The sequence below is a fragment of the Helianthus annuus genome, chromosome 3 (assembly GCF_002127325.2).
Source record: "Helianthus annuus cultivar XRQ/B chromosome 3, HanXRQr2.0-SUNRISE, whole genome shotgun sequence".
Classification (NCBI taxonomy): domain Eukaryota; kingdom Viridiplantae; phylum Streptophyta; class Magnoliopsida; order Asterales; family Asteraceae; genus Helianthus; species Helianthus annuus.
Genome location: NC_035435.2, coordinates 777533 through 849621, shown reverse-complemented (window position 1 = coordinate 849621; position 72089 = coordinate 777533). Strand labels below are relative to the sequence as shown.

General features: G+C 39.7%; 3 protein-coding genes and 1 long non-coding RNA gene across 4 annotated transcripts; 2 read left to right on the top strand and 2 right to left on the bottom strand.

Annotated features, from left to right (window-relative positions):
- Nucleotides 1-40955: 40955 nt before the first annotated feature.
- Nucleotides 40956-44649, bottom strand: LOC110928435 (DEAD-box ATP-dependent RNA helicase 17). Its single transcript, XM_022171454.2, has 11 exons — nt 44409-44649; nt 44273-44345; nt 44088-44197; nt 43856-43999; nt 43685-43793; nt 43257-43588; nt 43092-43165; nt 42267-42571; nt 41938-42178; nt 41585-41839; nt 40956-41500 (listed from the first exon to the last, which is right to left on the bottom strand). The coding sequence occupies exons 1-11, from the start codon at nt 44518-44520 to the stop codon at nt 41492-41494; spliced, it is 1764 nt and encodes a 587-aa protein (XP_022027146.1). The 5' UTR covers nt 44521-44649; the 3' UTR covers nt 40956-41491.
- Nucleotides 44650-44724: 75 nt separating this feature from the next.
- LOC110928436 lies at nt 44725-46057 on the top strand. Its single transcript, XM_022171455.2, has 4 exons — nt 44725-45342; nt 45419-45514; nt 45581-45643; nt 45723-46057. Exons 1-4 carry the CDS (start codon nt 44863-44865, stop codon nt 45768-45770), a joined length of 687 nt encoding a protein of 228 aa, XP_022027147.1. The 5' UTR covers nt 44725-44862; the 3' UTR covers nt 45771-46057.
- Nucleotides 46058-56893: 10836 nt separating this feature from the next.
- Nucleotides 56894-59267, top strand: LOC110928434 (probable flavin-containing monooxygenase 1). Its single transcript, XM_022171453.2, has 5 exons — nt 56894-57361; nt 57455-57695; nt 58018-58196; nt 58276-58625; nt 58698-59267. Exons 1-5 carry the CDS (start codon nt 56948-56950, stop codon nt 59059-59061), a joined length of 1548 nt encoding a protein of 515 aa, XP_022027145.1. The 5' UTR covers nt 56894-56947; the 3' UTR covers nt 59062-59267.
- A 3310-nt stretch (nt 59268-62577) lies between these two features.
- On the bottom strand, nt 62578-64474 carry LOC110927462. The gene is made up of 3 exons (XR_002585641.1): nt 64333-64474; nt 63760-63826; nt 62578-62801 (listed from the first exon to the last, which is right to left on the bottom strand). It is a non-coding gene; the product is annotated as an uncharacterized LOC110927462 (long non-coding RNA).
- Nucleotides 64475-72089: the final 7615 nt, after the last annotated feature.

Genomic DNA, 72089 nt, shown 5'->3' with positions numbered 1-72089 from the left:
GAGGACTTTCGAACTACTTGCGCCACCGGAGTATTCCAATCACGAGCACTCGATTGGTGGACCGCCGAACGCAACAAACGTGGGATCTCCGCAGCTTACGCCCTCTCATGGGGTGAGCTGAAGGAACTCATGAAGGAAGAATATTGTCCCCCTCACGAAGTCCAGAAGCTAGAGAACGAATTTTGGGAAATCAAGCAAACCGAAGGTGACAATGCGAGCTATACAGCAGGGTTCAAACAGCTCAGCATAATCTGCCCAAGTCAAGTCGACACTCCGAAGAAAGCTATCGCGAAGTATATTCGTGGCTTACCAGAGTGTGTGGGTGATTTTGTCGAAGTTGCAAAACCTACTACCATCGAAGAAGCCTACCGACTAGCCGCAGAGATCAACAGCAAACGAGTCGTGGACGGATTCTCCTTCAAGAAGCCTGTCACACGAGCTCATCAAGCAATCTTCATCAACTCATCCGACGATTCCCTTGGAGAATCGGTCAATGGTTCATCTGACAGCTCCTCGGAGGATTCTTCCAAGGATTGCTCCGACAATGTTTCCGTTAAATCGTCAGGCGAATCCGAAGACGACACTGCATCAACTCAAGAAGCCCAACCGAGCCGCAAACGAAGGACCGTGAGCCCAGACTCTTCAACAACTGGACTGCCGCAACCCGAACCTCTCCGATCAGTCCCAGTTCAGTCACAACGCGCTTACAATGGATCTCATCCCCTGTGTTTCACATGCACGTATCATCACCCGCTAGAAGCAAAATGTCGCTATTGCGCAAATTGCAACTGGTATGGGCATTATACGTCGCAGTGCCGTACAGGACCGTGACCTGGAAGGAAGTCATCAGCAACCGCCGTCTCCACAAGTATCCACAACAACGTTATTTTGATCCTAATGTTGTTGTAATAATCCGACTTATCGCTATCATTTCTGGAACTTATTTCATATATCATCGTGTGTGGATTCTATTTCTCGAGCACTATCTAGACGCTAGCACTATGTACTATATTATGTATTTTATCCCTATAACACTCTTAGAACGAGGTACGGTATACGTGCAAGGGACAACTAATCACGGGTGCACACGGGATTATCTTGGTCAGTGCACGGAGATCGTAGTGAAGTTCTAATGGTGCCATAACGTTTAAAAGCACGGTCAAGGCCGTGTCAACAAAGTGTGACACCAAAGCACGGGGCATAAGTAGTAGGGGTGACGCGGGGGTACGCTTTACCATACTACCGAAACTTCGTGAAGAAAGTGCCATGTGGAGTTGGACGTTATTAGACCTATTATACTATTATGGTTAATTTGACACTCTACCATCAATCACAAGGCGTAACAAAACTAAACCGCATCACTGCGAGGCTTCTCGTAAGTCCGCGTACACAAATTGCCACATCGATGAACTTAGGTAAGTTCACCCCGAAGAGCAATTGGAGCAACGCGAGACTGGTCGTAAAGTCTAGAACGCAACTTAATCGCAGCTTTGCCGGATCAATCTCGCAATCAAATCATTCGATAAGTGGCTCAAAATCGCAATCGCATCATGTGTTTGTCTAGAAATCTCTAACGCTAGTTGTTGTCAATTGTGTGAACTTCTATCAGCTGGTGTGGATCGTCTATTGTGGATTCGCTAGACGAGTATCGAGAATCACTCGCCGCCTTCCACTCTTAACGCGCCTCGCACCTAATCCACCAACTCGATACTCTTATCATGGTTCGCTATTACTTATCAATGCACGCATTCTACGTGTCATGTTAGCGCACAAGACCTCGCTTCACGAGACGAAACTAACAAGGTTGAAACATGGTGATGTTTTGACCATATTAGTTGACCTTGTGGAAAAAGGCCGTGTGGGCTAGCCTTAGTACTATTCGTGGTGTAATCAGTTCAATCAATCGTCTATCACTCGCAACGCAACTGTAACACCCCGTGTTTTCCAAAGTCAAAGTCAAAGTCAAGAGTTGACTGTTATTGGAATTAAAGATTAATAAAGATTAATTTCATTTTAGTTTCATTTTGATTTTCGTATTATTCGGAGTAAGTGTTGTATAATCAAACTAATCGACCAATAATCGAACTGTGAATCAACGACCGACTGTGAATGATAAGAAGTAACAACGCAATAAAGCTAGTCAATCAATAATCAAGCTAATCAAATCAATCATCGAACTCAAGTGTGGGGATTTTAGTACTTTTTATACGTGTGCGTGTGCCTTATGTGTTACTTGTGCATGTTTACTTTATGTTAAAGTGTGTGGTGAATCAATCAAATCAATCAAGACTCAAAGGTGAATCAAACTCAATCGAAATCGAATCCAGATCGTGGTGTAAGGATGCTTGTATGTTAGATATAGTAGTTGGAACTAAAAGTAATTTGATTAGGAACTCTATCATTCTCAAATCATCGTTCATCGAAGTCGAAATATCAAAAATCGTCGCGAAACACTCAAAACTAGGCAAGCCGTTCGAACAGGGCAACCTGATCGAACAGGCTAGCCGATCGAACAGGGCAACCTGATCGAACAGGCTAGCCGATCGAACAGGCTGTTCGATCGGACAGCTGCTCGAACAGGGATGCTGTTCGATCAGCTGACCCTTTCCTCTTTTGGAAGCCTATAAATAGGGCTGTCTTTGTCAAACTTTCCACTTTTGGAAAAGCTCTGACCGACCAGCCTCTTCTTCTCACTAAATCTCAGATTTCTCTCAAACCGGTAAGTATTTCACTCTAATCCTTGTACGTTTTTGTTCATTAATCGATTCTCCATCTTTCTATCTTTCAAAATCTGAATTTCAACCATGAAATCACCAAGATCTAGGTGTTCTTGAGTGATGTCATCATGGTGTTCTTGGTGTTCATCAAGAACTTCATGTTCTTGACTTCATTCAACCATGAATAAGCTAGATCTAACCGATTTCCACATCAATAACCTAAAATCTTCCAAAGATCTTAACATTTCACGGTGAAAAAGGATTGGAAGATTGGTTTTCATCTATCTTTCAACTCTTTTACACTCAAAAAGGTGAAAACGAGACTTGAACCGACTTACAAATCAATCTAAACAAACACATGGTTCAAGATTCGGGTTCTACCGAGAGATACACCGATTCCGGGTTAAACGTTAAACTTAGATTCCAAACCATCTCTGACCGAGTTTGGGTGATTCCTGCTCGAGTCGGTAGACTAAGTAAGGACTCCAGTTTTGTGGTTCAACTCGTAGTCAAAATATCTCTAAAACATCACCAAGTAACGGGAAATAACCAAGTGTTAGGTGAACGGCTAACCATGTCAGAAGCTGGCCGAACGGCTAGGCTGTTCGATCGAACAGCCCAACCGAACGACTATGCCAGCCGATCGGCTAGGCTAACCGATCGACTAGCACTTAGACCCACCAACTCACAAAGGTGTAGTATTGACGAGGTACTATTCGATCGACTACGCCACTCGATTGTAATCATTACTGCTCGAATCATGAGATACTATACTTCAAAACACTTAGACTTTTCGAAACATTGGAATGTCACCCGATCGAGCATGCCAGCCGATCGAGTGACATATTTGAAAACAATGAAGTGCTAACCGATCGGTTGGGCTAACCGATCGAACAGCTGTTCGATCGGCCAACTTGAAAGGTAGTACAAGCCATCATACACAAACACATCCTTCACATCAAAGGAAGAAACAATCCACTTGAAGGAACCAGCCGATCGAGCCAGCCAGCCGATCGAATGGATGTTCGAACGGACTTTCAAACCAATCGAACAGCCCACTCGATCGAACTGCTGTCCGATCGAATGGCCTACTCGATCCAAGTACATTGTTTACTTTTTCCGCGTTACTCATCGTTATGTTATCAAACTATTCAGGCTAACCTATTCTCAGTGCTCCCTTCAATCCACGACCAACCACTGTGAGTATACTCGATCCCTTTTTGCTTTCAGCACTTTTGGGTGTTACATACGTAATCTATCAAATTCACAAACAACACAAACTATTTGAACGCTAACCTACTTGCATGTATTACTTGTCTAAATGATTGCTGTTTATTATGTTTACACGTGGAGTGCTATCTACCTGCTTTAGCAACGTAGTACTATAGTTTGGACTCAGCACCCGTTCACACGGGGGTTGCTAAGGACAATTTACTTGCATGGATTACGGTGGTAATCATGTATTGCGAACTGTCTCGGACAGTCAACTTGAAGTCATTGGTATCGATGGTCCCATGTCGATAATTTACATGCATCGTTTGCCCTTGTGTACGTGCTTGGTTATGCGTAAACTATTCAAACTCTATATGCTATATCAAACTTGTGTACTCACCTTTACATTATATGTATTGACTTTTATTTTAACGTATGTGACAGGTGTTTAAGCTACTAGCGTGCTAGGGAAGCGAGGCAATAATAAGCTTCTAGGAGCCTGTGACCTTAGGACAGTGTCCACGTACCTGTTCCAGGGCCATAATTATCTGTAGATCTTGTACTGGCACCTGTAGTCAGTAAGATTTACAGTTAGTCGTCTAGAAGTCTTAAAACAATATTTACTTTCGGTCTGTAATAATTAAGGATTTGAGTTGTCGGAACAGTTCCCATATTGTTTAGTTGATTTCTATGATAACTTGTTATTATTTGGGACACGGTATGGGACGTGTTATATAACTGAATTGTATGATAGTTGTTGTGGAAACTTCTGAACAATCTGTTTCGCTCAGTGCCGCGCCCCGATGATTCCGCCATCGGTTGGGGTGTGACAGATTGGTATCAGAGCCATAACTATAGGGAATTAGGTTAGACACGATCTAGTCCGGATCGCTGTCTTAGAGACCTAGACTATAGTTAGGAACCAAGAGACCAAGTTTATGTGCTTATTTTATGTTGTTTCCTTCTATTCTATCATTACATCCGAACTCCGAGCCAAATTTTGTAATTTGGACGGGATTAGGAGTGAAACCCGCAAATTCCTGCCTAAATTACAAATTTTTGCCAATTATTTTGTGCAATTTTCTATCAACGAACGGGGGAGAATTATACCAAATCAGGGCTGAAACCCGTAATTTGATGAAAACTTTCCTCTAAATTTTCTTAAAACAAGGAAGAAATTGCTGAGCTAGGGGTGAAACCCTAACCTTGGCAGTTACTCCGATTTTATTTCATCTCGCCAAGGCAATTGACGGACTTCAACGACCTGAACTCACGAGTATGGCCTGGAATGCGCATGCATAATGCCCAAGAATCGAGGCAGAAACATGTCCCCTAGAGTCGAAAGTGACGACAAGTCAACTGTGAATAGTTAAATTGCCATGGTTAGTCAAAGTCTAGTAGCCGCAGACAATCCATTTTCCGATTTTGAGTGTTGCTTTGTCGATTTTATATGATTTACCTGTTTACGTGTTTTAAGATTTGTTGGTTACTCCATTTGTTATCAATCTGCGTGACCTTTGTTGCTATTCTATCTTGATTCAAATCCCTGTTGATGTGATCTAAACGAAACCAGTGTGCTATGCTACGCTATACGACTAAGTTAGACGATACAGTGTGATGTTACTCGATGTGTTGTATGTGACCGCTATATTCAAAACTTAGAGGCGGTTAGGAAACTAAGTGTGCTACTACGTACTGTGGGAGGAAGTACGTGACATTAATTGCCTCTGTGATAGAAATTGCGTACGTGTTTAGGAAATTAAGTGCTCTATTTGCTTAATTGCTTATGTGCTCTAATTGTTTCTGTGCTTATGTGCCTCTATGATTATGTGCTTATGTGTTTATACGTGTTACGTGACGTGAGATGCGACGTGATTCTAAGCTTTAGTAAACTAAGACGTGCGAGATTCGAATTCGTGTGTTGAGCCCTATGGCGATGTCTATTGCAGACCATGTCGTCATCATCAAGGCCTCGCCAACCTCTTACCCGTCAGGAAAAGAGAGATCGACGTCTCGCCGCGATCATCTCAAGGTCTGTGGCAAAAGCCGTCAGTGATGTGTTCGAGAACGCAAGCAAGTCATCTGAGGAATCCCGAACCCTCACGCCCAAAGACTCCAACAAAGCTACTTTTAGCTTCAAACAATTCAAGGCATGTGGGCCAAAAGAGTTTACCGGTGAAGATGGCCCTACGGCTCTGTTTCATTGGTTTGACTCGGTAGAAGTCACCCTTCGTCAAAGCGGATGCCCAGATCATCTCCGTACTCTCAATGCTACCGGTGTCTTCCAGTCGCGAGCTTTGGACTGGTGGACCGCAGAAAGGAACAAGCGCGGGAACGACGCTGCATACGAGCTGACGTGGAAAGAATTGAAAGCGATCATGATGGACGAGTTCTGTCCTCCCCACGAACGCCAAAAGTTGGAGGATGAGTTCTGGAGTATCAAGCAAAAGGAGGGAGACAATGCTGGTCTCACCGCCCGTTTCAAGCAACTGAGCATTATCTGTCCAGACCAGGTCAAGACTCCCGAGATGACCATCAAGAAATACATCCGTGCTCTTCCGGATTGTGTTGCAGATTATGTGTTCGCCGCCAAACCCGCATCAATCGAGGAAACCTACCTACTCGCTGCTGAGATTAATGATAAGCGAGTTAAGTCTGGTGTCTGGGATAAGCCATCCAAGTCGTTGCATCAAGTTACTGCCGCATCAACCGACAACCCTACTACTCAAGCCTCCAAGTCTTCGAGAAGAAGAAAGAAGAACAAAAGTTGCGCTGCCGCAACCACTGCTGCTCCACTACAGTCTGTACCAGCCCAGCAGCAACAACCACAGCGCACTGCGCCAGTGATCAATGCGCCGCCAGCGAAGCGTGCGTACACCGGCCCCCACCCACTCTGTGCTACATGTTCCTATCATCACCCGGTGGGTGTGGCCTGCCGATTCTGTGCCCACTGCAACGTTTACGGGCATTTCACTGCGAGTTGTCGCTATGGTCCTCGTCAAACGCAAGCTCAGGCTGCTGTTAACCAAGCCCTGCTACCTGCTCCTCAAGCTCCTCAAGCTGCACAGGCCCCAGCAACCAATGTTCGGACCTGCTTTGCATGTGGTGACCCTAACCACTTTGCAAACCGGTGCCCGAACAGGGTAGTCAAGCAAGAAGCTCAACAACCCCAGCAACAACAACAACAGCCTCAACAACAAGCCGCTCACGCCAGAACCTTCAACATCAACGCACGCCAGGCTCAAGCTGATAACAACGTGGTCAATGGTACGTTCCTTGTGAATGGTATATATGCATCATGTTTGTTTGATACTGGAGCCGATAACTGCTTTGTGTCATTTGAATTTGAGAAACTTCTTAGACGTAAGCGCTCTTATCTTTCGACATCCTTCGAAGTAGAAGTCGCTACCGGAAGAACCATTGCTGTCAATTCTGTGCTCCGTGATTGTACTCTCGAGCTCAACAATCATATATTCCCGATTAATCTCATTCCAATGCAACTCGGAAGTTTCGATGTCATAGTAGGCATGGACTTTCTTCGTGAAAACCATGCTGAAGTTGTGTGTGCCGATAAGATGATTCGTTTTGTGCTAGCTAGTGGTGATATTCTATGTGTTTATGGTGAAACTACTGCGAAAGATCTCAAGCTCATGTCCTGTCTTCAAGCTCGCAAATATCTCCGCAAGGAATATCGAGCCTTCTTGGCCAACATTGTTGTAGCAGAGACGGACAAGAAAAAGAAAGTTGAAGTCAAGGATGTTCCTGTTGTCCGAGAATTTCCTCAGGTGTTCCCTGATGATCTTCCTGGACTACCTCCAAGCCGTGATATCGACTTTCGAATCGACCTTATTCCAGGAGCCAACCCAGTGGCCAAAGCTCCGTATCGACTCGCTCCATCTGAGATGCGAGAACTCTCAAACCAACTCCAAGAGTTACTTGAAAAAGGCTTCATTCGCCCGAGCACTTCTCCATGGGGCGCGCCAGTCCTTTTCGTCAAAAAGAAGGACGGGTCGTTCCGAATGTGCATCGATTACCGGGAATTGAACAAGCTGACCATCAAGAACCGATACCCCTTACCAAGAATCGATGATCTGTTTGACCAATTACAAGGTGCTCAGTGTTTCTCCAAGATTGATCTACGTTCAGGCTACCATCAGTTGCGGATTCAAGAGGAAGACATACCCAAAACCGCTTTTCGAACCCGATACGGCCACTACGAATTTGTTGTCATGCCTTTTGGTTTGACCAACGCACCCGCGGTCTTTATGGATCTGATAAATCGCGTGTGTAAACCGTTCTTAGATCGTTTCGTCATTGTATTTATCGACGATGTCCTGATCTATTCCAGATCGAGGACCGAACATGCGCAGCATTTGCGGTTGGTTCTCGAGTTGCTTCAGGGAAACCAACTCTACGCCAAGTTCTCCAAGTGTGAGTTCTGGTTGGAGGAGGTTCAATTTCTGGGTCACATTGTGAATAGTCGGGGTATACACGTTGATCCTGCAAAGATTGAGGCAGTCAGGGGATGGGTTACGCCAAAGAATCCGTCAGAAGTTCGCTCTTTTCTCGGATTAGCTGGTTACTACCGGCGATTCATCGAAGGATTCTCAAAGATTGCTGTACCGCTTACCTCCCTTACTCTTAAAGACAAGCCTTTTGTGTGGGGAACCGCGCAAGAGACTGCTTTCCAAACCCTCAAACACATGCTGTGCCATGCACCAGTTCTTACACTGCCGGACGGAAGCGATGACTTCGTTGTCTATTGTGATGCTTCAAACCTTGGACTTGGCTGTGTTCTCATGCAACGAGACAAGGTTATAGCTTATGCATCTCGACAGCTCAAAATCCACGAGAAGAACTATACAACCCATGACCTCGAGCTAGGCGCAGTTGTCTTTGCCTTAAAGATTTGGCGACACTACCTGTATGGTACAAAGTGTACGATCTTCACCGATCACAAGAGCCTACAACATATCTTTAACCAGAGAGAACTCAATATGCGTCAACGCCGATGGGTAGAACTTCTCAACGATTACGACTGTGAGATCCGTTATCACCCAGGCAAGGCGAATGTAGTTGCAGACGCCCTCAGCAGAAAGAATTACGTGATAGGTGTTCGCAACATCCAGGCTCAGTATAACCTCGAAGCTCTCATCCGCGAAGCACAACACGCTTGCTTTAACGAGCGTACGTTGAAGAAAGAACGAATCTATCACGATGGAACTCAGCTCGTGAGCAAAGCCAACGGGATATTCTATTATCTGGACCGAATCTGGGTTCCGAGGAGGACAGATTTGCGAAAGATCATCATGAACGAAGCCCACAAATCCCGATATTCCATTCATCCCGGTGCGGACAAAATGTACCAGGACCTTCGCTACAAGTACTGGTGGCCTGGGATGAAAAGGGATATCGCTCTCTATGTTGGTAGCTGTTTAACTTGTGCAAGAGTCAAGGCTGAACACCAAAGACCGTCAGGCTTACTCGAACAACCGCCGATACCCGTATGGAAGTGGGAAAGCATAGCTATGGATTTCATAACTAAGCTTCCGACCACGCCATCAGGTCACGACAGTATTTGGGTTATAGTCGACCGTCTAACCAAATCAGCCCACTTTTTGCCAATACGAGAAGACTATAAGGTGGCCAAGCTAGCCCAAATCTACACCGACGAGATCATTAAGAATCATGGTACGCCTCGAGACATCATTTCGGATCGCGACGCTCGGTTTACATCGAGATTGTGGGAAACTTTTCAAGCAGCTCTGGGTACGACGCTGAATTTGAGTACCGCATTCCACCCGCAAACCGACGGGCAGACTGAAAGAACGATTCGTACTATTGAAGACATGCTCCGTGCGTGTGTTATCGATTTTGGTGGTAGTTGGAGCAAACACCTACCGTTGGTCGAATTTTCGTACAATAATAGCTATCACTCCAGCATCGAAATGGCACCTTTCGAAGCCTTGTATGGTAGGAGATGTCGCTCGCCTATTGTATGGCACGAGGTCGGTCATTCACAATTGACTGGGCCCGAGATTCTGCAAGAAACGACTGACAAGATCCACCAGATAAGGGAAAACTTGGTAAAGGCCCGGGACAGACAAAAGATGTACGCCGATAAACGACGCAGGCCCCGCGAATTTGCAGTTGGCGACTACGTGCTCCTAAAGGTATCACCTTGGAAGGGAGTAGTCCGATTCGGCAAAAGAGGGAAACTTGCGCCTCGATTTGTTGGACCTTTTAAGATTCTGGAAAGGATCGGTAAAGTTGCCTACAAACTCGAATTACCGGAGGAACTCAGCAATGTCCACCCGACTTTCCATATTTCAAACCTTCGAAAATGCGTAGCCGACCACGACGCAATAATACCACTCGACGATCTTCAGGTCAATGAGACGCTACACTTCGTGGAAAAGCCTGTCGAAATCATGGACCGACAGACCAAGCAACTCAGACGCTCTCGCATTCCTATTGTAAAAGTACGATGGGAAGGCAAACGAGGCGCGGAGTTCACTTGGGAACTCGAAAGTGACATGAAGGCCAAGTACCCGCAGTTGTTCAGATAGATCTGAAGCGTCAAATTGGTAAAATCACACGGCGATGTACGGTTCTCGGCCTAATTTCGGGACGAAATTCCCTAAAGGAGGGGAGACTGTAACACCCCGTGTTTTCCAAAGTCAAAGTCAAAGTCAAGAGTTGACTGTTATTGGAATTAAAGATTAATAAAGATTAATTTCATTTTAGTTTCATTTTGATTTTCGTATTATTCGGAGTAAGTGTTGTATAATCAAACTAATCGACCAATAATCGAACTGTGAATCAACGACCGACTGTGAATGATAAGAAGTAACAACGCAATAAAGCTAGTCAATCAATAATCAAGCTAATCAAATCAATCATCGAACTCAAGTGTGGGGATTTTAGTACTTTTTATACGTGTGCGTGTGCCTTATGTGTTACTTGTGCATGTTTACTTTATGTTAAAGTGTGTGGTGAATCAATCAAATCAATCAAGACTCAAAGGTGAATCAAACTCAATCGAAATCGAATCCAGATCGTGGTGTAAGGATGCTTGTATGTTAGATATAGTAGTTGGAACTAAAAGTAATTTGATTAGGAACTCTATCATTCTCAAATCATCGTTCATCGAAGTCGAAATATCAAAAATCGTCGCGAAACACTCAAAACTAGGCAAGCCGTTCGAACAGGGCAACCTGATCGAACAGGCTAGCCGATCGAACAGGGCAACCTGATCGAACAGGCTAGCCGATCGAACAGGCTGTTCGATCGGACAGCTGCTCGAACAGGGATGCTGTTCGATCAGCTGACCCTTTCCTCTTTTGGAAGCCTATAAATAGGGCTGTCTTTGTCAAACTTTCCACTTTTGGAAAAGCTCTGACCGACCAGCCTCTTCTTCTCACTAAATCTCAGATTTCTCTCAAACCGGTAAGTATTTCACTCTAATCCTTGTACGTTTTTGTTCATTAATCGATTCTCCATCTTTCTATCTTTCAAAATCTGAATTTCAACCATGAAATCACCAAGATCTAGGTGTTCTTGAGTGATGTCATCATGGTGTTCTTGGTGTTCATCAAGAACTTCATGTTCTTGACTTCATTCAACCATGAATAAGCTAGATCTAACCGATTTCCACATCAATAACCTAAAATCTTCCAAAGATCTTAACATTTCACGGTGAAAAAGGATTGGAAGATTGGTTTTCATCTATCTTTCAACTCTTTTACACTCAAAAAGGTGAAAACGAGACTTGAACCGACTTACAAATCAATCTAAACAAACACATGGTTCAAGATTCGGGTTCTACCGAGAGATACACCGATTCCGGGTTAAACGTTAAACTTAGATTCCAAACCATCTCTGACCGAGTTTGGGTGATTCCTGCTCGAGTCGGTAGACTAAGTAAGGACTCCAGTTTTGTGGTTCAACTCGTAGTCAAAATATCTCTAAAACATCACCAAGTAACGGGAAATAACCAAGTGTTAGGTGAACGGCTAACCATGTCAGAAGCTGGCCGAACGGCTAGGCTGTTCGATCGAACAGCCCAACCGAACGACTATGCCAGCCGATCGGCTAGGCTAACCGATCGACTAGCACTTAGACCCACCAACTCACAAAGGTGTAGTATTGACGAGGTACTGTTCGATCGACTACGCCACTCGATTGTAATCATTACTGCTCGAATCATGAGATACTATACTTCAAAACACTTAGACTTTTCGAAACATTGGAATGTCACCCGATCGAGCATGCCAGCCGATCGAGTGACATATTTGAAAACAATGAAGTGCTAACCGATCGGTTGGGCTAACCGATCGAACAGCTGTTCGATCGGCCAACTTGAAAGGTAGTACAAGCCATCATACACAAACACATCCTTCACATCAAAGGAAGAAACAATCCACTTGAAGGAACCAGCCGATCGAGCCAGCCAGCCGATCGAATGGATGTTCGAACGGACTTTCAAACCAATCGAACAGCCCACTCGATCGAACTGCTGTCCGATCGAATGGCCTACTCGATCCAAGTACATTGTTTACTTTTTCCGCGTTACTCATCGTTATGTTATCAAACTATTCAGGCTAACCTATTCTCAGTGCTCCCTTCAATCCACGACCAACCACTGTGAGTATACTCGATCCCTTTTTGCTTTCAGCACTTTTGGGTGTTACATACGTAATCTATCAAATTCACAAACAACACAAACTATTTGAACGCTAACCTACTTGCATGTATTACTTGTCTAAATGATTGCTGTTTATTATGTTTACACGTGGAGTGCTATCTACCTGCTTTAGCAACGTAGTACTATAGTTTGGACTCAGCACCCGTTCACACGGGGGTTGCTAAGGACAATTTACTTGCATGGATTACGGTGGTAATCATGTATTGCGAACTGTCTCGGACAGTCAACTTGAAGTCATTGGTATCGATGGTCCCATGTCGATAATTTACATGCATCGTTTGCCCTTGTGTACGTGCTTGGTTATGCGTAAACTATTCAAACTCTATATGCTATATCAAACTTGTGTACTCACCTTTACATTATATGTATTGACTTTTATTTTAACGTATGTGACAGGTGTTTAAGCTACTAGCGTGCTAGGGAAGCGAGGCAATAATAAGCTTCTAGGAGCCTGTGACCTTAGGACAGTGTCCACGTACCTGTTCCAGGGCCATAATTATCTGTAGATCTTGTACTGGCACCTGTAGTCAGTAAGATTTACAGTTAGTCGTCTAGAAGTCTTAAAACAATATTTACTTTCGGTCTGTAATAATTAAGGATTTGAGTTGTCGGAACAGTTCCCATATTGTTTAGTTGATTTCTATGATAACTTGTTATTATTTGGGACACGGTATGGGACGTGTTATATAACTGAATTGTATGATAGTTGTTGTGGAAACTTCTGAACAATCTGTTTCGCTCAGTGCCGCGCCCCGATGATTCCGCCATCGGTTGGGGTGTGACAGCAACAATCGTCTCTATTCAATCTGTTGGAATCTATTGTCTATCGATGTTCGAATGTTACTTGGAAGTCATCGCAGGTGGTGTAATGTTAGGGTGCATCACATCGAAGAACGCACTCGAAGGCACGCGTTACTCGATCAACGCACTGAATATTGGATACATAAATACGTATATACGGCCCTTTTGTGATTAATAATAATAAATAATTTAATAATTATATAAATATATGAAAATATGGCTTAAACCGTCGAAATCGCACCAAAAACGGGATCAAAAGGCTTCCGAACGGATCAATTCGATCAGACTAGTCCAATTGGTCAGACCGGCCCAATCAGATAGGCCAGTCCGATCGGATGGACCAGCCGATCGGATGGACCAGCCGATCGGATGGGCCAGCCGATCGACTGGGCCAACCGATCGACTGGGCCAGCCGATCGACTGGGCCAACCGATCGACTGGGCCAACCGATCGACTGGGCCAGCCGATCGACTGGGCCAACCGATCGACTGGGCCAGCCGATCGACTGGGCCAGCCGATCCAACTGCTGTTTTGCCTTCCTTTCCCCTTCCTTGCCTATAAATACCCCTCCATTCCCTCCCAAACACTTGTGTTGCTGCTCCTAACCGACCAAGACGCTCCAGCCCTCAAATCTCTCGATTTCTTCCGATTCTTGTAAGTTTTCAACCCGAATCTTGTACTTTCTTGATCCAAATGCAATCCTTCATCTTTCTACCTTTCAAATCTCAATTTTTAACCGTGAAATCAACGGATTTGGGGTGTTCTAAGGTGATGTCACCATAAAGTTCTTCAAAGGTGATGTCATCCCATGAAGAACAACTCAGATTCGGATGATTTACATACGATTCTTCATGAATCTCAACCAAATCAATGTTTTTCTAATCAAAGGGCCACGGATTTGGGGTGTTCGGATAGATTTCATCACAAAGTTCTTATGAACTTCAAGTGTTGACCTCATATCATCAAGAACAACTCAGATCCAGGGCATTTCCTAAGTAAAATCAAGGTTTTTACATCAGATCTAGTGATAAAATGATCGATTTCGAGTTAAACACGGAAAAACCGACAAAAACGACCAGTTCCGACGAACGGGGTGATTCCCGGCCGATGAAACAGGTTGGAATTGACGGGATTTCAGTTGCTTAACACCTCGTCGTAACGACTCGACCCAAAACGCCGAAAAACGCTCGAAAAATCATCGAAAACAGCCGAACAGGATGGCCAATCGAGTGGCCCAATCGATCGAACAGACCAGTCGATCGAGTGGCCCAATCGATCGAACAGACCAGTCGATCGAGTGGCCCAATCGATCGAACAGACCAGTCGATCGAGTGGCCCATTCGATCGAACAGGCCAATCGATCGAGTGGCCCATTCGATCGAACGGCCCATTCGATCGATCAAGCCGTCCGATCGATCAGGCCCATCCGTCCGATCGATCAGGCCCATCCGTCCGACCGACCAGGCCCACTCGATCGAGTGGCCTGTTCGACTGGGCCAGCCCAATTTCACCATTTTGTCCGATTTTAACCCAATTTCGCCCGATTTCACGCAAATCGATACCGTTAACGCATAGTAACCTATCACTCATGTAAATTATCTGAAACCAGGATATTCTCCGGCACCGGTTCCGCTAACCTAACCGAATACGCACTGTGAGTATACTTGACCCCTTTTATCGAATTTTGGGTGTAACATACGTTCCATAAAAACCAAACTTATCAAACGAACGATTTAATTGGACTATTTATCACTTGCGAATAACTGTTTGCATAGATATACGTGATGCTAGTTGCATGTATGCTAGGACTTATACTCGTGACGTCCCACCAAGACTAGTATAGTACTATTTCGCCCGACGGGGTCTAGTTATGCCAGAGTCGAGCATCGAGGACTTAGCTGGTAGTATCAGTTTTGTGAGTATATATGTCGTGTATTACGTTTATGCATGTGGAAATTCGCAGCACTTTTATTCTATCACACTATCACATATCAAACCTGTATACTCGCCAATACTTTTGTATTGACAAAGTTTTAACGTATGTTGCAGGTTTAGCCGAAGTTTACATCAAATCAAGCTAGGAAGTCTAGATACTCATCTAAATTATAGGTTGTCGGATTTGAATTGTTCGAGAGGACAAGAAATCTGTGATAACTTATGTGATTGTATTGTTTGTTAGTATGGGATGACAAATGTAATAAATATTATCGCAATATAGTTGTTATGGATTCTCTTGAGCAATCTGATTCGCCTAGTGCCGCGCCCCGATGATTCCGCCATCGGTTGGGGTGTGACAGTAACGATGTTGTTGAATCGGTCCAGCTGGTTCACCATGGTTAACAGGTCCGTGCATGCTCGCCTAGGGTACTCCTCGGGTCTTGGTTGAAGTATTTCGTATCTTGCCCTAGCATCGAGCTCGCTTGCATTGAACCTTGTGAACTTAGCCATCTGAAAGAATACACCAAAAATTAGCACGAAACAATGAGATTTTTAAAGAAACTGCAAACAATAGGCTGGACACGGCCCCGTGTTCAGCGGACACGGCCCCGTGTCCAGGCGTCTGTAACCTAAAAACTTCATTTTTCGTCCCGGTCCCGAAAATCTGAAAATTTTTAGCCAAGTAGTTGCGGTTTCCCCCGAAAATGAAACCCAAAGTGTCGTTTTTCCCAAAACAACCCGTTTACCCTTCCAATTTCATCTTTTTCGGTTCAAAAACAAGGGTTTGAGGTTTTAGTGAGAAATCGAACAAATCTATCGACAATACAAGTGTATTTACTTCCTATTATATTAATCTAAACTAATACTAACAGACTGCATCAAAAATTTGAAGTTCGATCCGGATGAACTTGAAGAACCCTAGATTTTTCCCCAAATTTTTGATGTTTAACTACATGCAAGTAACTAATCTAACTACTAATGATGATAGAATCATACCTTGATGTTGTTAAACGTGGAGGTGACGTCGAAAATCTGCGGAAAATCGCCTTGAACCAGAGCGTTTTCGGTGAAACGGGGCGTGTGGAATGAGGTAACTGTTATGAAAAGAGGGTTTTATCCCGACAGTTGCCTCGACACGGCCCCGTGTCCAGTGGGCACGGCCTCGTGCCGAGCAAAATTTTTTTTTTTAACGTGCTCGTGTGCATGCCCCTTTTTCCGAAAAATGGTTAGAAGACTTACCGGTTTTTGATGTACACTCGCTTGTTCGTAACATGTTGGGTATGATGTGGATGCTTTTCGTTCGTTAACCGTTTGAAGTGAGATCTCCTCTTCTTCATCCTCAATGGATCCCTGGTAGAGTTTTAGCCGTTGGCCATTGACTTTAAATGGTATCCCATTTCGAGCTTTAATTTCTACTGCACCGTGAGGAAAAACATGGGTGACGGAAAAAGGTCCTGACCACCTAGATTTTAGTTTACCAGGAAATAATCGAAGTCGTGAATTAAACAATAGAACTTGATCTCCCACCCGAAATTCATTAGACTTAATATATTTATCATGTAAATTTTTCATTCTTTCCTTATAAATTTCGGAGTTAGAGTATGCATAGTTCCTTAATTCGTCTAATTCATTTATTTGACAAAATCGGTTTTTACCGGCAGTTTCTAAGTCTAAGTTTACATTTTTTATTGCCCAGTAGGCTCTGTGAGCTATTTCTACCGGCAAGTGACAGCTTTTTCCATAGACGAGCTTATACGGGGTTGTGCATATAGTGGTTTTATAAGCAGTTCGAAATGCCCATAAAGCATCGTCCAATTTGTCAGCCCATTCCTTTTTATTTAAACCTACGATTTTTTCAAGTATTCGTTTTAAACCTCGGTTAGTCACTTCGGCTTGCCCATTTGTTTGAGGGTGATACGCTGTGGAGACCCGGTGATAGACCCCATACCTTGTTAATATTTTTCCGAGTTGATGATTGCAAAAATGGGTACCTCTATCACTTATCAAAGCTTTTGGTGTTCCAAAACGAGAAAATAATTTTTTCAGAAATTTTACCACTACTCTTCCATCATTTGTTGGAAGAGCTTCGGCCTCCGCCCATTTAGAAAAGTAATCGACTGCCACAAGTATATATTTGTTTCCTTTTGACGGTGGGAAAGGTCCCATAAAATCGAGTCCCCACACATCAAAAATTTCACAAACGAGAATGCCGTTTTGAGGCATTTCGTTTTTGGAAGAAATATTACCTGATCTTTGGCAAGCATCACATGCCTTTACAAGGTTTTGTGCATCCTTGTAAATGGTTGGCCAATAAAATCCTGAATCAAATACCTTTCGTGCGGTACTAGCGGCACCATGATGTCTGTCACACCCCCAAAATCCACGCGCGGAGTACCACCGCTAGGAGGCGTGACATGACCAGGATCAAGCCATCAATCATATTGAACAATATAAATAATTAAAGAAATTCATAAACCCAATTCAATACAATTGATGTTCCAACAAAACATAGTTTAAGTAGCGGAAACATGTAAGTAACCCAACATAGTTAATAGTTTTAAATGTCATAACAGTTCAACATAGTAATCACGATCCTTGTCCACAACGACCGCGCCTCCAGTGCAAGCTCCATAAGTACCTAAGGTCCTGCAAGGCATGCAGCAACGAGTCAACAACTAGTTGAGCGAGTTCACAGTTAACAGTTCAGTAATAGTATAGTGTGAGTAGTAGTATGTTCGTTCGTTATGTCATGTATCGTATTAGTTTCCATCGCGGCCTCCCAGGCAGGTATGCGAAGATATTAGGGGACGTTCATCCCGAGTATTCTAGACTAGGTTTATCTGTATCGCGGCCTACCAGGCAGGTGTGCGAAGACTAGTAAATTTCAGTTCGCGGCCTTCCAAAGGCAGGTGTGCGAAGTCAGTCATAATATCGCGGCCAACCCTTGTCAGGTGTGCGAAGATCAGTTCAATAAATGTTACTAGTCTAGTCGTAGTTCTATCAGCGGAGTATGTACAATAGTTCATCAAATCCCATTCCCACCCGGGAACCCCATGCCTTGGCTGTGTGAACTCACCTTGGTTTGCTCGGTATGTTATTCTACGTGCTTGTAAACAATCAATCGATCAGTCAAGGCCTATGGTATGCATTTACACATAGTCAGTCCATGTCGGTCAAGTTTCACATACAATCCAGGTCATAAAGTGCTTGATAGTTAATATCATGTATTGTAATAGCAGTTGATTGGATTCACGTCATTCATACTTCACGTCATAGTCTTTCATAGATTATCTCATGTATTCATCATTCACATAAAACACCTTGTCGTACATGTAATGCGCGCATGCAATCTCATTCATGATAGCTCATCCCTACAACTAGTGTCATCTAATAATCGTTTAACATATATTTAGCTCACATGTACAGCATATAGACACACATAACATACTCGCATACACTTCATGTTTAGTTACTAAACATATGCAGCCCATGATCTAAGCAAGGCCCAAACAGGTAAAGCTTAACCCAACCGGCCCAACTAACTCGGACCCTAAGCTTGCCATTCCTCAAAATTCGGACAAGAAGTTAAGGGGGGGGGGGGTTCCCTGTTCAAAAAGTCGGATATGGGGTAACCCTTTTAAAAATTCGGACCAAAGGGAAAGGCTCACAAAAAAACTCGGACCCTTTCAAATGTTTTAAAGATCGGACATGAGGCTCACAAAACTCGGACCATAAGTCCATTGCCAAACTCGGACCACACATGATCAAGAAACTCGGACCATTACAAATTACAAAGGTCGGACCATGTATTTAAAGCATGAAACTCGGATATATGAACCTCCATAAACTCGGACCTCTCTAAGATAATAAAAGTCGGACCTTGGTTATTTGATTATAAAACTCGGACTACTGTGATGTATGTTTACATAAACATCGGACAACATTGCATACAAAAGTCGGACTAAGTTGCTTGTTATAAAGATCGGACAAGTTACTTGAATAAAATTCGGACAATCAATGTTTACATAAACATCATAACATTCTCGGACTTCATGCTATACACAAAACTCAGACAACGAGCACATTTTAAAAGTCGGACTATTATCAATAACAAAACTCTGACTAACATTAATACGTGAATTCCAAATCTTTGCACAGAGTCGAGAGATCATAACAGTTACGTTTCTACAACATTCATGCGATCAAAAACCCTAATCAATCTTACATATTGCAAAAATCATAAGCAGGCAATCGATGATTACAACAATCATTATGTGAACAATCTTATCGGCTTAGAACTAATCATTCATCATAACACAATAGTCAGGAATCAATTCAGTAAATTCAGATTCATCATATGAAGAACTAGGGTTTACAAGCATCAATCAATCAACAATTAATCACAAACAATGATTAAATAATTACCTTGATTCGATTCTAGATGGATTGGTAATCAAACTTGATGCAAAAGAACTTGTGAATCTAAGAATGATGAGAAGATGGTTGTAGAGAGGATTAGAGAGTACAGTGTTTTGGTTTTTGTGAAAGTGATTAGTGAAAAAGGGATTAGGGTTAACAATGATTAGAGTTTCACTAATTATTCTATGCATCCCTAAGTATCATAATTTACAATAGCACACCATCTCAAAATAGTTCACAGTTTCACCACCACATTCATACATTTGACAAAACTTTCATAATTTACACATATACTTAACTGAATCAGAAACGTTACAGTTTCACAACAACTAATTGTGCAAGCAAACAAATAAACAATCAATAAACGTGCAATAAATGCGTAATAGAAATCTTGGAAATTCGAGTTGTCACATTATCCCCAACTTGAAAGAAATTTCGTCCCGAAATTTAGCATGCGGTTACTGAGGAAGCTAGGTAAGTTGTATCGTTTACTGGTTTTCCTGGGGTGTCATATCATCCCCCCGTTGATTTGGAATTTCGTCCCGAAATTCCGCAGTAGTAGCTTCAGTCTCAGTAGTGGTTGCATTGGTTCCGAATAACTGGGGGTACTTTTCTTTCATTTGGTCTTCGCGTTCCCAGGTGTACTCTGGGCCACGACGGGAGTTCCAACGAACTCGAACAAGAGAGATTCTCTTGCTTTTGAGGACCTTAACATCCCGGTCCGTGATTTCTACTGGCTCCTCGACGAACTGCAACCGCTCGTCGATAGTGAGTTCCTTAAAAGGAACTATGAGGGTCTCATCTGACAGGCACTTCTTCAGATTCGACACGTGGAATACGTTGTGAACTGCACCGAGTTCAGCTGGTAGGTTTAGTCTGTAGGCTACTTTGCCTATTTTCTCAATGATCTCGAACGGTCCGACATACCGCGGATTTAGTTTGCCCCGTTTGCCAAAACGAACCACACCCTTCCAGGGTGAGACTTTCAGTAAAACCCGTTCCCCGACCTGAAACTCCAACGGTTTCCTACGCTTATCTGCGTAGGCTTTCTGACGGTCGCGTGCTGCCGCCATGCGTTGTCGTATCTGTGCAATCTTTTCCGTGGCGTCCACTACAATCTCTGGACCCGTGATCTGACTATCCCCCACCTCTGCCCAACAGAGAGGTGACCGGCATTTACGTCCGTACAATGCCTCGAATGGAGCGGCTTGTATGCTGGTGTGATAACTGTTATTATACGAAAACTCCACTAACGGGAGATGCTTTTCCCAGCCGTTACCGAAATCGATAACACATGCCCGAAGCATGTCTTCAAGAGTCTGGATCGTTCGCTCCGACTGCCCATCCGTCGGATGATATGCTGTGCTCATGTCTAATCGTGAGCCAAAAGATTTGTGCATCGCTTGCCATAGCTCTGACGTGAATCGTGCATCCTGATCCGAAATGATAGAGGTGGGCACCCCGTGCCTCGAAACGACCTCTTTAAGATAAACGTCTGCGAGGGTGGAGAACTTATCCGTTTCCTTTATAGCCAGGAAGTGTGCAGACTTGGTGAGTCGATCCACGATCACCCATATAGTATCATTCCCACGCTAGGATCTGGGTAGGCCTGTAACAAAATCCATGGAAATTTCTTCCCATTTCCATTGTGGTATCTTGGGTTGCTGAAGTAGGCCCGCTGGTTTCTGATACTCCACTTTGACCTTTGCACATGTCAAACACTTGCCGACGTAAGTAGCGATGTGGGCCTTCATGCTAGGCCACCAGTATGTAGTTCTGATGTCGTGGTACATTTTATCCGACCCTGGATGTACTGAGTAGCGAGACTTGTGAGCTTCGTCCATTACAAGCTCTCGTAAACCGCCATAAAGTGGGACCCAAATACGCCCTGTTACATAGTAGGCGCCGTCTTCCTTTTGTTCCATGCGTTGCCTTGAGCCGCGTAAGGCTTCAGCCTTGACGTTTTCGTGTTTTAATGCTTCTATCTGAGCAGTTCGTATATGTGCAGGAAGACTGGACTAAATAGTGAGCTGCAAAGCTCGTACGCGTCTAGGTAGAGTGTCTTTTCGACTGAGAGCGTCAGCCACAACATTGGCCTTGCCTGGATGGTACTTGATGGCGCATTCGTAATCGTTCAGAAGTTCGACCCATCTTCGTTGACACATGTTCAAATCCTTTTGCTTAAGGATATGCTCGAGACTCCTGTGATCGGTGTAAATTGTGCACCTGGTACCGTACAGGTAGTGTCGCCATATCTTAAGTGCAAAAACAACAGCCCCCAGCTCTAGATCGTGCGTCGTGTAGTTCCGTTCATGAACTTTGAGTTGACGAGAAGCATAGGCAATAACTTTATCCCGCTGCATCAATACACAACCAATCCCTGTATCGATGCGTCGCAATAGACCACAAAATCATCCGTGCCCTCTGGCAATGAGAGAATAGGTGCGCTGCAAAGCCTATCCTTTAAGTACTGGAAAGCCGTTTCTTGTGTATTACCCCAACGATAGGTAACACCTTTCTGTGTCAACATAGTAAGCGGCTGTGCGATATTGGAGAAGTCTTTAATAAATCGTCTGTAGTACCCTGCCAAACCCAAGAATTGGCGTATTTCCGTCGGTGTACGCGGCGCAGGCCAGTTCCTGATCGAATCTACTTTGGATGGATCGACATGAATCCCATCCCTGTTCACCACATGGCCTAGAAAGTGGACTTCATGAAGCCAGAAGTCGCATTTAGAAAACTTGGCGTACAGTTGCTCCTTTCGAAGAAGTTCCAAGATAAGACGTAAGTGCTGCTCGTGTTCCTCCTGACTCTTGGAGTAGATCAGAATGTCGTCGATGAAGACAATGACGAACTTGTCAAGATAGGGTTTGCACACCCTGTTCATAAGATCCATAAAAACGGCGGGCGCGTTCGTAAGCCCAAATGGCATGACAAGGAACTCGTAATGACCGTAGCGAGTTCTGAATGCTGTCTTGGAGACGTCCTCATCCCGGACTCTCAGCTGATGATAACCTGACCTCAAGTCTATCTTGGAGTAATAACACGACCCTTGTAACTGGTCGAATAGGTCGTCTATACGTGGAAGAGGATAACGGTTCTTCACCGTCACTTTGTTGAGTTCACGGTAGTCGATGCACATTCTGAACGTACCGTCTTTCTTCTTCACAAATAACACTGGAGCTCCCCAAGGCGAAGAGCTTGGACGAATAAAGCCCTTTTCCAAGAGCTCTTGTAGTTGTTTAGACAGTTCTTCCAGTTCAGTTGGAGCTAATCGATAAGGTGCTCGAGCTATAGGTGCTGCCCCCGGAGCGAGCTCGATTTGAAATTCGACTTGGCGGTGAGGCGGTAAACCGGGTAAATCTTCAGGAAACACCTGAGGAAAGTCACGTACAACTGGAATATCCTCCAGCTTCTTTTCCTTTGCTGATGCGTCAGTGACAAGTGCCAGAATGGCCGTGTGACCCTTTCGTAAACATTTCTGCGCCTTCAAGAAAGAAATGATGCCAACCACGGCACCACTCTTGTCGCCTTGAACTTCGAGAGGTTCTTGACTAGAACGAGGAATGCGAATGACCTTTTCCTTGCATAAAATCTCTGCGTGATGCTGGGATAACCAATCCATGCCGATGACGATGTCGAAACTACCCAGAACTATTGGAATAAGATCAATCGAGAAGGCCTGACCCGCTAGAACGATGTTACAACCCTTGACTACATGCGTGGCTTCTACACTCTTACCATTTGCTAACTCTACGACATGTTTGGTGTTTAGGGGTGTTGGTGTACGTTTTAACAATTTACTCATTTTCAAGGACATATAACTTGTGTCAGCACCCGAATCAAATAAGACAGTAACATAAATATCGTCGAGAAGAAACTTACCCATAACCACATTGGGATCATTCATTTCGTTGCCTCGACCCAGCACAAAAGCACGACCCCGAGCCTCGTTGCCATTGTTGTTGTTGTTTCCCCCGTTGCCCTGGTTATTGTTGTTGTTACGATTCTGGTTCTGGTTCAATTGAGGGCAATCACGTTTGTAGTGGCCTTCAGCCCCACACTGGAAACATCCCCGGTTTCCACGCTGTGGCTGCTGGTACTGGTTCTGTGGAGCTAGCGGTGGGAGTTGCTGGTTCTGATTTGCTGGCCGTGAGCTTCTACAATCCTTAGCCTCATGAACCATCTTGAGGCATCTTTGACAACGTTCCCTGCGACATCTTCCGCTGTGGTGTCTATTGCACTTATTACACAGTGGGTGAATTCCCCGATATCCACCCTGCCCCTGACTGCCAGATGATTGCTGACTCGGATTCTGGTAGTCATTTGTCTTGCGCTGCTGAGACTGAACAGAAACTGATCCCTTGCTGGAATCCCCCTCCCATTTTCTCTTGTTATCACTGGGAGTAGCAGAAGTAGTGACAGCAGTAGTGGTAGCATTGATACGTTTTGACAGCCTGTTCTGATCCACTGCCTGATCTGTGATACGGTGAGCAAGGCGCTGAATAGCCTGGATATTATCAAGATTAGCCGATGTCACATGGCTCTGGATCTCTGGCGCTAACCCCTTGAGATACAACTCAATGCGCTTGACTGGAGGGTCCACCATAGTTGGACATAGCACTGCCAGTTCGTTCGATCTCTTAGTATAAGCTTCAATCTCTGACCCCACCATTTTCAAATGATAAAGTTCATCTTCCAGCTTGTGGATGTCTTCTCGGGTGCAGTATTCCCTCTTTATCAGCTCCTTGAAATCATTCCAAGGGGTGGCATTAGCAGCTGCCAACCCTAGGATCTGTACTTGCGCGTTCCACCATGTTAACGCGATTCCTTCCAAAGTACCAGTGGCGTACTTGACCCTGCGTGCCTCAGGGCATTCACACATCTCGAACACAGATTCTAGCTTCTCAAACCAATGGAGGAGTCCCACCGCCCCCTCGGTGCCACTGAATGAGCTTGGACGACAGTCCATGAAGTTCTTGAAAGTGCAGACGGGCTGCTGAGCGTGTTGACCTATTGTGTACGAATAGGACAAGTTAAATACAAGAGTTAATGTAGGATCTAAAGATCCTAGTGTGAGTCTATACTGCAGGGTATACTACCTGCTTGAGCAGCTGCAAGTGCCGCAGCAACTTGTTCATTAACGAAAGCCGTCAACTGGGCTTGTGTCATGTTAATTCGTCCGGCCATTGATCTTCACATCAAAGGCAACATAAGTGAGAAAGGTTCGCGAATAGTGCGATGACAGAAGAATGTAAGCACGTAGGTGTTCTCAAGCAATAACAAGTAGTGAGCAAAGTAATGTAAGCATACTACGAGCAAAGTTCTATGCAATTCTAGCATGTAGGCAATAAACATAAACCTTATTACCTAGGATGTTGAGTCTTGCACGTGGAGCGAAGCGTCGTTGTGGATCGTTGAGAGCACTATTCTGGTTATAGTCTGGTTTTAATAAAAACGTTTTCCCATATTAAAACCAAGTTCTCTATAACCAATGGCTCTGATACCAATCTGTCACACCCCCAAAATCCACGCGCGGAGTACCACCGCTAGGAGGCGTGACATGACCAGGATCAAGCCACCAATCATATTGAACAATATAAATAATTAAAGAAATTCATAAACCCAATTCAATACAATTGATGTTCCAACAAAACATAGTTTAAGTAGCGGAAACATGTAAGTAACCCAACATAGTTAATAGTTTTAAATGTCATAACAGTTCAACATAGTAATCACGATCCTTGTCCACAACGACCGCGCCTCCAGTGCAAGCTCCATAAGTACCTAAGGTTCTGCAAGGCATGCAGCAACGAGTCAACAACTAGTTGAGCGAGTTCACAGTTAACAGTTCAGTAATAGTATAGTGTGAGTAGTAGTATGTTCGTTCGTTATGTCATGTATCGTATTAGTTTCCATCGCGGCCTCCCAGGCAGGTATGCGAAGATATTAGGGGATGTTCATCCCGAGTATTCTAGACTAGGTTTATCTGTATCGCGGCCTACCAGGCAGGTGTGCGAAGACTAGTAAATTTCAGTTCGCGGACTTCCAAAGGCAGGTGTGCAAAGTCAGTCATAATATCGCGGCCAACCCTTGGCAGGTGTGTGAAGATCAGTTCAATAAATGTTACTAGTCTAGTCGTAGTTCTATCAGCGGAGTATGTACAATAGTTCATCAAATCCCATTCCCACCCGGGAACCCCATGCCTTGGCTGTGTGAACTCACCTTGGTTTGCTCGGTATGTTATTCTACGTGCTTGTAAACAATCAATCGATCAGTCAAGGCCTATGGTATGCATTTACACATAGTCAGTCCATGTCGGTCAAGTTTCACATACAATCCAGGTCATAAAGTGCTTGATAGTTAATATCATGTATTGTAATAGCAGTTGATTGGATTCACGTCATTCATACTTCACGTCGGACCAAAGGTAAAGGCTCACAAAAAAACTCGGACCCTTTCAAATGTTTTAAAGATTGGACATGAGGCTCACAAAACTCGGACCATAAGTCCATTGCCAAACTCGGACCACACATGATCAAGAAACTCGGACCATTACAAATTACAAAGGTCGGACCATGTATTTAAAGCATGAAACTCGGATATATGAACCTCCATAAACTCGGACCTCTCTAAGATAATAAAAGTCGGACCTTGGTTATTTGATTATAAAACTCGGACTACTGTGATGTATGTTTACATAAACATCGGACAACATTGCATACAAAAGTCGGACTAAGTTGCTTGTTATAAAGATCGGACAAGTTACTTGAATAAAATTCGGACAATCAATGTTTACATAAACATCATAACATTCTCGGACTTCATGCTATACACAAAACTCAGACAACGAGCACATTTTAAAAGTCGGACTATTATCAATAACAAAACTCTGACTAACATTAATACGTGAATTCCAAATCTTTGCACAGAGTCGAGAGATCATAACAGTTACGTTTCTACAACATTCATGCGATCAAAAACCCTAATCAATCTTACATATTGCAAAAATCATAAGCAGGCAATCGATGATTACAACAATCATTATGTGAACAATCTTATCGGCTTAGAACTAATCATTCATCATAACACAATAGTCAGGAATCAATTCAGTAAATTCAGATTCATCATATGAAGAACTAGGGTTTACAAGCATCAATCAATCAACAATTAATCACAAACAATGATTAAATAATTACCTTGATTCGATTCTAGATGGATTGGTAATCAAACTTGATGCAAAAGAACTTGTGAATCTAAGAATGATGAGAAGATGGTTGTAGAGAGGATTAGAGAGTACAGTGTTTTGGTTTTTGTGAAAGTGATTAGTGAAAAAGGGATTAGGGTTAACAATGATTAGAGTTTCACTAATTATTCTATGCATCCCTAAGTATCATAATTTACAATAGCACACCATCTCAAAATAGTTCACAGTTTCACCACCACATTCATACATTTGACAAAACTTTCATAATTTACACATATACTTAACTGAATCAGAAACGTTACAGTTTCACAGCAACTAATTGTGCAAGCAAACAAATAAACAATCAATAAACGTGCAATAAATGCGTAATAGAAATCTTGGAAATTCGAGTTGTCACAATGTCCTCCGTATGGACCTTCATGACAATGACGGAGAATTCTTCGTGCTTCATTACCATGGACGCACCTTCGGATGAGCTGGTCGGCACACATTTTGAAAAGATAAGGATCTTCCCAAAAGTAATGCCTTACATCAGCAAAGAATTTCTTTCTTTGGTGATGCGGCCATCCTTTGGTGACTATACCGCTGGCTAGATAATTAGCATAGTCGGCATACTATGGTTCTTGTCTACTCTCCATCATCTCCAAGGACTCTGTGGGAAATTTTTCGTTGATTTGTTCGTCCCTGGTTGCCTCCAAAGCTGGGTCTTCTAGGCGTGAAAGATGATCTGCAGTAGAGTTCTCTGCTCCTCTTTTGTCCTTGATTTCGATGTCGAACTCTTGGAGGAGTAGAATCCATCTGATCAAACGGGGTTTTGCGTCTTGTTTCTTGAAGAGGTATCTGATAGCTGCATGGTCTGTATAGACTACAGTTTTAGAAAGAACAAGGTAAGAACGGAATTTATCAAAAGCAAATACCACAGCTAGTAATTCTTTTTCTGTAGTTGTGTAATTTTCTTGTGCATCGTTAAGCGTTTTACTAGCGTAATAAATTGGGTGGAAATGCTTTTCTTTTCTTTGCCCCAAGACTGCTCCAACGGCAAAGTCACTTGCATCACACATGATTTCAAAAGGGAATTTCCAATCGGGTGCTATCATGATAGGTGCATTGACTAGCATTTCCTTAAGGGTTAGAAATGCTTGATTGCATTCCTTGTCAAAGATGAAAGGTGCATCTTTTTCAAGTAATTTTGTTAGAGGTCTTGAAATTTTTGAAAAGTCTTTGATAAACCTTCTATAAAATCCGGCATGCCCTAAGAAACTTCTGATTGCTCTAACGGAGGATGGTGGAGGTAATCGAGAAATAGTTTCTATTTTTGCTCGATCAACTTCCATACCTTCGCTTGAGATTTTGTGACCGAGTACTATTCCCTCCGTTACCATGAAATGGCATTTTTCCCAGTTAAGGGCGAGATTAGTCTCCTCACATCGGGATAGCATTCGTTCGAGGTTATCGAGGCATTGGTCATATGAGTCTCCAAAGATAGAAAAGTCGTCCATGAAGACTTCCATTGTCTTTTCTATCATATCATGGAAAATGGCTACCATACAACGTTGGAATGTTGCAGGTGCATTACATAGACCGAATGGCATGCGTCGATAGGCGAAGGTTCCGTAGGGGCATGTGAAAGTTGTTTTCTCTTGGTCTTCTGGTGCTATTGGTATTTGAAAATAACCTGAAAAACCATCCAAGAAACAATAGAATTTATGACCGGATAGTCGTTCTAACATTTGATCAATGAAGGGCAAAGGAAAGTGGTCTTTCCTTGTTGCTTCATTTAATCGCCTATAGTCTATACAAACTCTCCATCCTGTGACGGTTCTTGTCGGTATTAATTCATTTTTCTCGTTAGTTATTACCGTCATACCTCCTTTCTTTGGGACTACTTGGACGGGACTTACCCATGGACTATCGGAGATAGGATAGATTAGTCCGGCGTCAAGTAGCTTGATGACTTCATTTTTAACCACTTCTTGTACATTGGGATTTACTCTTCGTTGTGGTTGAATTACTGTTTTGTAATCATCATTCATTAAAATTTTGTGCGTGCACATAGAAGGACTTATTCCCTTAATATCTACAAGCTTCCAAGCGATCGCGTTTTTGTGTTTTTTAAGAAGACTGACTAATTTCTCTTTTTCTATGCTACTTAATTTAGAAGAAATAATTACAGGTAAACTACCATCTTTGTCTAGAAAAGCATATTCTAAACCTTTAGGAAGTTCTTTGAGCTCAATGGGTGGGTCTTTAGAAGACACCTTATTTTGTGGCTCATTTAGATCAAGAACCTCAAAGGTTTGTTCTATGGCGATCTCTTCTTCAACAAAGTGGTCATCCTCTTCAATCGTATCGGGTGGTTCATCTTCATCTTCAATTAGGGGGTCATTATTGCCAAAAGGATATTTCATTGAACGCTCAAGATCTATGTTCCTTTTGAATGCCCCTAACTGAAGTGGTAGATTGTTGAATTTCCGGTTTTTCAAAGCTTTATGAGTTTGTACAAAAGGTTTTCCCAAGACTAGAGGAGCGTCATCAAGGATGACAAAGTCGGTTGGGATTACCATTTGATTTGTTTGAACCAAAACATCCTCAACTACACCGATTGATTTTATTACTTTCCGATCGGATAGAAAAATGGGTATTTGAAGTGGAGAAAAATCACTAATACTTAATTTTTCAAAAATGTAGTTAGGCATTATGTTAACACAAAGATCTTTATCAATGGTGATATTACTAATAAATGAATTTTGAAAGAAACACGGAACCGATGTAATGTTAATTTCAAAAGGATCTTCTTTTATTAGCGAGGTTTGATCATTAGTTAACTTAACACTTACCATTTCTTTGATTTTAGCACTAGTGTTTAACTCTTTTAAAAACTTTGCATGAGGGGTTACTAAACAATGATTTTCGAAAGTAGGTGACAAGAGATCAATTTCTTCAAAATTAGACTCTTCTTGTAATTTAACATTACCGCCCTCACCTTTTTCGTTGTTTAACTCATGTGTCGGTTTTTCACTTTCTTGTTCTTCCATTTTTACATTTTCAACTATCTCTACGTTATTTTTACAATTTAATTCTTCTCTTGCGCGGGATTCCTCTTCCCTTGCGCGAGATTCTTTTGTGCAACGTTCGATAGTTTTAATGTGTTCTAATATCCTATTGGTTACTTCGGTGAGAGAAAAAGAATTGGGATCCTCAAAGCTTGAATCCGGTTGTTCGATCCTTGGCTCCTCATAATACTCATATGAAGTAGATGGTTCACACCATTGTTCTTCATTGTAAGTATATGACGGATAAGGATTGAAACTTTGTTCTTCATAGTACCCATATGAGGTGGGTTGTTCACGCCATGGTTCCTCATAATAAGTGTATGAAGGTGGTGGCTCATATCTTGAATCTTCAAAGTATGAGTATGAAGGTTCATACCTTGGTTCATCAAAATATGAGTATGAAGGAGGAGGTTCATACCTTTGGTCTTCATAGGATGTGTATGAAGTTGATGGTTCGTACCTGGGCTCCTCATAATGGTCGTATGAATTGGATGGTTGATATGAGTTACTATATTGAACCGAGTGTGTGTTACGACAATTAGTGCAATAATTACCCCTATAATCATCCTCATCATAGGTGTAGTTGTAACCTCCTGAATATTGATCCATAAGAATCACTCAACAGACCACAACTGAGTCTCGGGACCAGAAAACAAAACAAAGATGGAAACAGAAGCTGGACACGGCCCCGTGTTGGGTGAACACGGCCCCATGGTCAGGGTCTGTATCTAGGCGTTTTAATTAAAGTTACTGGTCACGTTGAGCACGGGGGGGTGTTCAGTGAGCACGACCCCGTGTTCAGACTCTGTATCTGGGTATCTAACTAAAAATATGCAGCACAGGGGCGTGTTCAGTGAGCACGGCCCCGTGTTCAGGCTACTGTAAATGCAAACTAAACTAAACTGCAGAAAAAATGTGTGCGCGTTTTAAAAAAGGGTTTTTGAAAAACTGATTAGGCCGTCGATTTTAAGCTTTCTTAAAATCCTTGTGTCCCCGGCAGCGGCGCCAAAAACTTGATGTGCGTGAAGTGTGTTATATTTTAGATGTATATTTAAGCCCTTTTTACACTTTTAGCCAAGTTTTAAATTTATAAAACACGATATTTACTAACACTAAACACACATATGGGCAAGTGCACCCATCATGGACGTAGTATAGTGTTGGTAAGATACCGAGGTCGTCCAAGGACACAAGAGCTTTTAGTACCGGTTTATCCTCAACGTCTAATCAAATAAAAAAGAAGTTATAAAAGATTTTTAAACTAAGAAAATAAAAACTAACTAAATGCTGAAAACTAAAATAAAATAAAAACAGATAGACAAGATGAATCACTTGGATCCGACTCGTGTATTAGTATAACCTTTGATTATTTTCGCACTTTTGCACTTGTTTAAGAGATTATCTTAGTTATTGTAGTAGGCCCCTCTTTTGAAGGCGACGTTACCCTCAACCCAGTAGTTTGAGTCAGCAAGGATACAATCCTAAAGGGTTGGATTATTGGAAGATAATGAATTAAGTTATTAATGCAAATTATGGTAGGCCCCGCTTTTGGCGGTGACGTTACCCTCGGCTAAGTAGTCTGAGTCAGCAGGGATACAGTCCTAAATAGCCGGGTTATAGTATTAATAGTAGTTAACTTATGAGGGGGTCAAAGAGTTTTGATCCCCGCCATCCAATACCTATGGGCATTGAAGGAGATCCTACTAAATTTGACTCAGGTCCCTTGCAGGACCTCTAAACGCTGAACAAGGGCAAGACCCTTACCAAACCGTTCCCTTAACCCCCGACCAGGTAGCCAACATACCTCCATATAGACCGTGGAGATATGAATGGTGAAAATCTTTTATTTTATATAGACAGTAAAATAATGCCAAGACACCACGGACAAACGATAAGGAAAGATCACCTTCAACATAAGCAACTAGTTATTAAAGTCATTAATACAAAACCAAATAAAAGTGCAAAAGATTAAAAATAAAAAGTATTATACTAAACACTTGACTTCACCAAGTGATGTAAGAGACTTAGGCAAACATGGCCTTGATTGTCAAGAACTCTTACGATCAATCTTGGATCCCGAGACGACTCACACACTCTATGATGGACAATGGATGATGGTGGTGGATGATGGTGGTGGATGATGGTGGGTGGTGGATGAAGTGTGAGAGAGGTGGTGTGCCAAGGGATGAGTTGAAACGAAACCAAGCACTCCTATTTATAGGCTGAACAGAAGGCTGGGCACGACCCCGTGTCCGCTGGACACGCCCCCTGCCTGTCTGACACTATCTCTCTTCATTAATTGTAATTCGCAATTACAATTAATGCGCCTGCTGTACTTTCGCCACGCCCCCGTGCTCACTGGACACGGCCCCGTGGTGGGCAATCGAGGAGGGTAGATTGAGCCCTCACTCAACATCATCGTGAGTGTTATGATTTATGAAAATAGATTTGTAATAGCGATAGGATATGCGTAACTATTCGATTATGCTTCGATTTAGCGATATATCTGATATAGTTACATTATGATCCGAATCTCTAGTGCTAGGCATAACGAGTGTATCGAGTAGTAACAACGCACGAAGGTGCGGGTTGTTACACAACCTCCTCTCAGTCAGCCGTTTGAGTAAAGAATTGCAATGTGCTGTAACATTTTTTCCTGATTTCTTTGTCATACAGGGATTACATACGAGGAACTTGATTGGAGCGGGTGAATGCCGAGGGGGATTGTATTACATGAAGATGACCGAGGGAAACATAAGAGCTATGATGACAACAGTGGATACGTGGCACAAGAGGTTGGGTCATGCTTCAAAAGGAAAACTGTCGAATATAGATTTTCTAAAAGGCAATTCTACTAAACTTAATAAGGTTTTTTGTGATTCTTGTACCAAGGCGAAACATGCTCGAACACCATTTCCTTCCAGTTTATTAAAACCGGTGATTGTTTTGAACTTATCCATTGTGATATTTGGGTGGTTATAGGACACCATCGTACACACGGGCAAAATTTTTTCTCACCATAGTCGATGACTTTAGTAGATCGGTATGGGTTTTTCTATTAAAGCATAAAAGTGATGCTAGTGAATGTTTGATAAATTTTCGAAAAATGATTGAAGTCCAGTTTGGAAAACCCATAAAAAGAGTTAGATGTGATAATGGTGGAGAATTCACCTCCAACCACATGATTGATTTTGATAACAAAAATGGGATTCTGTTGGAAACCACTTGCCCACATACCCCCAACACAATGGGGTTGTCGAACGAAAACATAGACACCTCCTTGAAATGGCGCGGGCTCTAAGGTTTGAGGCAAACGTTCCAAAGAGGTTTTGGGGAGAATGTATTTTAACCGCTGCGTACTTGATAAATCGTCTTCCCTCTAAGGTTATTAATAACAAGACACCTTATGAATTGATTTGGAACCAAAAGCTCAAATACGATCACCTACGGTTTTTGGTTGTCTAGCGTACCATATAAATCATAACACAAAGGGGGATAAGTTTGAAGCAAGGGGGAGACCTGGGGTATTTCTGGGTTATCCATTTGGAACCAAAGGGTACAAGATCTATGACATTGAAGGCAAGAAAATTATCATCAGCAGAGATGTTCTATTTTGTGAAAAATATTTTCCATTTAAGACAATGGAGGTGGGCAATGATGGCGATGAGCCCATCAAGATCTTAAATGGGCCGAAATATGAGACTCACACTCAAGCCCATGTGGTTGAAGATGAACAAGAAAATTCTTTTGATGAAAGTCAACAACAGGAACAAGAACCTGTTGTTACTTTGGGTTCGGACCAACAGGGCACTGATGCTAGCGAGCCCAACATTATCAATGCTCCAATACCGCCTCCTGTCACTGAACCTCGGGTCAAAAGAAGCCGAAACCCACCAGCTCATTTTAATGACTACATTGTAAAGCTTCCCCCCCTCGGTTGACCATTCACAATCCGCCTCCGAACAAGCTGCCTCTACGGTACATCCACTCTCTTTTTTTGTTTCGTATGACAAATTTTCAAATTCTCATAAAGCCTTTTTAACCGCTATTGATTCTAATGATGAACCGAGATGTTTTGAGCAAGCTGCCCTGGATAAGCGATGGAGGGAAGCTATGCAATAAGAAATCAAAGCCCTTGAGAAAAATGGAACATGGACTTTGGAAGTATTACCCGAAGGAAAGCGAGCCATTGACTCAAAATGGGTTTACAAGACGAAATACAAATCCAACGGGGAGATTGAAAGATTCAAGGCAAGGCTCGTGGCAAAAGGTTTCACTCAAATGGAAGGGGTGGATTACCATGAAAATTTTGCTCCAGTGGCCAAACTTGTCACTGTCCGAACCTTATTAGCCATAGCTGTCAAAAAGAATTGGCGTATTCATCAATTGGATGTGAATAACGCCTTTCTCCATGGAGACTTGGAGGAGGAAGTTTACATGAAAATTCCGAAGGGTTTCTAAAGAAAATGAGACGAGAGTATGTCGTCTTCGAAAGTCGCTTTATGGCTTGAAACAGGCTTCCAGGAATTGATATCACAAGTTTACAAAGTTTCTCCTCAACCTACATTTCTGCCAATCCAAGGCAGATCATTCTTTGTTTACTTTCCAGCATAAAGAAGTTTACACTACAATTCTCATTTATGTGGATGATGTCATCATCGTAGGTAACAACCTTGAGCACATTCAACAAACAAAGAAGAAACTTGATGAGGAATTTAGTATCAAGGATCTTGGTTCCTTGAAGTACTTTCTTGGCATTGAAGTGGCAAAAACCTTGGATGGTTTGGTTCTCAGTCAAAGGAAATATACTTTGGACATCCTGAAGGATTGTGGTATGTTGGGTTGTCGTCCTAGTACTTTTCCATTTGATCAAGGAACCAAACTTGACAAAGGAGAAAATGAAGCACAGGTAGATGCCACACAATATCGGCGATTAGTAGGTCGGTTACTCTACTTGCAAGCAACCAGACCCGACATTACCTACTCGGTTAATGTCTTGAGCCAATTTGTTGCAGACCCACGCCGTAACCACTTAGAAGCTGCAAATAGGGTTTTAAGATATCTAAAAGGAACGCCAGGCCAGGGCATTCTACTCCTGAGAGAAGGACCGTTGAATTTGACTGCTTATTGTGACTCCGACTGGCTTGGGTGTCCATACACGAGGCGATCTAGAACTGGCTATTTACTACTCTTAGGCGGGGTCCCTATTTATTGGAAGACAAAGAAACAATCCGTTATGTCTCGTTCTTCAGCGAAAGCGGAGTACAGGGCTATGGCTTCTACGGTTAGTGAGATTCTTTGGGTTAGATGGTTACTCAAGGATCTCCAAGTCCATATTACTGGTCCGACATCTTTATTTTGTGACAATCAGGCAGCTCGACACATTGCAAACAACCCGGTCTTTCACGAACGTACCAAGCATGTTGAAATGGATTGTTTTTTTGTTCGGGAACGTGTCGACTCAAAGGAAATCATCCCTATGCCAATTGATAGCAAACTTCAAATTGCAGACTTACTTACAAAGGGTCTTGGAACTCAACAACTTCACTCGTTACTTAGCAAGATGGGCATTAAAGATCTACATACTCCATCTTGAGGGGGAGTATTAGATATTGCATTCAAACTAATCTCCTATTTATTTGTCTATCATTGATCCGGTTTCCGTATTACTGTGATCCGGTTTCCTTATTTTAGTTTTGATAGTCTCTATTTATTCTTGGCTTTGCTTGTAATCGTTCATAAAAAAAATGTTTGTTAATCTTTACAAAGATTAAATCTCCTTACCTTTTTTATATATTAATGTTGCAACTTTGAGGTTCTTCTTTTAACACTACATTGATAATAGAGAATCAATAGAATTGTGATTAAACCTTGTCTAACAACTTATTGTCAATTATGTTGTATATGATTACATAACATGCCTTATTTTCAACAACAATTTATGTTGTAGGTACATTCTCTCTGTTTTCTAGGTTAACAACGTTCAAATATGTAACACCCCAAATTTTGTACTAATAAAAGAGTTTATTAAGGAAATGAAGTTATCTAATGAAATGGGTCCTTAATGTTAATGGACCTAAGGCCAAGGGTGATTAAGTTTTGAAAAGTCCACAATTAGTGGGGTATATAAGGGTTTAAAATACCCTAATAACCCATTTCCCATCTCCTCGTTCTTCATTAGAAAAAGAAAGTGGGGTTGAGAAAATTGAAAAGGGGAGATTCAAGCCAAGAAATCAAGGATTTGAAGATTGGATCTAGATAGCAATTGATTAGAGATCATCACAACAATGTTTTAGTTAAAATCCAGATAAAAATCGACCTTGAAATCTCTATTTGTTTATAATGGGGTTTTTGGTAAAATTAAGGTACCAAACTTCATATTTTACATGTTTATGAGGGTAAAACCCATGGATCATTCTTCATGAAACATAAACAAACGTTTAGGGCGTAAAAAGTTATGATTTTGGGTAAAAAAGAATTGAACATGATGAATCATCAAGTAGTGACAATGTAACTTTCATTCGATGATACTCCAGCGACAATCTGGGTATGATGGGGAAAACGAAACTAATCCCGAGGTTTGCCAGTGATTGGTGACTCATGGCACCAACGACACTTAGGAATGTCGCCATGAGTGGCAATGACAGTCATCGCGACACTCCCATTGACAGTTATGACAAGCCCTAACGCAAGTTTGGCAACAGTGCTAGTGACAATGTGCTAGAGGAAGTGACGGGTATTCGTGTGTTAACCCTGATGCAGATTGTATGACAATTGTTCTAGCCTCGACCTCTTAGCTAGAAGTATTTAACAACAAACATGTGAATTTCTAGACCCCTTGTACTTTACCATTTTAGGGCGATGTGCATACTCACGGTGTTTTCAAAATAAAGTTGTGAAGCTTTCTTCAAAACATGATAAGCTATGAAATGGTTTTCCTAATAGAAAAGTGTACATTTTTAAAGTGACATACTGTTAAAGTAATGAAAATGCAAAGTGTTATAGTATGCATGTTGTATGGTATAGGTAGTTACCTATGGGGTCGGTATGATAGGCGGGTTACATATGGGGTCGTGTGACAGTCGCAGTGGATTTTTTCCTTGTCGGTGGTAATACAACTAAACATAGTTTAAAATGCATGTGTTATCCCTAGCAATGTGCTAAGGTTGTTATATAGTGTTATGTTTGATACATAAAAGTAAAGTTATGTGAGATGCTTAAACTGTTTAATGTTTTCATTGTCTGTCAAAGTTTATAGATACTTGATTTAAACTAGAACTCATTTAGCGTAACTGACTTTTAGTATGCACATCAGGTAAATCGGCAGGGGGAGTTTGCCTCCCATTTTAGTGTTTAATGTATTAAGACAACGTTTCAATGTTTTGACTGATTTGGATTGTAAAGACTTAAATTTTTCATTACGTTTTGAACGGGATCTTTATATTTGAACTATATGCCAAAGAGTAAATCCAATAGACAAAACCTCGGGGTCTGGGGCGTTTCAAAATAATGTTTTAATCATGTTAGTTTATCGATCGATTTTAGTAAAAATAATGCAATGTTGGTAGCCTATGTAGTTGTTTGTAATGCATATATATATATATATATATATATATATAGAGAGAGAGAGAGAGAGCGGTTAACATACATTAGGCGTAATCATACTTAACGTACGGGACAATCCTAACCGTCAGATCAGGGGTTAAAAGCGTGATTATTTGCTCCATGCGTGATTATTTGCTCCATTATACACATGCGTAATTATTTTCTCCATGCGTGATAATCACAAAACAATGATCCAAAAAAACCAAACATGCGTGATTTTCCCTTATAACATGCGTGATTACCATCAACATTATCACCTTCAACCTCCAACCTCCAACCTGGTTTCAGCAATGGACTGAACGACGAACTATCCGCATTCGATTTCATCAGGCAACACCTATTCGATGAAATCGAAACCACGTCTCCTCCACCTCTATTTCCAGATTCGACTTTCGAACAGAGTATGCAGAAACATCGTTATATTTTGATCATCGTTCCGTAGAACAGAGTACGGTTATATATAACAGAGTAAAATTTCAAAATTCATCGTTGATTTTGATCATAGTTGAGTTTATAAACGTGCGTAATTTTCAAATGAACGTGCGTAATTTGGTCGCGTACGTGATGTACGTTAAGCCGTAATGTACATTACACTTTCTCTCTCTCTCTCTCTCTATATATATATATATATATATATATTCTCTCTCTATATATATATATATAGAGAGAGAGAGAGGAGGGGGAGGAGAAGGGAGGAGGAGGTAAAAAGTAGTTACTCTGGGGTTTTATACGTTGTGAAAATAAGTTGGTAGACACACTAGTAAGCTTACTTCTTACTTTAGACCGTGGGGTATGGTGGGGCGTGGGTTGGGAGCATGGTGCGACACGTGGACTATGGGGCACCCAAGACCAAAAGCCAATTTCAAAGGGGTATGGCAGGGCGTGGCTTGGCCAGGTGTATTAAAATAAAAAAAAATAAAAATCTAAAATTTAAACATGGCCCGCTATGTCCTAGCCAACAAGCCAATAAGAGCTAGCCACATAGGATCGCTAGCATGCCCCACGCCCAGCCTTAAACTCCCGCCCAAGTGGCCACGCCCAAACCCAAGCCCACCCGGGGTGGTGACTTGGGCATTTCTCTCCGACCCACGCCCCAACCCTCGCCCCATACCCCATAGTCTTATTCATCTAATGCCTCTTTCTTTTAGAAAAACTTGCAGGACATCCTATCCATTTGTGCTAGCAAGGTTGCATTGTATTGTTAAAACGGTTGCTAAAATAATAAGATGAAAACAATTTCTAGACAGTATTGTCCTAACACTAGCCGAGGATGTTTGACCTACCAACGTAAAATGGTATTACTACCTACTTAGAAAGTCATTTATAGTTATGGGTGTAATTGCAACAAACTTAACTGATGATGTTCGTAGGAACAAAGAGAAGCAGATTTATTCTATACTCGATAAGTACCAATACGCAATGGGGAAGTTAATGCGATTTTCTATGAGCGAATAAAAAATATGTTATGTAATGATTTATAGTTATATATGAACAAAACCCGCAGTGATAAAGCCTCGAGACGTCGGTAAGCGAGACTCATTGTTCTTTCCTTTAATCGTGATATTATGGAGGAGGTGGACCAAGAGAACTACAAATATTAATCATCGTTGCTTTCTTTATTGATTGATAAACGAACCTTTAATCGATTTCTTATTCAGTCGATTTTTTTGATAAACAAACTCTTAGAATCAAAGGGGAAAAATCGTGCGAAGTATGTGAGGGAATATGGAGCGTTGATCTAGCAATCTAATGGTTGAAATTAAGTGGTCACAAAAACTTAGAATCACGTAATAAAAACAAGTGCAAAAAGGGAATAACCACAATTGTTGACTTTTGAATCAACTTCTCCACTTTCTTTAAACGCTTATAACTTTTTAATATGTTAATATTAAAAAAATACACAATAAAAACTAGCATTTATTATTTTTAATTTGAGTATATGATATTGTTATAGTTTTGTTTTAATTAATTTTTTTAACATGTTACATGATTACATACCATTATGTAATTACATATAATTGTGTGATCCTAGCTTCGCATGCTTTTTTTTTCCTTTGTACAGGATCTGCCGCTATAAATATAAATAGTTTAATATTTGCTGTTTAGAGAGAGAGGAATATGGATGCATGTTACTTGACAACATTAATTAATGAATGAAGTATAAGTAAGAATGCGTGTTTTGCTCCCACCCCGCAAACAAATTGTTTAAATTGTAACTTGTCTACTATTAACCCAAAACAATACATCATACATACATGCACTTGTCATAAATATTAATTGCTTCAACATTAATATTTTGCTAATCATGTTTTTAATCCAATCCGATCCGATCTTGGAACTTCTTAATTTTTTTCTCAAATCATCAATATCTTAACTAGTTTAATTCTACATATATAAACCAAACATCACTATCTAACTAGTTTTATTCAAATCTTCAGTGTAGGACCCGTGGAGCAAGTGCAATCTTTATCATCATTATTACCATAATTTTAATTATTATTATTATTCCCCTCTTCATATATACTACTACATTTAAGATGAACCGAATAATTTTAGTTTTATTCTTTTAATATTATTATATCTCTATCTCTTTCAATCAATCGCAATTAACTTGATCACTGACCGTATTGCAATGACAATAATCATACATCTTCCTCTGTAAAGCACAAAAGAAAGATCGTATCTCAAAAATATATTTTGTGATGGTACATAGACACATGTATATGTAGTAAAAAGGTTGTATTTTAAATGTAGTCTTTTCCTTTAAAAAGATGATATTAAATTAATGTCCACACTCAATAGAAAGTTGTATCTCTTGAATTAAAGGGTTGGTTTGGCCTCTTCCATAATCCTTGCCGCTGATGGTTATGGGTAAATCACAGTAAAGCAGAAAGGAAAGCCTCTAGTAATATATGATTTAGAATGGGAATGAATCATTACACAATGTTGAAAACGAACGTTAATGAACTTATGTTACTTCTCATAACCTAAGTCATATCAACCCATAGACTTTTTTTTGATAAAGTAGAGATGGGGTGGCATGTTAATGCACAAAGCAAATCTGTTTAGATTTGATGACACTTAAATACAATATACATGAATATTATTTGCTTACTGATCAGCACAAAGCAAATGTAATTAATTAAATAAGCAACAAGATTAAAGGAATCATGATAAAAAGCCCTCTTCCACATGTTGGAATCATTCCTTTTATCATAAACCAACTTCCCACTTTTACCCATCAAACCAATATAAGCAAGCAAATGGCACTAGTAAATAACACCCATAAAAAGATAGGAACGAACAAGGGATGTGATAAAAAAAAATATCTTTGGTCCACCACACGTCTTCTCCTTCCTTTCCACAAACTATGCATACAATTATGAAGCAAATAAATAGAAAAGGACTTCCATCCCCACCTCCGTCAGTACGGAAACCGACCGACACACTTAAACTTATTCATGTACCACATAAATTTAAAAAAAAAAAAAAATTGTAGTGAAACTCAAATAACATGTAATGTGGTAATAACCAACCAAACAGCAAGGCAGAAGGGGGCCAGGGGATGATCATCAAATCATTTCAAGCACTGCAGCCAGCCAAGAAAGGACCGTGACATAAAGTAGCTTACAATTATTATTATTATTATATATTAATAATATCCATCACATTAACATAACATCCATCATCTCACTCTCAGTAATGTAATGTAATTACTTGTTTTGGTGGTTGTCAAACCATTCATTCATTCTATTCTCCTTCCAGCCAGCCAGCTGCTTGCTTGCAATTTGCACCTTCACCATCAATCATCTTTCACCATTCATTCGCCAACTCAATCTCCCTGTCACAACCCAACCATTTTTACATATCTTCTTTCTTTTCCTTTTTAATAATAATAAAAAAACAAATGAATAATTGAATATACCTCCTCCAGGTTTGCCATCTTTCTCTTCTTTTTCAAACCTTCTTTTACTTTGTGTGTTCTTTTCCTCTTTTCTGTGTGCTTCTTCTGAACCGATCTCCCCACCAGTGACGGCTGCTCCTTCAGTGCAAAACTTTTCGCCACGTGTCCCAAATGAAGCTTTTTCACCATGAATATACTCTTCAACTCCCCGCGATGCGCGCTGTACGCCCTCACCCATGAGCAGAATGCATTCTGCGCTAACTTCTTTATCTTCACCTATTTAAATAAATACTCTCCTTGCTTATTTAACTCGCACCACATCATAATTCAAATATAAAATAATTATTATGATATACAGTAAACACTAAACATACCTCCCTGAAAACAAAAGATTCAAGGGACTTCTGGAGATCAAGCACCCATGGATGCATTTCTATTGAAACAAACTTTTTCAAACGATGATGTTTCAATGGGAAACTGTCTAAAAGTTTCATCAGTGGGTATTCTGTTAACATTACACCATGTTTCTTCAGTTCTTCCAGGTAATCAACTTCAATGGGTTGCAGAAATAACAAAGAATCCCCCTTTTCACCCAATCGAGCAGTTCTTCCGACCCTGCAAATTCCCGTAGCCAGTTTTAACAGAATATAAATGACATAAATAATATATTACTAATGTATGTAACTGAATACGCGTAGTATACCTGTGAACATATTCGGTTGCTTCCCCAGGGGAATCATACTGTATAATGCATCTAACTTTTGGAAAATCTAAGCCTCTGGCAGAAACATCAGTGGACAATAAAAGAGCTGATTTTTCAGTTTTAAAAGCATTGAAAGTTTTTACACGATCCTCGTGCTTCATGTTTCCATGTAACCTCAAGATGTTGCATTTCACAAAGAGTTCCCTCGTCTCCGTATCTGATTGCAACTTTGATAATCCATGGAATTGACTTATGAGTGCATGATGAAAATCTACAGCATCACATGTCGAGAAAAACACCACAATCTGAAACCAAAACAAACGGCTTATTCCTTTAAACCAACTTGTCACTTAGCCTCAAAGCCCAATCATCATAGTCATTTGGACCAAAAAAAAGGTTTACTTTGAATGTCATATTTGCATTTACCATAACTATAATCATTGTTTATTTGTCTAGAATTTTAACTACTTGTTGTATCGAGCAATTAATGTACTCATGCCAATTGTAACTTTTAATTGTTTGTCAAAGTTGTCAAAAAGAATAGAAAGAGCAGTTCACAACCTTAGAAGGTCCACCCCTGTTACTGGAATAATGTGAACAAAAGAATTTCTTTTACAGCAATAGCAAAAGAATAGTAGATGAAAAAGACATTAGCCTTTTCTGGAACCATTACAGAAAAGGGGGATAATAAAAAGGTGTAAATTGGATAACCAAACAAATGTATCCCACATGCATAACCATGACCTTACTAAGTCTTGCTAAAGAAAGGGTTTGATATTCTAAAATTTAAAAAGGCAATAAAACAAAAATAACGGATGAATTTACCTTTTGGGACGCTTCTTTAGCGAACAGATCCTTTAGAACGGAAAGAAGCACCACAAGACGAGAACCACAAGGCACTGTAGTATAGTATGAGTCATAAGATAACTATATAAACAATATCACTAAGGACAATGAAGCTATTTCTCCTCTATTTTTTAATCTAATTACCTTTAACATATCTCTGGTTTAGTTGAGCTGGAAGCTTATATTCCGCATCTGGCGTAATCGAGGCCTTGCCAGAATTTTCTAACATTTCAATTGCATCATCTAATAATTTGACTTGCTTATTGGAAGGTTGTGTCTTTGTATCATCAAGACCAATCATAACTGGATTGTCCAAACTCATATTTGCAAGACGATTAACTTTCTCATTTAAGGTGGCTGACAAGAGCAAATTTTGTCTCACAAATGCAGCATCTTTGCTTTCAGACACGTGTGGCCTTGAACCCAAAATATCAAGTATCTCTTCTATCTCTTTACCGAATCCTAGTTCCAGAATTCTGTGAAGAAATTTTATGAAAATGAATGATCAAACATGTAAAACTAAAAGAAGGCAAATTCTGTGTTTGGAATGGATTGCAAACAAACAAACCAACCTGTCTGCCTCATCAAATATTATCCAGCGCAGATTCTTATATACAAATGACGACGTGTGCTTTAAATGGTCCAATAGACGTCCCGGAGTGGCAATAAGAATAGATATTCCTAAACATAAAAGGCCATGAGTTGGGAACAAAAAGGAGGTTAGTGAAAGGAAAGTTGTGTACCTTTACGCAACCTGGCCTTCTCTTTTGCCCTATTTTCCCCACCCATAATATAACCGGGAACAATCCAATGAAAACGGTGCAGTAACTTTTGCAAATTTTCATATACCTGCATGCATAGCTCATGCGTTGGTACAATAACCAGAGCTATTATCAAGTTGAATGTTAGTTAGTTAGTTAACACATAAATTTGTAGGTTTCAATTTGGAAACATAATGCAGACAGACAGACATACCAAAAGTACCATCAGACCGCTGAATTTTAGGATGGTAGTTTTGCAACTGATGAATAACTGGAGCCAGGTAAGTTATGGTTTTACCAGTGCCAGTAGCCGCATTAACAAGCCTACACCAAACATTGAATAAGCAAACGGCAAAGCATATAATAAATGACAAGAAGAGACTGGGAACTAAAAATTACACGTGTCGCCCGGAGAGGATAACCGGAATAGCTTGAGCTTGAACTAAGGTTGGAGCTTCAAATCCCATTCTGTCTGCCAGCCAACTCAGTATCAGATACATACAGAACAGAAGACGAATTGGGAGTGCATTCATACCTTTAAGTTGGTCGCATAAGGCAGGGTGAAGGCCAAGACTAGCGAAATCACAAGCAGCAAATATTTCTTCTTTTGCAACCCCATTAGTCTTCGTCTTCTTCCCTTCGGCCATTGCTGCTGCTGCTTTCTTTTCTTTTCTTCTCCTAGGGTTTATTATGCCATACCATTAAATTTTCTTTTTTATTTCAAGTTGTACCAATAACCCCTTCATCTTTATCAATTACACACTTCACGAACCAAAACTTTTAAATATTATATTACTGCCCCCAAAAGTTTGAAACTTTTCAATATGATGATAATCTCATAACTCATCCTAGCCAGCCAGCCAAACAGGGCCTGTTGTAATCATCATCATCATCTCTATTGGTGAGGTTTTTGTTTTGTATTCCATCTATCGACTATCAGAGTGTGTTAGTTTATTGATGATTGCAGAGTGAGTTAGGTTAGGGTTGAGATGGGATCAAGAGACGGTGAGATGGAGAAAGGGTTGCTGTGTGAAGGTGAAGATGAGGAGGTATTGTATTCCGCCAGCTTCTTGGAAGCAGAGGATGGTTTCATAAAGCTAAAGACGACACAGTGGATTCTCTATTCCTTGTTACTGATGTTGGCTTGGGGATTGGGACTGGCGATGCTTCTCTATTTACCCCTGCGTCGATACATACTTCGTACCATGATTCGTTCAAGAAACCTCTATATCACCCCCGATGCCATTGTCTACAAAGTCACCAAGCCCCTTCCCTTCCCATGTTTTGGGGTGTTGAAGAAAGAGAAACATGTGTTGCTGGCTTCTGTTGCTGATGTCGTCATTGAACAAGGGTATCTGCAGTCTCAGTATGGCGTCTACTCCATTAGAATTGAGAATGTTGACGTAAGAAGGCCACCGAGCGATGATGTTCAAATCGAAGGCGTTACCAATCCTCAGGCATTCAGAAAGGTTAAGTGTTTGTTATTCATTAATGGTGATTGTTATGTGTTGTTGTTGTTGATGTTCATTGTCTGTCTATTCACAGGCTGTTTTGACGCGCCTTTCGGATATGAGAACTCAGGCCTTGTCATGTATCCTGGAAGATGCTGCTACTGCTTCTTCTGAAAATTTCCAGTCACCGGTCAGTCTAAGACACTAGTTCTAAACCTTTTAGTTTGGCGTTTTTGAATACGTTTGTAATTGGCAGATGGCTAATGCTGGTGAGTTTGCAATACTACAAAAGCTAGACGAAGTTGGGAATTCTCTCAAGGTAACCCAACCCAACCCAACCCAACCTAGTGTGTTTTATTTGATTGTAGGAATGTGCTGAATGTGTTGTACCGGTACAGAGAGTCCAATCCTTGATTGAGGAGCGACAACCAAAGACATCTGACTGACGAAGTAAGGTGTGTGCTTTGTTTCCTGCTAAACCACCAAATCACTGAATAAAATGGTTAGCAGCAGGTCGAGTGTTGTAGTATAAAGCAGGAAGAATCAAGACTTGAGGTTTAAGGGTGAGATAGATCTGAACTGAAGGTGATGGATTGAAATGATGTAATTGTAATCATTTGTTTTCTATATACACATAGGTTCATGAAACCACATATTCACGCATTCACTATTTTGCTCCATTCTTGGACATAAATCATCGATTATCATTTGGAATGAATGATACCTTAAATCATGTCAATCGCCTTCGCCTTGGTTGTTGGTGGTTGGGTTTTATACGTTGTATTCTTTCCTGACTGACCCCTTAGAGGGGAGGTCCACTTTACGCCCGGCGGACATCCTTGTGTTTGGATGGGAAGGGGGGAAACACGCTTGTGTAGATCTAACTGGAGTCTCCCCCCCTTGTCGGGCTCAAGGACAAGGGCTTTGTTGTAGGGCAAGCGGTGCTCAAGGCAGAGGCGAGCAAAGTGGCAAAACATGAGAAAGCCTGCCTGGAGAATCAACATGTGTTTGTCCCGTTTGCGTTTGATACCTTTGGTGGTCTCGCTCCTGACGCTGTGCGACTTTTGAATCGGGTTCAAAAAGTCGTTAATAGTAATTCTTCATCGCTAAAGGTTTCAAACTTTGTATTTAGTAGAATTGGTTTTTCTATTCAAAAGGGGGTGGCGGCGCAACTTGTTGCCCGACTACCTGCCATTGCTTTGTAATTGCCCTTTTTCATGTGGAATGATATTGTAGTGTTCTATCAAAAAAAAAAAAAAAAAAATTCTATCCAATCAATACTGAACTAAATCAGCAGCCATCAGTTGGTATTAACCAATTTGAAGATTCGATATTTAGAATGGTTCGCTGAAATTGGTTAGCAATTTAGAGAAATATGCCCTAGTTCAGGTTGGGCCAGTCTAATCTTGGTCCTTATACGCCCCTAAAAATATTTTAGAACCATTTCCTACCCGTACAAAAGTGGTAGTGTGCAGCAATGTAACTTTGTAATTCGCAACTTTATGTTTGTAACTTTTACTTTATTAGGTCGATAAACAAGTATTTTATGTTTTGTACATATTGCTGTTGCATCATGCGCGGAATTTCACTAGTTAACTTTATAACTGTAATGTACAATATAAAAGATCAAAGGTCAAGTATTCCTATTTTGATGTAATGAAGCTTGTTCATTACAATGGAGACAAATTTTCTGATTCATCGTGCTAGTTTGATATGCACATTTTCGTATGTGCTTAATCGTGCAAATATATATATTCAAGTTTGCTGAATGACTTAATAAGATGGATATGTGGGATAATGGATGAGATTGATAAATCCAGATGTGGCTCTGTCTGCAATGAAGGTAATGTCACTTTGTGCATCATAACTGAACATCTTCTTTCACTTAGAAGTTTGTGATTATTTTAGGTTTTCAATGATGCCATAGAAGCTTTGAGGGTACCCTTTGCAACTGCTAGTATGCTGGTGATGGATCTGGTAAGCTAATTTGAAAACAAAAGCATTTGATGTCTTTGTAACTGCATATTGGCCTCAGGGATGGATGGGTCCAAACTAGTCTATCTCCACAAACAAGCAACTTTTGTATATCATCAGAGGTGAAGCTGTAAGTGCTTTTTGTTTTTATGTGTATTGCCCCAGGAAATGCGGCTATAACAACAACCTTACCCAGTTATTCCCACCTATAGCTATAAAGCTATTAGTAGGGTCTGGGGAGGGTGAGATGCAGGCACACCTTACCTCTATCCTAGGGGAAAGAGAGGCTGCTTCCTGCGAGACCCCCGGCTGGAAATGCATCATGCTATAACCGGGTTCAAATTAACAACTGGAAATAGGTATCTTTAGCATTACATGGTTATGTATAAAAAGATACTGGAATCAAACTTTTCTTCATCTTTACATAAATAATATATTATATATGGTCTAACAATATATTTTATATATTGCACAACGCAATCTTTATGTATGATAAGTGCATATGTATTGTATGTTAAGTAATTGATGATAATGTTATAAGGTAGTGGTGTGATTTTATGCATAGATTAGAGAAGGCATTGTTTGAGGCTGGGGGGATGTGAAGTACATAAATGCACATGCTACATCAACACCAGCTGCCGCTGGAATTGTTTTGTTGGTCAGAACCAAGATTCACATAATCATATTTTGCTAAAGGAGATGTTTTGTCTTTCATTGACTTTGACAATATATTATAAAATACAAATAATTGCAGTTGCCAGTCAACTCTACCATGACAATAGTATGATTGGTGTCTGACTTTTCTCTCTTTATAATATGTCCACAAAGTATCAGCTTCTATTGTTGTAATCTGTTATAAAAGTATTAAGATGTGAACAGGTCAACTTGTCTTTGTTTGGTTTTTGAGCTTTAGCAAGTGAGGTGTTTATGACAGTGCAGTAAATGTAATGGTTTGAATTTACTGCACTGTCATAACTGTCTTTCCAGTGGTAAGCTCTGGAGGTGATGAGTGGAAGTGATAACTGTCTGTCACTTCTCTTGTATTGTTTGGTGGCTTGTTCCAGGTAGAAGAATGTGTTATTGCATTTTTTATGCTAACCTTACATGATATTATCATTATATGGTTTTGATATGATATGATAATAGTAGTCTAAAATGCAAGAGGTCTTTTCCTTGAAGAAGAAGAAGAAGAAGAATGTTCAGTTGTAACAGAAGGATACAATAGTAGAGGTCAATCCATCCATGAACTGTGTAACAAACACTAGAATTTTGGACAAATATTTTTGAAGTCCTTGTGGTGGTACTGGGAACTCGGACCAATTTCACGCTTAGTTACATCCCAAGCGTTGGGGGTGTATAAACTAATAACATAACATGGCTTGTCAATTGCATTCACCAGTTTTCACCAATATCTTCGGTACCAACTGATACTGACTGGTATCGAAAATGCTAAATGTCGGTTCGGTACTGGTACCCGGTACCATTTGCTCATCCTTAATCTGATCCCTTAACTTGGGATGATGCTTCATTTAAAATCACACACCATGCACGCTTAGTGTTAAGTAAATACAAAGAGGTTAGCTAGTCCCAATCCCAAAACAATAATATAATAGCTTACTAAAATATATGTAAGCTTTTAAAACCTTTTTATAGATATGACACAAGTATATAATAAAAATTTCATCACATAGTCGTGTTCTACTATTAATGCCCTAACTTTATAATCATTTGTTTACGAAAACCTTTGTTTCAAATTGTTACCTTTTGCCAACACCAACACCATTATTATCATTGCATTTTCACCCCAAACATGTACCTAAGTCATTATTATCATTGCATTTTCACCCCAAGCGTGTATCTAATTTATCAACAATTCTTGACCATTTCTTCACATTTTTGCCTTCGTCTATCAGATTTTATCAGCCTATGCACATTAAAATTCTGATTTTTGGGTTGGAGTCTCAATTGGTGTAGTCTCACCTGGGATAGAGAACATGTTTGCTCTCGTCTTATCATTATCAGACCCTATGAATAACTTGCTACGAGCGGTTTGATTGTTTTGTACACTATAATTTTATTCAGGTCATCTATGTTTAACCAATATTTACATGGTTAACTATTGATTTGCAAATTAACCATATCAGTTACATTTTTTTATATTGCCAATCTTTTGTAGTTCATCTAAAGTCTAAACATGCCAATTTCACATGTCATGTAACAAACATGTTCAATTCAACATTTTCATACATTAACAACCCGGCCAAATCCATTCTGACCAGTTCTTTGGGGGTTTCAACCACCCATTGACTCATTTCTACCAACTCCTTAAAAAACATCCATTTTTATATCAAATTGAACATTTAAACTCTCCAACACATTTCAATATCCATCTTAAACTAACTAGAATAAAGATTTGCCAAATTGACTCTCTTATTAGTCAACATCATATTCTGGTCAAAACCAGCAATTCTATATTAGGATTGATTTGTTATGAGTTTTCTCTGCTGACATTCATGATTTTTATAATACTTTTTATTTCATTAATGGTGATTAAATAAGTGTTTTGACTTCATTACCCTTGCTAGTCACAAGTCAAGTCTCTGTTAAGCTCCTTGAAATATTCTTCTTCCTGTTTTTCTATTTTCTGTTTTGCTTCACTTCAACCCACTTTTTTCTTGCTAAAAGTTGAGTTAATAAATTTCCCCTTAATGATAAAGCTGCTTCACGCACTCAAGGTGCATATGCCTCTTCCGGAGCCTAGGAGCTCAAGTCCAAATCGACAATCAAACCAATCAGAAAATTAGAAGAAAAGAATTTTAATTGAATAACTCTCAATCTTATTAATCGAAAAATAACTCAAAACTGATTACTCTTCTCTTACCCTTAATCGTAACTTTGATCAGGTTATAGGACATGGCCTGGTTACAATTAGAGTAGGACTAAACTCTCTAGTTAGATAATAATAGAATAAACCCTCATGCTATCTAACATGTCAATTATAAATTAAATATAACTCATTTAATTTATCCCTAATTAACTTAACCAAATAACTGTACTAATTCATAACCTCGGTTTAGTCGGCCCAACCCGCCTCATACGCTCGAGTACGGGAATTACGTCTAACAGGCACAAGACGCTTAAAAAGCGAGTGCTTTTTTAATCGAGACATACGGTATAAAAATACAATTTTTAGGGGTTTTAGACATGTTTTAAACTTGTTTAGGTCTAGTTTAATAAAAGGCATTACATTAATACTATTTTACAAATATAGTAAAAATCTAATATATATATATATATATATATATATATATATATATATATATATATATCATAGAGGCCGGTTATTGTACAAATTGCCTTAACGTACGCTGCGTACGAGATGCAGTATCAATATGCGAATTTTTTTTAACATGCGATCTTTTGTTATTTTCAACATGCGAGATTTCCATTCTGGGCTTATAACATGCGCACTTGCCATAACGTATGCTTCGTACGTTAAGGCATTTTGTATGATACACTTTTCCATATACATGTATAGTGAAAGTGTAAAATACAATATCCCTTAACGTACGATGCGTACAATAGAAAATTATAACGTGCGTAATTATTTTTATAACATGCGTGATTAGGGTTTACCCCATGCGCGATTTCTGATTTTGTACATGCGTGATTATGTTCATGCGTGATTTCTGATTTGTTCATGCGTGATTAAGATTTGATTTTTATAACATGCGTGATTTAATATCGTACGCATCGCATGTTAAGGAATATTGTACGTTAACCTTCCCATATATATATATATATATATATATATATATATATAGGGTCAGGATTTGGGGAAAACGCCCAAAAGTGTGAAAACGGTAGGAATGATTGTCAGCCACAAGATCTTTCTGATTTGTGGCTAGGATTGATGCGGTGGCGTTTTTGTAAATATCTATAAATTTCAAATGTGTGCGTGCTTCATTAAGGGTAAAAAGGTAAATTGTCCATATACATATCCTTAAAAACAACACCGAAACATATAAACTTCCCACAAAAACCTCCCCAACTTCTATGGAAAATGTGAAAACCCTAGATTAACGCGAAGACTTATATCATGGCGTCAGAAGATCGATCACGATCCAAAAGTGGAAAACAAAGTGAGTTAACTGGGTTATAGATTGTACTAGTTAATTGATGTTGTTGGTGTTTTAGTTTCAAGAATATTTATGTAGATTCTAGAGGAAATGACACCAGAGAGTCACCTCATGGTAAACGCCAAAAACCCGGTGAACAAATGAAGAAGGCAACATGATATGCACAAAAGCAATACATTTCAGTTAACTGTGTTTGCAGATTCGGACTGGGCTAAATGTGTGGACAGCCGTAGGTCTGTCACTGGTTTTTGTATATTTCTTGGTGGATCCTTGGTTTCATGGAAAAGCAAAAAACAAAGTGTCGTTTCACGGTCCTCTGCCGAGGCCGAGTACAGGTCCATGTGCAGTACCACATGTGAAGTATTGTGGCTGCTGAATATCTTAAGGGAACTTCATGTTGGTGTGAATATTCCGGTTGTATTGAAATGCGATAACACTGCAGCTTTGTCTATTGCTGCCAATCCTGTCTTTCACGACAGAACCAAGCATTTCGAAGTTGACTTGTTCTTTCTAAGGGAGAAAATTGCATCAGGGTTAATCAAAACTCATGGGGTTAAGACCGAGCATCAGCTAGCTGACATATTTACCAAAGGCTTACTCCCAAAAGCTCATTCTGAAATGTGTAAGTTGCTAGGTCTGTCAAATCTTTTTCCACATTTAAACTGAGGGGGGTTGTTAAAATATTAGTATTTATCCAGTATAAATGTGCCTATTTTTACACATTTTATTTATTTTTAATCATTTCCTTTTATCTTTGTTTGAGAGGTTTGGGCTATGATGTTTGGACTGCTGGCTTTGGGCTTATTGCCGTTAGTATCAAGATGGGCTGCTGGCTTGGGCTTATAGCCGTTGTGTCTAGTTGGGCTGCTGGCTTGGGTTCCTGTGTTGTCGCCTAGGGTTTGCCTCAGGATAAAAGGGGGCTTGGTCCCTTGGCTTATGTATTCGAGCTCCTCATTTCTTGTTCATCATTTCTTTGTTCACTGCTTTGTTTCCCTATCCTCACACGTACATTCGTGAGTCTAGGGTTTATCTATTACTTGTACCGATCATCCTGTTGGAGATCCTTTTGCTCTTTTGTTCGTTTGTTAATCTGTGATGACAGATTTGTTCAATCATTGTATTTGGTGCTAAGTTTACATAATAAAACTGTTTGATTCTTGAGTTCTAACAATGCGATCCATCACTCCGGATATAGATGGAGATGTCTATGCTTGATCATGAGGGACTTATACTTGGAATTGGTGTTAATTACATGCAATATAGAATACATATTGGCATATGTAGTGTCTAGTAGTGAGTGTTAAAACTAGGCACCAGAATTAAAGATAAACTTTGTGATAATTGGTAGGGAAATGGGATTATTATGCCTTGTTGACCATCTCAATTCTCATGATGCTTGTAACTAGCTAGTGACTAGTTTGTCATTCATTGCAAGCAACTATTAATTCAGTAATCTGCGTACATATAATTACAAATAAGAGGAGAAACATGCACACATCAAGAAAAAAAGAAAGAGGTGCAATGGATTCGAACGTTTCTAGAAGTATATGTTTAATAATTGAATTGAATATTACATATTTCCAATTTCACATGTTTGACCTGCAGGTGTGGAAAAATGAACGTGGGTAGTTGCTAGGAAGTGTGAATGATCAAGACTTTCGCTGATACTTCTTAGTAGGTAACGTAAATTATATATAATTAGCTGAATCGTTAGAATAAAAAGGATCAACGGCATGCAGTTGGTTAATAAACTAACGAACTTATAGCTTGGTCTTATCTTGTCAAATATTATACATATATATTGTGTTGTACGTCTACCAAGAAACTTAATTTCTCATAATTAATCAATCTCAACTCTCCAATAGTCCTATAAAAAAAATACCCAAACAAACCATCAGCTAGCTTTTTTTTTCATTTCTAGATTTATATATTCAGTGACATGATTAGGCTAACAAAACATCTGAAAAATATATAAATAAGTTTGGGAACAATCAATGTCATTGGTGAGAAGAATTCCAGGCAAAGAAAGATTAAAAAAAAAGATAATGAAGAGTCGTACACTCTAGTTGAACCTTGATAAGTATGATCATTGGTTTCCTCGAGCTTTCCTCAACATTTCAGCATCTCTAGCTTTTAATTTGTTACAAGTTAGGCTACAGGGTGTGGTATAAAGCCCCTAGGGCTTTATCACGTCACCTCACCGCCACGTCATACAGGGGGCTTTAAAGCCACTTCCTTTAACTTGCATGGTGTGGCATAAAACCCCCCTTTAAACTATAACGCCCCCCTTTAAACCAAACTCACCTCGATTCCCTCAAATTCAGCTTGTTAACGTGATGGAGGAAGGGCCATGGTGCCCCCCTTTACTTCCGGCGGTGTGGTCGATGGTGTCCCAGGGGCGCTATAGTTGCTTAATTGACAGGATGACGTTAAGCCATACCCCCTGGCCTTACAGCTTAGTTTTTATAGAAACCCGGCCAAACATTGATTCTAAAAATATGTGGTAGGAAGCATAATTTTAAAAGTTATGCTAAGAGTACACATATTTTACTCAAAGAATAAAAAACACTCCTAAACATGTCTACTTAACTAATACATCACATTTTAGATATTTTTTTTTTAAAGACACCTAATTTCTATGAAACTCTATACATATCCTTTATATATTCACGGCTTAACGTACTTCACGTACGACAACGTGCGTGATTTGTTCTATAACATGCGTGATTAATGTTTTCAATATGCGTGATTATAGTGTTTCAACATGCGTGATTTTAAAATGAACGTGCGTAATTACCTGTCGTACGTGATGCACGTTAAGCCTTAATGTACGTTAACCTTCATATATATATATATATATATATATATATATATATATAGGGTTAGGTTAATTAGTAAACAACCCTTTGATTATGAGCACTTGTGAACTAATTCTAACACTTATTATCAATACACAAGTGTAAATTAATGATCAGGATTTGATAATGAAAATACACTAATGTATTTTACGATTTAATGATGTAAATCAATAGCCATGATTTGTTCACTCAGTTCACAAATACACTATTGTTCACTCTAGAGTTTCACCATATATATATATATATATATATGAAATAAATAATTCATGCAACCAAAATCAAATCAAAACAAAAAAAATAGTAATAAGAAAACAATTTACATGGCCCCCACAGATACCCATGAGTTATCTTTTTCATATTCAAGTTAAAAATACAATATTGTTATGAAAATACATTTTACAAATATTAAAGTATAATACACCAAAAAAATAGTTAAATGCCATTTTAGTTTATGTGGTTTGGGACATTTTTCCAGTTTAGTTCAAAGGTTTCATTTTTTGCATGTGGGTTCAAAAAGGTTTCACTGTTGCCATTTTAGTTCACTGGGTTAACTTCATTCATTTTTTTTGTTAACGAGAAAGACAATTCGGTCATTTTATATGTAATTTTGTTAACTAGAAGGGCAATTCAACCATATAAAATGACCGAATTGCCCTTCTGGTTGACAGGAATAATGGATAAAGTTAACCTAGTTGACTAAAATGGCAATGGTGAAACTTTTTGGATCCACAGACAAAAAATGACAACACATAGACTAAAAATGACAACACAAAAAATGAAATCTTTGGAATAAATTAATAAAATGGTCTGAAACACATAGACTAAAATGACATTTAACTAAAAAAAATAAAACTAGTGTAAAAAGTGTGTATATATATAATATTTTTAAAATAAAAACAAATAATTCATGCACCCAAAATCAAATAAAAACAAAAAGAAAATAAAAAGAAAAAACAATTTACATAGCCCCCACAAATACAAATACCCATGAATTATGCACAAGAGAACGAGCTACATCTTGCCGCCCTTGTGGCGGGCATGACCGCATAGGCCACTGGAACACCCTAAAAAATAGGGTTGGATATATTTTATAGCCAACTTCAATCACCAATTCAAATTGCTAAATGCAATCCTGGGTAGTTAGCTATGAATTTAGGGGGAGCGGGGCACCCTCAGTGACCCCATGCGGGGACCAACTTTGTCAAGCGGGGCGGTGCCGCCATTTAGGCGGGGAGCCAAATCGGGGAGGGGGCACCGAAGAAGGAAGGAGAGAGAAGGTGGACCATCCTTTTTTTCAACCAATGAAAACTTTTTTTTTTTTGAATAAAAAACAATTCCCCTAAGAGGGGAGTGCCGCCATCAAATTTGGGTACGAGGAGAGTTTAAGAGGGGAGTTGACGTGACATAACCTGATTGGGTGTGCGAGGGGACTCCCCTAAGAGGGGAGTGCCCCTCTCACCCTTACATTTCCACATTTTTTTTAAAACATAAATTTCTCTTAATCCATACAAACATGAAACATCATTACTAATTACATTTATATTTAATAATCAATTTTTACATTTGCATTTATATTTAATAATCAAATTGTGTTATATACCCGATCGTAATATTTACCAATTAACTTTTTTGTAATAAATAAATATATTGCTACAACATAATTTATTTAAAGTGAGGAATTGTATGAATGGACCCAAAAAAAAAAAAAAAAAAAAAAAAAACCCTAAACCCTTACACTCATCTCTTAAAAACCTAAAAGCTAAACCCAAAACCTAAACTCAGACAACATAATATATAGATAGCCTTTCATTATATGTTCCTAAAGGGTGCTCGGACGATACAGCAAGAAACACTAGACACCCGTAATCACATTACACTCTTACTTTAAAAGAATAATTTGCTCATATTTATAGTGTAATATATTTCGTAATAAATATTAACATATGAAAAAAGATATGCAGGTTTAAAAATCATGAGACTGTATAAAATTATGAAAAAATAACTAAGTGTGTGTTTATATATAATGTTAACAATTTATTTTAAAGGATTTGTATTATATGTTTTAGAAGTTATAATCAGTTAAATTTTTAATATTATATTATATAAATAATATATGTATATAACAATAATACATAAAGCTAGCAAAGTAGTTAATTATAAAAAAAAGTAGCCAAAACATAATTACAAGTATTAGGATCGATCTGTGTTGTCCACATGCATGTTATAATACTTGGGATACCACATAATTAATCATCGGATGTGTAGTTACACACACACACATGTTGTTTTGTCATCGATGACGGCGGTTTAGTCCTTCTGAAATGGAGTTGTAGATTCGCTGAAGCTAATTAGAAAGGTTATTAATTTAATTATTAATTAGAAATGCTAACTAATCGCGGATAACGTACACATAGATTGTTTCCTGGTAAAAACGTAGCATTTGAATTCAAGAAGCATGTGTAAAGCAAGCAAGCAAGCAAGCAAGAGCAGTTAACTCAAATATGAACACGCCTCACCTTTTCAAGATTTGCTTAAAAGTCAATGTGGAAATTCAAGTATAAATACCACCACCTCCCTCAACCTTTCAAGTGCACCCACCATATATCATTCTCACTCACGAGCCAATACATACACATATATACCTTGCTGCTGATGGCTGTCATCTTCTCCAAGATAGGCATTCTCGGAGGCGGCATAAGTGGGTTAGCGGCCGCCAAACAGCTGGCCGAGTACAACCCCGTGGTGCTGGAGGCCACTGACTCCATTGGTGGTGTTTGGAAGCATTGTTCCTTTCGGACCACTAAGCTTCAGACTCCTCGTTGCGACTACGAGTTCTCTGACTACCCTTGGCCACTCAGAGATAACTCCTCTTTCCCATCTTATACTGAGATACTTGAATATCTCAACTCTTATGCTACCCATTTTGACTTGTTCAAATTCATCAAGTTTAACTCAAGGGTCGTCGAAATCAAGTTAGCCACTCATGATCACAAATCATCATCTAATTTGCTTTCTCAAAAACCATTTTGGGAGGTTGCTGTCCAGACCATTGATGCTTCCATTCAGGTTTTAACTAATTCCATCTTCATATATATATACACATGATATTATTTTGATTTGTTAAATTAAGTTTCAAGTGTATTACATGCATGCATGCAGTGGTACAGTTTCGAGTTTATCGTGGTGTGCATGGGGAAATATGGAGACATACCAATCATACCAAAGTTTGGGAAGAAGAAAGGGCCAGAGGTGTTTAAAGGGAAGGTGATGCATTCTCAAGAATACAGCAAGCTCAACGCAGAAGAGTCTTGCCAGCTTCTCAAAGGAAAGAAGGTGGTGGTGGTGGGTTACAAGAAATCAGCCATTGATCTTGCTGTTGAATGTGCCCAAGCCAACCAAGGTACTTACGTACAAATTGTCATGCATGTTACCACCAATAACAAACAAACAAACAAACATTTTCTATATTGAGAAAATAATGTATGGTGGTCATACATATATTTTAAACATGATGGCCGCCTGCCTGCCTGTCGAGGGAGGGTCCATTCCTGATTTGATGTGTGTGGAGGGGTGACACTGGCTAATAAAATTCAAACTTCCACACCGCATGCATGCTTTGACTTGTTTGTCTGTCTGTCTGTCTGTCTTGTTAAAATAGCCTAATTAAGGCATTTGACTTTCTATTTTGGTACTAAAATAAATAAATAAATAATAATGATCAGGGGAAGAAGGGAAACCATGCACCATGGTTGTTAGGACTTCGCACTGGATAGTTCCACACTACTCCATATGGGGTTTGCCCTTTTACTTGTTTTATTCAACCAGGTTCTCTCAGTTCCTACATCAGAGGCCAAATCAAGGCACTCTCAGGACTATGTTGTGCACCCTTTTATCTCCCGCGGTAATTAACCCTAGCTAACTTACTGTCGTCTACTATATATATAATGTTTGGTTCACTGAAAATTATAATTATGTTTTAGAGAAAAGCTACATCAAAGATGATCGAGTCGTATCTGCTATGGAAACTTCCACTGGTGAAGTACGGACTGAAACCAGATCACCCTTTTGAGGAAGATTATGCCTCGTGTCAGATGGCCATCTTGCCTGAGAGCTTCTTCCCCGAGGCAGATAAGGGCAGAATCAATTTCAAAAGAGCTTCAAGTTGGTGGTTTTGGGAAGATGGTGTTGCCTTTGATGACGGAACCAAGATAGAGGCCGACCTTGTCATTCTTGCCACTGGATTCGATGGCAAAAAGAAGCTTCGAGCTGTATTGCCCCAACCCTTTTCTGCTTTCTTGGAATTTCCCTCTGGCATCATGCCTTTATACAGGTATCTATCAGTTTCTTAATCACTTCACTAATTATATGATAGTTATTAATTAATCAACGTGCGTACGTACAGGGGCACGATCAATCCCTACATTCCGAACATGGCGTTCATGGGATACGTAGAGAGTGTTTCAAACCTCCATACTTCAGAGATACGGTGCAAATGGTTAGCGCGGTTGATAGGCGGTAAGTTTAAGCTGCCAAGCATGGAGAAAATGGTGGAACAGATAAAGACAGAAGCGGAAATAATGAAGAAGACAACCAGGTTCTACAAGAGGACATGCATTTCGACTTTCAGCATAAATCACAGTGATGAAATATGTGAAGAGATGGGATGGACTTCCTGGAGGAAGAAGACCTGGTTGGCTGAAGCATTTAGCCCATACAACAGTCAGGACTATCAACAACAGGATGATGATGATGATGAAACCAATTAACTAATTATATACATGCATGCTCAATTCTACGTTGTTATTAATTACTTTTTTATGTTTATTATTATTATTATATAAAGATAAAATAAACCAACCACCTTTAACTAGTGGTTCATTATAAATAACATTTTGATTTCGGCAATTTTCCCACAACGAATCTTGCATACGACATACGATAATAAAAAAAAGCAAGAAGTTAGCTTTATGTTTCCCCAATCTTGGTAAATTTTATTTTTGTTGTTTGTATTGAAAACTAAAAGAATTATAACGAGAGAGAGAGAGAGAGAAAATGGAAATTGGAAAAAATACATCATGTATGTTTTTTGTTCCAAGATTTGGAAAATGCAAAATAAGAAGATAACTAAGCTGACAACAACATTAACAAGGTAGTTACACTTTATAAAACAAAATAATTAAATAAATCTTTGGCCAGTGTATTTGAAAAATAAGTTAATCATATATTATATTTTTTTTTGAACGGAATCATATATTATACAGTCACATATTCTAAGCCCAGTTGTTTTTATAAAAGTAAAAAAAAAAAAAAAACTAAATAAAAAATGATAAATCTTTGATATCTTGCGTCAAAATAAAAGGTTGACTTTTTTTTTTAATGGCGAATTTGAATCACTGACGGACCACTGGAGTATCATCGTGCTACCAGCGGAACCACCCGATCATATCCATCTCCACTAGGCATAATGCTTATACACCAATTCAGGGGTAAACCCAATAAATATGGGAAACCCTCTTGTGAGAATCGAACCCACTACCTATTGGTCCCAAAGCTTTATCTCACCCCCAAGATGCGAATACCATATAAAGCAATGGGCAAAAGGTTGACTTTTAAAACCATAAATTATTAAAACTAATTTTTCAAAACCATTTAAACAAACTTAGTTTTTTAGGAATTCAAAGACTTCAAAGATATTTATTTTAAAAATATATATACACAAAACTTAAATTAAAAAAAAACATAAAAAACTTAATTTGTGTTAACTAATTATAACTCTTAAAAGATAACCTTTACAAAAATATTTGAAAACTTCATTTTTAATAAAATATTTAGAAACTTAAAACTGTTAAAATTTTGTTTTCAAAAATATTATGAGTATCAATGAAGTAATTTTGAACAAGATAATTATGTGAACTTTCACGATCTCTAAATACATGAACTCTTAATCTTGTAGTATCTTCAACTTGATGATGTATTGCTGCTTGTGAGAGAGAAATATAAGTTAATAGAGATTATCTATATATTATCTATATATTAAAAAACAAACACAATGAGCAGTGATGACATTACGTTTAGGTTGTGTGGAGTGGGCGTTGGTTAGGGCGGGGATGTTCTTTAACGCCAGCTGCTCCACTCTGGGTTGGCGTTGCCCCTTTGGCGTGGGTATTCAGCTAGGCGTGGGGTGGGGGGAGGGGGAAGGGGCGGGGGCAGGGTGACTTGGCTGACTTTGATTGTCTGGTTCAATATGGCTGACTTTGGTTGGCTACTTTAACTAAAAAAAATTCACATGGCTGGCCACGCCAAGCTAAGACACGCCACACCACACCCCTCAGTTTTCACCTTAACCTTATTGATCCTGCTCTCGCCACATGTCGAGCAATGTCCCCAGCCCAAGCCCCTCCATTTCCCGCAGCCTTAAGAAGTTGCCATGTGGCGGTTGGCCCACTAAGAAGTTGCCACGTGACATCTTTTTTTTAACTTTTCTGTATGCTATATATTTAAAAAAAAAAACTGAATTCGTAACTTTGTTTAATTTTTTCATGCGTTTCGTTGTACATTTTGTTTGTTTATATATGGTATATGAGTTCATGCCAGTATTGTGATGGTACCCTGACAAACCGAACTGATTTCTATCAAATAATTGTTTTGAATCGATGTAGATCACACGTTGATATTCTTTTGGTCATATCACGATTTTATTTTTTTTATTTTTCCTTTTTCAGTTGCTATAACGAGCATCTGTACTGTAATATAACGAGATAAAACGATACCAATTAAATTCCTATCGCGCAACATCGAACAGCTACCAGCGCAACGCGCCGGTTTTCATACCACTAGTTCTTATTAAAATATGAATTGCTATGACACACCCTGTGTCTCAGCAGGTCGATATGTGAACAATTGAATCAAGCATTATAGCAGTAGAAAACCAAAACTTATCATTATCATTAATCTTAATACCGCCTTGGTCAAGGCACAAAAACTTCAAGAAGAAGAGACTGACGACAGTGAAGATTTTAATAAGAAATTGGATTAGCATTTTTAATTTTTCTTTTCATTTTCTATTTTTTGGATCATTTTCTGTTGTTTGTTATCTAATTCTTCACTAATAAAATACATTATTTCTATAAAAATGTGTTTATAAAATGCCAAACTCTGAAAAGATGGGACGTGTTACAGCGTTAACCGATAAAACTGAACAAAATAGTAACTACAAACAGTAACTGAAACGACATAAACTTTATTACTAACATTTATTATATTAAAGCCACGCCATCGTAATTGAATTTATTTATCTTTTCAAAAAAACGTCGTAATTACCTGTCACATTATAGGCCTGCATCCTACATGGCACGACAAATGATACACAAAATACATATAAAAAAATTACTAATGTTTTTAGCGCCAAAAACATATATCTACCTAGCGCCAAAAAAAAAAAAAAAAAAAAAAAAAACTCATTATATAAGTAGAACAGGTAAACAAAGCTTAACACTCCACACATTCACTAAACACGCCACACATTGTCTACAACTTAAAAAAATGGCTCAGTTATTGCATGGAGGTTTGAGAGGTCAGAGAGACGTTTCGTCCTAAAGTTCTCTGACAGGAGAAGGGTGAAAGTCAAGACAATCAGGACCATACTTAGTATGGATGAAGTCGTTCAAAGGGATATTCTGGCTCTTTGGGTTCCAGTGGCCTACGATTGTGAAAGAACTCGACGGTAATAAGAAGATTAAAGAGAAAATTTCCAGCAGATGATGATGATGTTGACGATATTGATCTACCAAAAGTTACTAGTTGGGGTTTGAATGAACAATCAAGAACTGTGAATGTGAGTTATCAACACGGGGTGGATTATTCATTGACAATAGATGAAATGTTGAACACAGATAGACTACATCTTCTTGAACAACTCTGTGATTTAGCACCTTCGAACGATGCAAGATCAAGCGTTGTGATGAAATTTAAGTATTGGATGCAACAAAGACGAGACGAGATTATGGCGTTATACGCCAATGCACAAGATGATGATGAGTCTGATGAGTGTGATGAACAAAGTGATGGTTACATCTCTGGGGTAATATCATCCACAGAAGACTATTAGTTTTTGTTTGATTTCATCTTAGTTGTACTTTTTTGAATTACTAATGAATTATAGTAAATTTAAAAACGCCATGAACGCCAAGAAATTTACTTTTATAACATATATGGGGTTTATTGAACTGTTGAAATGTAAGACCCTTCTTAAATAACACGATTTATAACTTTTAACACGCAAATGTTACAAAAATGCGAGCTTTTTAAAGCAAAACTTTGTTGAGTTACGATCGTACATGATCAAAGTATTTGAGTCATCATCCTACTAGTTTAGAACCTTCCAAAAAGAAATTTCAAGAGTTTACATATTAACTAAAACAAAAATAGATCAATGCGGAAGCTTTATTCGATGTGTTCGGTTCTTGAAAGTCGCTTGATCTTCATCCGAAATCTTGTGAGCATTTACCTAATGTCAAAACCATGTTAAATGTTAGTTTTGACAATGTTATATTACGTATAAGCAAGTTTTGTTATCGAACAACGAAAAATGAAACAAAATGCTGAACTATGGGTCTGTCGCGCCCCGCGACAGATCGTTACAAAGTTTACGCGGCCCGCGACGATCGTCGCGTTACGCGATGGTAATCCGGGTTTGGCGTCGCGTGACGCGACGCCCTGTTTTTGACAGACTGTTGCCTGGTTTTATGCTACTGATGCCCAGCTACGAAAAAATACCAAAATACCAACTTAAAACTTGTATAACTTTTACTATACAAGTCCGTTTTACGTAATTCTTTTTCCTACGCGACCGTAATTTAATTACGGACCCGTTTAACAACATTGTTCACATTAAATCCAGGTTATAAACAGTTGGCCTATAATTTCGCCATTTGTTTGTTCGACCCATTTTTCTACAAGTCCTACAACTTGTTTTGTTATCATCACTTGTTTTCAACTATTTTACCCATTCCCGTGTTTACCAAACATTAGCGTTTCGCTCCCCTACCGAGGGTTACTTACGCATTAACGTCATGCTTTGTTTTCAAAGATTCAAGCATGCTCTTTTTTACAATTTGACACGTATAAATTTTTGAACTTTAGACCCAATACCAAGGGTTCATTTGCAACAAGTTTAGAGTGTCCGCTTCACGGCTTACGCATTCAATATATCCAATCATTGAGTGATGATCCATTCACTTCAACATTTCCAATTCGACATTGTTTTGACCCGTTCGGTTGTCTAATGGAAACCACCATTTCAAGGACATACCAAACTTTACTCTAACCAATATTTTGACCCGTTTTGTTGTCTAGTGAGCTTTGTCACTTCAGCGACATAACGAGTTCACATTTTACGCTAATTTTAATTCGACAAGCTAGTATTTAGTAACTAAACATAATGTAACGAGACCACGGTCACATACCTTTAGAGCAATCCTTTCAAACGCGTATCGCCACTAGCTTGTCCGCTTGGCGTCCCGGTTTCCTTGCCTATTGAGTTCAACCATAGATGTTTAGAACTCTCTTATAGCATATAACACATAATTTTCCACACTAGTCAGATATGAAAATTTAGTGCGGTTTTCAACATTTATCTTCTCTTAGGCATTATATCAAACACCTAATGAGCATGATTTCATACAATTAAAATCAAGTTCTTAACTAACTATTTAGTCAAGATTTAAGCATCCTTTCACAAGTTCATGTCAAATTTTCATATCAACAAGTCAGAATTCACTTCATAGAGCTCAAATACACTAGGTTAACAATGATAATCCTAGTGTTTAACATAATTCCACAAAACCCACTTGTCACATGAGTGTATGATCATGAATTCACAATTATGAACATCAATTTACAAGTAAATGACTAGGGTTTATTCCTAGACATAATTTTATTCCTAATTTCATCCAAACAATGATCATGCAAGCTCAGATTCGAATCTCATGAGTTCATCTAAAATTTAAGATGGAACCAAATAGTGAAATTTTGCATACCTTATGATCCCTTCACTGAGGTGATCATTAATCTATGTTCGGATTTTGATTTGGACCCGATTTGCCCCTTCAATTTGGTGAATTTTTGTGTTTTAGGGTTGAACCTTGAGAGCTCCCTTTTGGTCTGGTTGAAATCGCAGGACACACACCACATATGTGTGTGTTTTGTGTTTAATATTTGATTTAATTAAAACTTTAATTCATTTGCCCATGTTTAGTCACTCCACTTTACACAAGTTATTTAAGGGGTATATTAACCATATTTGTTCTATTTTGTCAAGGCACTAGCTAACTAGGTTATTTATTCCTAGTTATTTTATCTTGACTAATACCGATATTCAGTTTTCAACAGGATACTTATATTTTCGGGGTGTTACAAGTCCACCCCCCTTAAAAGGGGTTTCGTCCTCGAAGCCGGAATACATACCAAATAATGTAGGGTAGAGACGTCTCATCTCCTCTTCGGACTACCAAGTGGTATCCGAACATTTTCTATGCTCCCATTTGACCTTCACTTGGTCGATTTCCTTGTTTCTCAAACTTTTCACCTTGCGGTCTAGAATTGCAATCGGTGAATCACCGCATAGTTAAGTCTGTTATCCACTTCAATGTCGTCGTAGTGGACATAAGCCGTTTCGTCGGCTAGACATTTTCGAAGGTGTGATACATGGAATGTGCTATGTATCACGCTAAGTTCCTCCTGTAGTTCAAGTCTGTACGCTACCTTACCAACCCGTTCAATGATTTTAAATGGCCCAATAAATATCGGGCTCAACTTTCCTCTTTTCCTAAATCGGATAATCCCCTTCCATGGAGATACCTTTAGCATAACCTTGTCGCCGACCTGAAACTCGATAGGTCTTCTTCTTTTGTCTGCATACGACTTCTGTCTATCTTGAGCCGCTTTCAAATGTGCCCAAACCATATCAATTTTCTCGTTAGTGGCTCAAACTATGTCTTTATGTGCTAGTTCACGAGGACCTACCTCAACCATAAAGCATCTCGTACGGAGCTCTACCGATGCTAGCGTGGTAGCTATTATTATAAGAAAATTCGACCAATGGTAGATAAACATCCCAACTTCTTCCGAAGTCGATAATACACGCCCGTAGCATGTCTTCCAATGTTTGTATTGTTCTTTCACTTTGTCCATTCGTTTGAGGATGCTACGCGGTGCTAATGAACAACTTAGTTCTCATTTGCTCTTGGAAATCGCGCCAAAAGTTTGAAGTGAACCGGGTATCCCTATCGGACACGATGGATACCGGTACTCCGTGGCATGCCACTATCTCGTTAGTGTACACCTCCGACATCTTTTCTGACGTATAAGTCTCACGTATCGGTATAAAGTGAGCACTTTTCGTCAGTCTGTCTACAACCACCCATATATCATCAAATATGCGGTTCGTCTTTGGTAGTTTGGTCAATAGGTCCATTGTGATATGTTCCCATTTCCAAATCGGAATTTCCAACGGTTGAAGTTTACCGTATGGTTTCTGGTGCTCAGCTTTGACTTGCAAACATGTCAAACATTTCTCCACGTACTTTACCACATCTCTTTTCATTCCGGGCCACCAATAATTCTGTTTCAAGTCATTGTACATCTTGGTCACTCCCGGATGAATAGAATAACGGGATTTGTGAGCTTCGTCGAGTAAAAGCTTTTTAACTCCACACGAGTTAGGAACCCATGTTCTACCGAAGCGCATTTTCAACCCGTTGTTACCATCTACTAAATCCTTAAACTGGCCGACTATTCTTTCTTTCTTCCAATTTTCCACTTTCACTGCTTCAACTTGTGCTTCTCGGATTCGTTCAAGTAAACCTGAGGTCACAATGAGCTGCATTGATCGTACCCGTATCGGGGCATAGTCTGCCTTTCGGCTTAATGCATCTGCCACTACATTGGCTTTCCCGGGATGGTAATGTATCTCACAATCGAAATCTTTGATTGTTTCTAACCATCGCCTCTGCCTCATGTTTAATTCCTTCTGATCGAAGAAATATTTCAAACTTTTATGGTCGGTAAAGATAGTGCATTTTACCCCATACAAATAATGCCTCCATATTTTTAAGGCAAATACCACCGCCGCTAACTCGAGGTGGTGAGTCGGGTACTTCTTTTCATGAATCTTCAGTTGCCTCGAGGCATAAGCTATAACCTTGCCTCGTTGCATCAAAACACATCCGAGCCCCGAATGTGACGCATCCGAGTAAACCACCATATCGTCAACTCCATCCGGCAACCTTAATACCGGAGCGTGGGTTAACTTTTCCTTGAGCGTTTGGAACGCTTTCTCTTGTTCTACGCCCCATACGAATCTTTCCTCCTTGCGAGTCAATTTGGTTAACGGTGCGGCAATCTTGGAGAAATCTTGTATAAATCTTCTATAATATCCCGCAAGCCCTAAGAAGCTTCGGATTTCTGAAGGATTCTTCGGAGGGTTCCATTCTGACACAGCTTCTATTTTCGACGGATCTACTAGTACTCTGTCAGCGCTAATGATATGCCCAAGAAACTGCACCTCTCGTAGCCAGAAAGCGCACTTTGAGAACTTTGCATATAGCTTTTCTCGTCTGAGTGTCTCTAACACTTCTTGCAAGTGATGCGCGTGTTCAGCTTCGTTTTTTGAATATACTATAATGTCGTCGATAAACACGATTACCGACTTATCCAACATAGGCTTGCAAACCCGGTTCATGAGGTCCATGAAAGTCGCGGGTGCATTTGTCAATCCGAAAGACATCACGAGGAACTCGTAATGTCCGTATCGCGTGCGGAAGGTCGTCTTCGGTACATCTTCTTTCTTGACCTTTAACTGATGATACTCCAATCTAAGGTCAATTTTGGAAAACCAACTCGCGCCTTATAGTTGGTCAAATAGATCGTCAATTCTCGGAAGCGAGTATCGGTTCTTTACCATGAGTTTGTTTAACTCTCGGTAATCGATACACATTCGCATGCTCCCGTCTTTCTTTTTCACGAATAGCACCGGTGCGCCCCAAGGAGACACACTCAGCTTTATGAATCCTTTGCCGAGCAAGTCTTGAATTTGAGACATCAACTCTTGTAGCTCCGATGGCGTGAGCCGACACGGCGCCTTAGCTACGGGTTTCGCACCCGGAACCAATTCGATTCCGAACTCTACTTCCCGTTCAGGCGGTATTCCCGGTAAGTCTTCCGGAAACACATCTTCGTAATCACGTACCACCGGTACATCTCTTATTTTCGGGGACTCTTTCTCCGATTCGCTTGCGTATATCATATATGCTTTGCATCCGTGTTTTATAAGCCTGTGAGCTTCTAGCATTGAACACACCACGGGGTTACCCCCTTTTCGCCGTATATGGTAACGTGCTTTCCGCTCGGAGACGTCAGTTCTATCTCCTTACGGAAACATGCAACCTTCGCGTGGTATCGGGATAACCAATCCATCCCCACGATCATTTGGAATTCTCACATCGACATCGGGATCAAGTCTATTGAGTACTCTTCATCGTCGATACTCAATTTGCAATTTTGACATACATCACAAACAATAAAGCTCTTGTTATTACCTATCTCTACTTCTAAAAGCATATGTAACTTTGTTAGAACAAATGAAGGATGTCGAATAAATCCATATGAAATAAAGGATTTATTCGCACCCGTATCAAACAATACACGTGCAGGAATCGAGTTTACAGCAAACATACATGAGACTACATCGGGTTCCACCTTTGCTTCTGCTGCGGTTAGGTAGAAAGATCTAGCCTTTGCTTTCGGGGCTTCAACTTTCATGTCTTGCCCATCCTTCTTTCCTACTAGCTCCGGGCATTCTGACTTTTTGTGACCCGGTCGATAACACTTATAGCAAACTGTCACTCTATCCGGGCATGTTGGAACCGTATGCCCCGTTTTCCGACATATGGGGCAAGGTTTATCCTTGAAGCGACACTCGCCCTTATGACCTTTCCCGCAGATTTTGCAACCTGGCGACCCTGTTTTCGCATCCGGCTTCTTTGCCGATTCAGTCGTTCGTGCCTTCTTTGTAGGGCTTTGGTTAACATCTTGTGCCCTTCTTTCGCCCTGCTCTATTTGCTTTTTCAATTCAATTTCTCGTTCCCGAGCAACGTTTATGATCTCGGTTAGGGTCTCATAGTTTGAAGGTGTTGGACCTAGTATGGCCTAAACAACTTCTTTTCACGTAATATGGCAAGTGATTTCAGTAGATGTGAAAAAGATGTGCGGGAATGGAAATCAGACTTTCAGAAACAAGACCTACAGAATTATCAAGTTTATATCACTTTAAAACAAAATAGTTTACAAGGTGATTGTAAGATTATTATCTAATACAAATGAATCTTGAATTCTGTGGGTGAGAAGGGCAATGGAGTTTGTGTGTTGTATATGAATGCTAAGCTTCAAACTCAATTGTCTTCTGCTGGTTGGGCCTTCTATTTATAGAAGGCTGGGTACATGAATAAACAATAGTTTATTCATGCAATAAGTCCTACAAAAAGTAGCAATTTGACATATTCATTGAATCTAACGTTCAAGTTGCCTTTGTAATCATGATATCCAATAATGTCAAGTTGCTTCGGTCATGGTGGCAGGATAGAGCTTGGTTTTAGACAAGTGGGGTATTCATCAGAATTTCTGATAAACCACTTCATCAGAAATTCCGGTGAACAGATCATCAGAAAATCTGATGATCAGAATCGTCAGAAACTGATGATATTTCATCAGAAATATCATCAGATCCATCAGAAATGATCTTCTCTGATAATCCAAATCAGCTCTTGATCAACTTGTGATTCTTTGAAGTAGATGCTACGCATTTCAGTTGTCCTATATGATCTTCTTCTTCTTGCTGTGATCTTTAGGACTGTTATCTCTTCATAGATCCAGTTGATTGTGATTTTCTTCAATACTTACAAATAAAGTTTCCTAACAGTTTCCCCCTAAGTATTGTAAGAAAATGAACTATCTATATCAACATAAACAACTTTCAACTAATCCTTGAAAAGAAAAATCATGTAGGATCGTGATCTGACCCGAATGAGTCGTTCAGAGAAGCTCTACTCTATTTCAGGTGCGGAATAACAAGAAACAAAGCTAGAAACAACTGATTCTTCACTTTAACTACTGATTGTATTGATTAGAACTCAATTACACTCAGTCTTCACACCGGCAGCACTTTGGCGTGGAATACAAGGCAACAGCTACTGATTTCGCCCGAGAGACACCTATATATAGTGTTGTGATTTCGCCCCAAGAGACACATAACCATATGAGCGAAATCCCAACTTGACCACATAAGTTAAATCACCTACCTAATACCTTATGAGCGAAATCAACATCTAAGATACATACATTCTCCTATTTTCTCGTAAAACGTGCCCTAATCTATACAATTCAATGTAAGACTCGATACAAGACGAAGTCGACAGATGTAGTGCACCAATAGACTCCCCCTCAGATGTTGACGAGTCATCCATCGAGTCTTTGACAACGTCATGCCTTTACTTCTTCAGTCTTGATCTGTCTCTGGGCTTCTCTCTCTCTATCTTCATCAACAGACTCCCCTTTGACAATATCTACTTGAATATCTTCAGACTCCCCCTCTCGATTTGCTGGCATTTCTTTGTTCTTCAGCAACATCTGCATCAGGATCGTTGTCTGGCTTTCACAGATCAAGATTGCTGTCTGGCTTTAACCTTGTCCACAGAATCCGGAACTTGGCTCTAGTTCTATCCACTGAATCTTCAGGATCGATCAGCCTGGCTCTTACTTTGTCTTCAGAGACCACAAGAAACAGAAACCTGGCTTTCCTTAATCAGAGTCCTCAGGTATTGTAACCTGACTCTTTATCTTTAGGTCCAAGATCGAAACCTGGCTACACCTGCACATTCTTAACCCAGAAGTAAATTTTCTAAATTTAACAATTTGTATGCACCAACACTGACTCCCTCTCATAAACAACTTCCTCTTTGATGAACCACTTGTTGATTTAAAAGAAATACATTTGATGTTCAAGACACACTCCCCCTCACAACAATGTCATCATGTTTAGCAGTAGGAATTTTGAAAATCAGCTTTCCAACATCAGTTGTCGAGAATCTTTTTGATTTTTTCAAAAGTTTATGCTAAAACACACACAAAATCTTTTTGGATTTTCTGAAAGAAAGTAACTGACACCAATTGTAGTATCAAGAAAATGCAGAAATGAAATATTTACAAACAATATTTTTTGTGAGTTTGCGTAAGAGGATCATATCAGTATATGAGACATGTCACTAACACCGTTAAGCTGCATTACATTTTAAGTTCTAAACAATTCACCTAGATTGTTAGTATATTGTTCCACTTAAATTTTCATACAAAGTTCAATTGATTCGAGATACGATATTAATGTTTTAATTTCTTGAACTTATCCGTGTGTCCCACTACTTGAATATACTCCCGTATCCAGATCCCAGTATTCAGTCTTACAGGTGAGTATACCACAGCTGATATCTGTTCAGGGGTTAATTGCGAGGGCCGTGAGAGCTCAGGTCGATACTTCCATATACGCAAAGAGATGACGGCTTCGACTTTTTGGTGTGTCCCCTTTAGAGGATCTTTTGATTACAACAGCAGCGACTATCAATTTTATTGTTTCATCAGCAAGCTGAGGGCGGCGCTTATATTTCAAAGCATATGCAGAAAGCATTATCCGGGGACTAGGTCAGTACTTCCATACAGCAGAAGTCCCGGGATAATACCCCAGATATCATTGAGCATAAAGACCTAGTATCTCAGAATAAGGGACCTTTCAAACAAGATTTCAGGGGTTACCTATATATCCAAGAAGTTGTTAACCCATATAACAAGCAAGTTTGAATTTTTAGGTTTATATCTCATCACAATTTACTAAATGTGCAAAAATCTACTGACACATCCACAGTGAGATTGTTTATCACATTTTTACATTTCAATTCTTTAGCATGTTGTGACCGCCTACTGATGTACTATCATTTTCCTCTTTTGCACAACAAACTCATTTTTGATTTTATCATGTTTTTGTATTTTTCAAATTTTCTAATGTTTTTGGATTTTCTAAAATTTTCTACTCCCCCTAAAATGCAAACACATTTCAAAGGAAATTTGAAAACTTGACTAGACTCTTGACCCAATTGTAACATGAAATGTAAAACAAACTGTACAAAATTTGACTGTAACATCTCGCATTTTCGATCTTTCCATTTTTGGCAAGTCTGCTTGTACTTTCTATTTTTGTAAGTTGTACCTTTGTGGTATTTGGTTTTATTCCCAAATTGTACTCGAGACTTGAAATCATAATGAAGATGCATGATTTTATCCATATTTGTGTTTGAACGCTATGTATTGTTGAAACAATTGAAACACGTTGAAACTATGTTAAGCACATAAAAACAGAGAAATCACATCTTAATTTCAGCTCTTTAATTCATCGTTGCCAAGAGATTACCCTAAACCGTACAAAAATTGGGAATTTATACGCTAATTCGGTAAAAATATTGAAGTTTGAGTTAAATTTGATTATTCTATTATTTTATTATTATTTTAAATGAATAAAATAATAATTTAAATTGACTAAATAATTATTTTCTAAATGTTATTGATTTTTAAGCAATTCCGTTAGCGAATCTAACCCCGTTAGTGAAAACCAGGTTAAATCAGCCTAACCTGGTTAGTTTTATTAAAGGGCAGCACTAACTGAGTTAGAAAACTCAGTTAGTGGCTAACCCAGTTA

Coding starts and splice junctions, on each gene's coding strand:
- LOC110928435 (XM_022171454.2), bottom strand. CDS start 44,520: ATGGCCGAAGGGAAGAAGACGAAGACTAATGGGGTTGCAAAAGAAGAA. Junction 44,346..44,408: donor CTTATGCGACCAACTTAAAG/GTATGAATGCAC, acceptor GTTGGCTGGCAG/ACAGAATGGGATTTGAAGCT. Junction 43,794..43,855: donor GAAGGCCAGGTTGCGTAAAG/GTACACAACTTT, acceptor TTTTATGTTTAG/GAATATCTATTCTTATTGCC.
- LOC110928436 (XM_022171455.2), top strand. CDS start 44,863: ATGGGATCAAGAGACGGTGAGATGGAGAAAGGGTTGCTGTGTGAAGGT. Junction 45,343..45,418: donor ATCCTCAGGCATTCAGAAAG/GTTAAGTGTTTG, acceptor GTCTATTCACAG/GCTGTTTTGACGCGCCTTTC. Junction 45,515..45,580: donor CTGAAAATTTCCAGTCACCG/GTCAGTCTAAGA, acceptor TGTAATTGGCAG/ATGGCTAATGCTGGTGAGTT.
- LOC110928434 (XM_022171453.2), top strand. CDS start 56,948: ATGGCTGTCATCTTCTCCAAGATAGGCATTCTCGGAGGCGGCATAAGT. Junction 58,197..58,275: donor GCACCCTTTTATCTCCCGCG/GTAATTAACCCT, acceptor ATTATGTTTTAG/AGAAAAGCTACATCAAAGAT. Junction 58,626..58,697: donor GGCATCATGCCTTTATACAG/GTATCTATCAGT, acceptor GCGTACGTACAG/GGGCACGATCAATCCCTACA.